Genomic DNA, 72,089 nt, shown 5'->3' on the forward strand with positions numbered 1-72,089 from the left:
ATATCGTAACATCGTATTTTTCAGTGTTGTGAAATATTCGATTTGACCTTGAGACAGGAACATAATTTGAAAAGCTGGTCTTGTCACCGAAATTGTTTGGAAGACTCATTGTAAAAAACATTTATCTATCCTAGTATATAGTGTCTTTATCCAGAACGTTTACCGCAAGATGTTTTGGCTATTTTTTTTTTTTTTTTTTTTTTTTTAAAGACCGAAGAGATTGCTGCTCATAAATTACAATGAAAATATAATGAACGTTATATACACAAAGTGAATAAATAACTAAAGGCAAAAATAAAATTTATTCATCTATATGATATTTGTGTGAATTTTCTGAGAAATTAGTGCATATATAAATACGATTGGTAAAATAACATCAAAGACATTCGAAATAATGTTCTATTTTTATTCACATAATGTTCGATTTCTTGATACTTAAAATTATATTTATCAAATATACAATCAAATATATGATCAAATTTAACGCCCATTGACTATAATGATGCCATTAACAGGATATTTAATGTGCATAATTATGCCGTTGGATCGGTATTAGACGACAAGAGCATGCGCAAGCTATAACGCTGTTTACACAAAGTTATAGGCAATGCATTCGCCAAGTGAGCCGTATGCTTGTAGACAAACATTTATGCATATATCCGCTTACATTTAAGATATCGTTAACCCAACGTACATGATAAAAAGCGCATAACATTGGCGCACAGCGTATAATACTTGCGCGGCATACATGTATTACAATGTTCGTAGGCAATTTCGTATGTTTGAAATAGATATTGAATGAGTCAGAGTAATGGGGCCAACTGGCCATTGCGTTTAAATAAATTCCAAACCCACCGAAATTCCCATAACTCCACAGATAATTGACAAACTGTTGAAAAACAAGCACTTGGTAACGCCGCGGATATCGATTAAGAACATTTTCTCTTCAATCCTCGTCACCTCGATGAAATGCAACATTAAACCTCGTTTAAGTGATATCAGCTTCTCCTCCTCAACGCTTTATAATCCAGTAGTTGTAACTTTTCAAAGTCGTGCCAAGCTCTTACGAAACGCTGAGTATTATTGATCTTGAACGTGGTGCACTCGAAAGCACACTTTCCACGTTCATTGATTCGTCTTCGTAAGTGATCGAATGCAGTGAGTGGCAAGGCGTGAGCGTCGCCTCGTCCAAATTGTCTTTAACGACATGTGAGTGCGTGAGCGCCGCTGCAGTTTCAACACTGACTAATCGCGCGTGAAAATGTCCTATGAATCAATCGCGCGAGCACTCGTAATTTCTATCTTGAATGGTGCGTAAATCAAACGAGCTCGACTACTATTTTGAACATTATTCGCAAATTGTTATAATAGCTATTGGACACTAATTTCACGATAAAGCAATGAGAGGAAACGAGAACATAATTTTTTATCAAGTCATTGATATTGATGATTTTCTAATTGTTAGCTTCGAATGATAATAAGGCTTATTTTGATGAATAATTTTTTAGCATTTTTATCGGAAAGATTGTAGATATTCCAATTTGCTAGCTTCCAATAAGAACATAAATAAAACAAAACAAAAAAAAAAAACAAAAAAAAAAAAACAAACAAAAACATTGAATAATTACTTGTACTTATTGAATTGTTTAATCGGATTTGCCTAAACTTTAAGAACATAAAGATCGTATCGAATGTAATTGAGCGCTAATTAATCAATGTTTCTAACTGCAGGACAGTGAGAAACAGGATAACTAATACGGATGCAGTATCGATGATCTATATAATTTTGTGCTCGGGGCATTTGTTTACAATGTCGTGGCGGTAGCTTATACAACATTCTCGCTGCTATTCTTAGCGCTCAGTGCAGTAAGCGCAACATACACGCGTGCATAACGCGACTCTCTTTACATCTTTGAATATTTACATGGAGACGCTCCGACAGATTATCTCTATTACGTATGTGTGCACTTGTTTTTTCAAGGACACGTAGAGGCTACGGCTCTATTGAATAACAGTTCATTATATTGATTACTACTCATCATATTTGCAATTTATCATCATATTTGCAGTCTCTCTTTATTATTCCCACATTCGCTAATTGTCCCACGTGTTTTATCAGTCGTATTTGCATATTTGAGGTATGGATGGAATGGGGTAAGCGATTATCTTTGAAAACGTAATATTATCGATCTTGGCTTGGAAAATCCTGTGTCATTTATGAAAATCAATCATCCGCAATCGATTGGTCGGAAAATGGATAAATTGCCGAGGTAGAGACGAATAAGTAGCATTTATGTGATTTTTCATAACGAGCGCATTTACGGCACAACTGTAGTAGCGTAATGTTTTTTCACGATTGGCTACGCCTGTGAAAAAACAGTACTCCGCTTCTGACGTAACACCTTGCCCCGCCTTCGCCAGTATTAGTGGGGGATAACAGCGGAAGAATAAAATCAATAATAGTATTGGTTATTTAACTATATAAACATATTTATCAATGAAGCAATATTAAATAATCTGCTTGTAATGATATAACGGAAATGATGTATACTGCTATTTTATTAATATGTTTTATTACTAATCATAATACTACTAATAAGGCTAACGCATATGAATTGTAGAGAGACGATCGTTAAAGCTTTTTATAATTTCATACAAATTTTTACGTGGATTAAATGAAATAAGATTGTATAAATAAATAAAATAAGATAAATGAAAAAAGAAAAAAAAAATAAGATTCGAACGAAAGTCTATATAAATATAGCGCGTTTTACCTATTTCTGTATACTTCGTAGATTGCGTATTTAATGATCTATGTTGCTTTATTGTATTGTATTGATTTTATATACATTGACAATATTTGAAACATAGACCAAATGTATGTAACGAGTCCCCGATGCTCTATCGTGTCTCTATAGTAACTGCAATGCTTCTATTTTTCTTTTCTTCTTTTTTCTTTCTTTTGTCTTTTTCTCTCCCCCCCCCCCTTTAAGAGGATAACTTTATTGATGTATCGAACTAGATCCGTTGATGCTTCACTACGGCATTCTATTTATTCGTTGCATGTAATATAAATCGAGAAAATGGCATGTTGGTTTCCCGTGCGCATTAATTGATTTATACAATTAAGCGAAGAAGTAAGTGTCGTGCAAGGACAAAAACAAGCATCCGAACGTCCGAATACTGTGACATTCAGTCGGTATATTTGTGCGATCAGCGTGGAGGCAACCTTATGACCTTTGTTATCACGTTTGAATAAAACATCGTGTTAATACGGTAATCGGGAGAATATTAAACTTTTATTTTTCACATTCGTTCTTTCAATGTTCTGGCAATACAATGTAATAATGTAGAATATTTCTTAAAATACAAGTTAAGTAAGATAAGCTTTAATTTAAGCTTTGAATTTAGAATTCATTTCAATTGCGATACTCATTCTTCATGAACATGCATTATTCTTTATATGTAAATAATATTGATACTTATATGTACAATAAACGAGAATTAATATTACAATTATTTTCAGTGACAAACATTTGTTTTTCAAACAAGTGGGAAAAAAATTTAATCGCTTATTTTCACCAAGTGTGAATACTTCCTATATTTTGTTAAACATTTTTCTCGATAATACAAGATTTGTATACGAAAATAGGGATATCAAGACAATTATATTAAAATAGCTTATTTTTCACTTCAATTGTATTTGATTTATTGGAATAGGGGTAATATGCACATGTTCTGAATCGACGTTTTTAATGACTCTTGTAATTAAAATATAAGCGACTGAGTTGGGATATTCTAATAATTCTTAATCGATAAATGGCATTAAACTGGATCTTTAATTTATACGAATATAAAGGGTACTGCGATGTTGTATCAATAGTTATTGGATGTACGCTCAATTATTTTATGAAGGCAATAATAAATAATTGTGTATGAAATGTAAAAAATATAACGATTTTATGCTAGGCTCGTTTCAAGGAAACATGTCTGTCACGTATTTGCAACATTTGACTAATTACACACACCCATAATACATACACATGCATAATAGTAGGGATAAAAATATTTCAAAAATAAATGTGAAAATTTTACGTTTACGTAAATTCTATGAAAATTTTGGAGTAGTAATGATATTTTTACAAATATTTTTAAAAAAACGTAAAAAAGACATGTTATATTCGCCATTGGCATTGGAGCGTAAGACGTCCAACAATCATTTACATTTATTTTATTTTTTTTTTTTTTTCGTATCTCCTTCCCTCGAAATAGAATGTATTATAAATTAGTTGTATATGCTCTATTATTATTCGTCTCATTTTATTATTTCATTTTGTTATTCGTCAATACAATAAGCATCTTAGAAGAATTAAAGTTATTTGCGAAACTACTGACATAATAACTTAGAATTCATCTTCATTAAAAATAATGGCAAATGATATCGTATAAATTTTAACGTCACTATTATTATTTATGAATAGTGAATATTCATCTTCAATTGAAATATTAATTTGGTCGTTGGCACAATTTCAATTCAAATATAAACTTAAATTTTAATATTAAAATTCAGTTAAATTTAATAATCACACTTTGTACTAATACTATTTTGATAAAAAAATTTAATATACTTATGCGTAAATTAAAAACAAAAAAAAAAAAAAACAAAAAAGAAAAAAGAAAAAAGAAAAAAAGAAACAATAATTAAATATAAAATATTAAATATAATAATATTAATTTTTTATTTCTGAATATTAATGATTTTTAAATGAAAAAAGCTCGACTGCATTCATGATTTCAATTACAAAAATACGATTGAATTATCTTTACGTCATTAATGTTTACTTAGGCTTATGTACACACTTCATGTGATATCAGTAAATACTAAAAAGAAATTAACGTTAGTTGATAAATGCATTATTAATATATCTAATTAAAAATACGTAATTTCGTTACTAACGTTAAATAAATTGATCGAATCTATTCGAATCTCCATTTCATAAACTCAATTTGATATATGCATACGTTAAATAATAAATTAACTTTATTTCACAATAATAGTTGCAAATGAAATATTTATTTACTATTATCATTAGCGTTTAAAAGTATCTTTATAATTTATTCTTATTATTCATACTACATATTAAAATTAAAAAGCATAATTGGTTAATAGACGAATTAACAACTTTCCAATTTATATCTTTTTATAGTATAATATATTTGCGATTTTTATGAAAATTCGTCCATTTATAAACACAATATTGATTGTCCTACAAATTGTAAACTTTCTTAAGTTTCATACACTTGTTTAAACACATTCTATAGATTTACAGATAATACAAAACATATTTTTAATTGATACAATTGATATAATTTGAATTGTCACTTTTAGATTAAATTACTATGTAATTGCGTATTATCTAACCACTGAAAATTATTTTTTTGACGATTTCATATTTGCGAGAAAATAAGATACAATCAAATTGTACATTGTTTTTAAAAATTATAATAATTTTACGCATGGCAATTTTTCAAATTTATTCACAATTAATAAAGATATAAATATTGAAATATTAACAATATTAATTCAACGTGATATTAATTTTTCTTTGCATCAACTGTAACTACAGGTAAGTCCATTTTTCATGAGATATTTCAAGAAATTTTCAATATTGTGCTAAAAATGTATTATATGAAATGACAATAATAAATATTATAAGTAAGTATATCGATATTTTTAATTATATTATAGATAGATTAAAATTCATAGTAAATATTATTGATTTTTATTTCTATGACCAATGATGAAAGTTAATGCGTACAAGATAAACAAAAATATTTTTAATGAAATAATCTAAGATTTTGATAAACAATGTACAAGAATGCTATACAAGAAGTACCAATAAAATTTTCGAGCTCGAATAAAAACATTAATGTGAAAATATTTGAATTCGACAAAATAATTATTGATTATCATTTGGAATTAATTGTTTTCTAAAATCATTCCAATGGTAATTATTTTAAATTGCCGATGCGGTGTACGGGGGAGCAAAATTAAAAATAAAAATTTCTCACTTTAAAATGATTTAAAAATTTACCTATATTATTGCTTAGTAAATTTATTTTATAGTAAAATTATCATTAGCATCTTGTTATTGCACATGCTTTTTTAAAAAAGAGATATTTATAAATAGCATTCCTACATTGTATAAACGTCGTGAAATAGAATTAAAAATTGTAGCATTTATAAATTATATATTATTTTTACCTTTGGAAAGAAAAATGAGCTTTACAAACTGAATGCCATCTATTGTGCAATCATGTTAAAACTTGGTTATTGCAGTGTGTCAATTGTTCACCACTTCTAGAAATATCATATAAACAAATCGATCGGACTTAAATTGTGCAGATAGACTTCAAACGATCGGAAAAAGCATTGTTACAAATTCAAATGCAATGCGTCGTTTTGTCGGACAGCAGAGTTTCATTATAAGCTCTAACGAGATTACACGGAACCTTGAGATCTAACGCGCACCATCAGCCAGTGCGAAAAACTTTAATATTCCTGGTTGAAAGGTTTTTCTCCTTTTCCCCGTTAATAACAACTAGCGAACGATGCCCTACTCACACGAGCGCATTTTAATAATAGCGTAATGGCTCGCAAGGCAACACTCGAAGCCGAAACTCGAGCTCATTTTGCGTCGGACGTAGCGCGCTGCTACGTCACGAATATGTCACGTGCGCCATTTCTCTTTCCTTTCCACGGGGCCTTCGTAACACGCTTACGTCTTTGTTTTTTTGTTTCTTTCTTTCTTTCTTTCTTTCTTTCTTTCTTTTTTTTTGTTTCGCATATGCCGACGAATGCCGACTCACGGGTCCTGCTCTTGCCTGTGAAGCCAATAGACGTATGTGTGTATACCTATACCTCGTCACGCTCTACGCAACTTAACTCACACTTAGGTAAACGACCTCTGACATTGTACCTTATTGGTTCAGGTCCGCGGTCGCGTTGTATTCTGTCTTTATCAAATTTCAAATTGATGAAGCTTGACGACGGAAGTTATACCTTCTAACGAACATACGCTAGATTAATTGTTCTCGAGATTTAAATACTTGATGACAAGTTGTAGGTGTTGTTGAAAATGCCTCTTAAGCAATTCGTACATAAGGCGTGAGCGATGGTGACAAAAATTTGTGCAGGTTTCATTAATTTTTATTGAATTCTGGCTGAGCTCAATTCTTCGTGATAAGCATAAATTATTTGGCTTTTAATGTGCTGTTGACGAAAAATTGCCTTCATCTTTACATTAATGAGGATAAAAGAGAGGAGGCACGCGAGGAAAGACGAGTAAAGTATTTGAGACCGTGTCATTTCTTAAAAATTGAACGCAATTTCATTATCTTTGGTATTTAAAACAACATATTTTTAAAAATCATGCTGAAATTATGTAACGTAATATAGTACATAAAAGTATAATATACCGACGCCATATGAGGCAATTATAAATAATAATCTTTCTTCTTCTTCTTCTTCTTCTTCTTCTTCTTCTTCTTCTTCTTCTTCTTCTTCTTCTTCTTCTTCTTCTTCTTCTTCTTCTTCTTCTTCTTCTTCTTCTTCTTCTTCTTCTTCTTCTTCTTCTTCTTCTTCTTCTTCTTCTTCTTCTTCTTCTTCTTCTTCTTCTTCTTCTTCTTCTTCTTCTTCTTCTTCTTCTTCTTCTTCTTCTTCTTCTTCTTCTTCTTCTTCTTCTTATTTTTTCCGTTGTTATTGTTTTTGTTTTTTGTTATTGTTTTTGTTTTGTTTTAATAATTAACAAATGGCTATTATAGTTATATAAAGCTAATATTAATTCACTAGCTAATTCGGATATTAAGCAAAATATTTGTATGTCACTGGATTGGCAAGTCATTGGAAAACATTTAAAGTAGAGCATCATCAAGCTGATATGAAAATCAAAAACCATTTAACAAAATAAGTTCGGACTTTGCCCAATGTCGATTCAAGTGCAACGCGCGAGAACGCTTAATTTCCAATACAACTTGATTTTTCGTTGACCTATCTTGTGTTTACTGCTGTTAACAAATACTCGTGACATTTTAGGCGGATAAAAGGCTCTCGTCTCTCCAATATCCTGGGTAATATCTCAATTTTATTGGCTCTACTTACGCTCGCGTGCACTGTAAAATGTCCCAGCGATGAATTTCAATCGCACTGACTCTCATGTGACGCGCGACGAGTAAACAACTCACTCGTATGCGTCGGATATTCTAGAATTGTGGGACTAAGGGTTTTTCCGCCGTCTGGGAGCAGGTGCTTTAAAGTGCAGCTGTAAACAAAGAACGAGAAGGAGGGAGGAAGAAGAAGAGGCGAGAGAACGAGGAGGAGGAATTTAATGTTTCGGTTGGTGCTTGCTACAGGAATAGTTTGAAATGCCCGCATTAAATGTATCTACAATACGGATTCTGGGTAATCTTCATTCATTTGCGGGCAATCTTGAATCTCTAATTATAGAGACGTAGACGTTGTGCTCTTGGACTATCTAACTATAGACATTCTTATAATAGAGTGGAATGAAAACCGTACATCGTCTCGGAACGACCGAGAGATGAGAAGGTAAACACTTTTTATTTTCACGTGTGTTTTCAGACTGAGAGGTTTGTGATTAATAATTTTGTGCAATTTATCTCTAGTTTTTCATAAATAACACGTTTTTCTGTCTTTTTTTTTTTTTTTTTTTTTGTGAAATTTAATACGCGCGCGCGCGCTAAAAAAGAAAAAAATTTAGCTCCAGTTTTTTCTATTCTTCTATAGCACGCTTAAGGCGCGTCATTAATTTAAATTCCAATGTTACAAAAATTAATAATCCAATAGGTTGTTTGATAAATATTTTATTTACTAATAAAGCTAACAACGTACATGCCAAATATTAAATTACATTTCACTTAAATATTGTATACAATGCTTGATGTTCGATGATAATGACGCCTTCGAGCATCTTCGTTTACTCTAAAAAGAAAAATCTAGTCCGTATCTAAGAAAGTAAAGTCCCGAATTACTAAGAACAACTTTCTTATGAACCTAGAAGCAAGTATTAATAATGCGCCTTATTAACACGCTAAGTAAATTAGCTCATAATTTTACTCGATACCTAATTACAAGTGTAACGTACTTTCACATAATAAGATGATCACAGCAACAATACAAAGTTGTTATAAATATGCAGTTGGAGTTAAGAGATTTGTGTTTGTGTCTATGGCTGAGGAGTGTTGGACATATCGCAAGCACGTGAATTACTCCGGACAACTGCACAGAAAGTTAAAAAAAAAAGAATAAAAAAAGGAAGAAAAGAAAAGGAAATAAAAAAAAAAGGACAAGTGAAAGACAGGAAAAAAATAAAAATAATTAAGTAATATAAAAGCAAACAAACATACGCCCTATTTAACCTTATCGGCGACTCTGGCTGTATTAAGACAAGTACTACTCATAAATTAGCAGGAGTTCCTCGGTTCTTTCCACTCCCCATCTCGCGAGATGATTATCAGGAAGGCAGGCAAGCGCGCGAGCAAAAGACCCGGCGCAGTTCCTCGCCAACGCCGTCTCCCTGTCCCCGGCCCAAGCCTGTCAGATTGGACGGTGCGCAGGTGCGTGGGCGGTGGGAGCGGGTCGTCGTGGGTGCGCGAGTTCTCTGGGCTCGTCGACTCGGGTAAGCTTGTTTCGCGCGCCCCGACCGACTTACCTCCAATAGCGAGGTCTTTTATCGCGCCCGAGAGTAGCGTCGGGTTGGCGTCGGGTTGGCGTCGGCATCGGCGTCGGCGGTAGCGGCGGTGGCGGTGGCAGCGTCGGCAGCGTCGGCAGCGACGATCACTCTGTGCCCAAGAGTAGGCCGCCACTCCGCGCGAATAATCGGCCATCGATCGACGCTACTAATTCAATCGAGCGCACAATCGCCTACGTATTACTTTCTACCGCTATATCCTAAGAGGTGAAAATGCTTTATTACGGCTTGAAAGACGCCCGTCAGTTTCCAGCTTCATTTTAGAACTTATCTATTCCTGTTGAGTTTGATGATTTGGATTGTATTGTGATCGAAGGTGGTGGTGGGCCTTGAATGCAAGAAGCTTAACGTCCTCGATTGTTCCAATTTTTACGATGGATGATGAGACGCTTTATCCGAATCTGTTTGTAAACGCCTGAAGGCCACTACTGTACGCGAGTTTTACACACATTAAATTAAGTATTTGGAAAGGATATATAATTTTGAATAAACGTATTTAATATATATATATATATTTATATATATATATATATATATATATACGTATAATATTTTAAAGTAGATTTAGATTTCCTTTAGATATAAAATGGGAATATATAAGTTGTCAATGTTTTGTATTTTCATTGCACATTTACAATTTGTCTCTATCGATTTTGTCATTATTTCGTTAAATTACACTGATACTTGAAATATTTAGTTTTATTGGTATATAGAATATCGAGAAATTATTTCTTCACAAATAATGCAGATATCCTGCAAAAAAATTTACAATCGTAAACTACTACGTGGTATTATTACATATTACTACATATTATTATTATTATTATTATTATTATTATTATTATTATTATTATCATACACAGTAAATTTAGTAGAAAATTAATTTTGATAAAAATTATTCAATCCAATATTGAAAATAAAATGTAAGAAAGATACAATTTTTTTTTCTCTAGGTTAACATTCTTGTAAAATTTATTTGAAGATAAAGATAACAAATAATTGTTACGTAATTCCTGCGCATGTTAATTGTATGGCAATTAACCTTTCTCAAATATAATGAGGCAATTTGTAATTAATATAAATAATTTATGAACATGCAATCGTATTGAACCATGAACTTTAGATAAGTTGTTACAACTCTATCTATTGAATATAAAATGTTTGTTATGTCAAATAATACTTTCAAATCCTACAATAATTTTCAAACTAAATATTTTTAATTTTAAAAGAAGTTGTTTCTCTCATTATACTTGAATATTGGCTTTTTGATTAGACGTGACCCCTAAATTAGGTAAGCGACAGCTGACAGTTGTTAGATTGAAATTTCGTAAGTAAAAATTTATAAACACGCGGTATTTCGTATTCATTTTTCTACATTTATTAATAAATTAATTAATATTAATCGATATGTCAATAATTCGAAGTCTGTTAAAGACTCGAAGAATGTAAACATGAAAAAAGAAAAATTACGAGCACCTGCCATTGAGGTGAATAACAATAGCAGATATATCTTAATTCATAATTTAATATTACGAGCAAATAACTTTAACCAAACTTATTGCACATGAAAAAGTACGTGAGTATTTATTTATTATTTAAAAAATCATTACCTATTAGAGCATTCGTTGCAATTACAGTGCTCGTAATTTTTAGCATTTTTGCTCTAAATGATATTTATGAGAAAGACCAGCAGACCTTTATTACCCTAAAAACATTGATACAGACATTACCTTTATCTTAATATTAATTGTATGTATACGAGGTGAAAACTGTTTTCAAAGTCAAAGCGTTAAAACTTGCTGACAAAATGCTTACTGACTGTGTTCAACAGTGACCCAATTCGTAGCACTTCATCTTAATACAAGCAATCGAGTTCCAAAGAATTTTCCGACTTACATAGTACATTTACTTCAGATATTACTAGAGGATTTGTAATTCTAACATAAAATCAGTGAAGAGAGACGTAAAATCTCTTAGCGTGTCGAGATATGAATGTGTGGACTCTTAGAGTTACAAAACTTCCTTACTTCTCCGTCTACTTTCTCGATGCAAATGCAGCGGATACGTAGGAGGAAGGCTGACCGATAGGAAGCACGTAATTACCATGAAACACTAGCAATATTAATGTAGAGCTTGGTTTAAGGTTTACAAACATAAAAATGCGAAGAAAAAAGAAATGAGACAGAAATTAAAAATAATTGATAGTGCATAACGTTGGGAAGATTAAATTTCAAGAGATTAGTATAGGGAGTTGTTGATCGTCATGAGAAAATAAACGAATTAGCGTAAGAAGTGATTTGTTGTTGGCTTGGCAATAAGTTTCATAAAATACACGCGCGATAATTCAATTTGCTTAGTGAAAATTTTGACAAAATTTACCTTATCGAATTGAAAACAGTCTTATAATTGTACGCTTTCCATTTTCTGTAATTTATTTCACGACTGACTTAACAATATTAAATGACTTTATACTGCCGATAACTACACACGCACGCACGCACGCACGCACGCACGCACGCACGCACGCACGCACGCACGCACGCACGCACGCACACACATTCAGTATTAGAAATTAAAATAAACTCAAATAAGATATTCGATATTTAAATCTCATGATTAATTATTCGAATATTGGTGCTGAAGTGAAAATAAAATAAATAACAAAAACGATACTTTAATTGTAATGTGGCAATTTCGTTAATTAAGTTAGTGCTTTATGTCATTTAATATCGTGTCATTTCATAGCGCTAGTAGTTATCGAATAGCTAGAAACTAGTTTTTGAAGAATGCGAAGAGCATCGACAATCTAAATAAAAGCTTATTACGTGAAATTCACGAAATTTATTGACAAATATAAGCACCGATAAAATAACCAGCCCAAATTTTACATAATTTGGCGCAATAACGGCACTATAATTAAAATGGCCCATAAAATGCAACACAATCTATTATAACTACGTAATAATTTTCGTCACGCTATCATAACATATACCATACGCTTACTTATTTATATGGTTGATATATCCCACGCTCTCCAACAATAAAACTTATAAAATTGTCCGGAAACCACTGTTCGTGCAGACGTAATGAATCAATGAAAAGCGACTGGGTTATAATGTCACTACGACACTTGCCATCAACTAGCATCCAATATTAATATTTCCAAAATTATAGGAGTAGTGGATCCTTTCCCATTCCCGTAGTAGTAGTAACAGCCGTGCTTTTTGCAGAAAGAGAGAACCCACTGAAACCTGCTCATCCTTCGCCATCTTCGTGCATCTTTTACGCCAAAATAAATGCAGTCGCCGGTTTACCTCGATGTTCCAGCGATATTCCTTCCGCGTAATAATCCGCATCTAGTACTCGACTCTCCTCGCACACGCTCGCTTCGGCAACGAGGGGCCCTGACCGCCCACGCGTCGCAAACAAATGGAAAAGCCGCTCTTAATTTATCGGTCGCGACCAAATGCGACGAGCCGTGGAGCAACGCAGTTTCCGTGGTATTTTCGAGTTGAGAGCTCATGGGAATTTTCGACCGATTATTTCTTGCCGATAATATGCTCGATGTACATTGCTTTAATGGTACAAACGCGATGTTCTAGGGTATTCTGTCGAGTAATAGCCGAAAATGAGGATCGAAAAAAATGTTGTGTCATTTGTTTTGACACTACCATTAATCAGAGAACGGGATTTAATCGTTTCCGTGCGTCAAAGGTAGATAAAATTAATCTTCGAGTGATATGTAGTTGAGTTGGTATGCAATAACACATGTACTGTTATTTACGGTAAGTATTAAAGATCATTGTTTAAAAGTTATCTCGAATATTTACATTGTTTTATTAAAGCAGTGCATCGTAATTGTGTAAATATGAATAGCGTTTATAGTAAGTTTATTGCTTGGTACTTCTGCCTTTTATCATATGTAATGTAACGAAAAGTTATTAAGTTCGTTAAGATATTAATATTCCTGGCATAATTATACGTAGTAAATAGCATTGTCATTTGCAAATGACGTAACAATCGTAGTGTAATTTACGTATCGTAGTGTAGTTTATTTACGACAGCCGAACGAGACCCATTGAAAATGACGAGGGAAATAATTTTCGTTTTTTTTTAAGATAGCGAGGCAATCGACCGATATTTTGACCAGTTTTCTCAATCAAAACCAAGTAATTTGTTGCCGTTTTATTATCGGGCGTGAAATTACGGCAATCGTTAAACTTAATACCGTCTTACTATAACTTACCTTTTCGCGACTATTCCCTTGGTGCACTAAAACAACTAAAGTCGAAAGCGTTGCGGCGCAACTCGGGACCATTGCGAAACGATCTCAGCGCGTGCAAACAAATTTTCCAGCAACACCCGCATGTCTACATGAAAGGCGAATATTCAACGAACTCAAGCCAGTGTAAGAAACATGTATATATATATATATATATATATATATATATATATAAGTCATATTTCGTGCACTAATGGAGCGTAGCTCAGATTATGGAAAGCGAATCGCTTGCGGATTGCGGAGGTTACGCTTGTCACGACGGAGCAAGATAGCTAGCTATTAATTTCCTTTAATCCGACGGTAAATCTCAGCTGGCCACTACCGATATAAATCTCACGCGGATCTATGAGTTTTTCCTGCGTATCTATGAATGATACTCGCTCTCGCTTCACCTTCCATCGCCGTTACTATTTACTTTTGCTTACAAACCTGCCAAGGCTTAAAAATGCATATACGATGAATTTCACCCATATATAGTGAGAAAAGAAGGAGAAGAAAGTATGAATCTCACCGTTTAACGCTGTGAAATCTTATAAGCGATATTTGCATAAAAATTTCTTATGATTTTTTCTACGATTAATAAAGATAATTTTTGTATTACAATTGCCTTGGCAGTTTTTAAATTCATCAAATTTATGTATATATGTATATATATATTGAAATGTGTTATTCTTGGAATTATGTAGAATTTAATAACAATAAGTTTCTACTCAGTTTCAAATCTCTCTTCCCTCCTCTCTCTCTCTCTCTCTCTCTCTCTCTCTCTCTCTCTCACTTTCTTCAATTTAAAATGTAAAACAATAAGTCAGTATGATAAACTTTAATGTGTAACAAACTTTAATATTTTTGTTATTGCTTTGGTTTTTATATACTACTTGAATGGTAGAGTTTTTAAATATTTTGATATATTACATTTCATGCTAAACGCATTAAAGATAAATGGCGAATAAACTTTTTCCTTAAATACAATAAATACGAGTGTACGATTCTTTTCGATGATCGATAACTTATAGAAAAAGTTATTTAAATTTAAAGATTTACTCTAACACAATCAACACCAATTTCACAGTAGTTAAATGTTGAAATTTCTTCGATATCTCTGCTCTCCGAGTGATTTGAAAAGTATAAAAGAAAAGAAAATACGGGACGATATTACATTACTAAACGAAATAAATATAAACCTACCTATTTTTTATGCCCACCAACCATTCATCAAAGAAAATCTGAACATTAAAATTTGTACTTAAAATAAATGTCAAACAAACTAACTAATATCTGAAAACTGTACATTCTGTGATAATTAATGATTATCAAAATAATTTGTAAAATGATGAGCTTTCCTTGCGAATGAAAACGATAACAATGAATACAAATTGTGGTAATGAATAACATGTGCAATATTTTTCCAGTTTAAAGGAGGAGAGGAGAAAAAAAATACCAATGAAAGACCACAAAGATAAACATGTTTTTGACTTTGAGGGCAAAGACTCTTATCAGCGATCTATGTTTTCTCCTTCCCTCTTTCTCAATTCGAAGTGAGATAGAGAGCCATGCTCATCTTTCTTCCTTTCTCCCAGGCTTACCCCCACTCTTATTCGAATAACTACGTAACTTACCTTTTGCATTACTCGCTTGCGCTATTATTACATGGCATTCCTTCCGCTTCCTTCCACTTTTCTCACACAAACAAAGCTGCACTGCGGCTTCAGGAATTCGATGCATGCGTCTCTGCGAAGTACCTTTTAGAGTCAGAGTCATGCATGTAATATTCATGCCTTGATTACAATGATGTCCTCTTGCGTTAAAAAGGATATCAATTTTTAATATCTGCCTTACGTCCTCCACATTCCATCGAGCAAAAGTCAGTTCATTCCCAAGCGCACCTAGAAGCTCCCAGTACACGTTTATCGGCCATGGTCTTCGGGATCGAACGCATGTTTGCGATTCCAGTTTTGATAAAATATCTATTTTTATATTGCTCGAGTTTCTGGGCCTCTTGACCTGGCCGATACTCCTCGCTGTGTATCGTACGGCTTGCAGAGAAACATGAAAAGAGGAAGCGAATATAATGACGGATCGGTAAAGAGAGAGAGAGAGAGAGAGAGAGAGAGAGAGAGAGAGTGAGAGAGGGAGAGAGCAAGCAAGAGCGAAGGGTAGAAGAGAGGAAGAATGAGAGAATGTAGGAGGGAGGGATGACTGCGCGACAGGTGGCGCGTACCGGAATATGAGGTTCTTCGTGACGTGTACGATACAGCTATTAGAGTATATTTCCTCCCAACAGAGCGAATCTTTTGTGAATTTAGCTCATGCACGAGAGACGAGAAACCAGCAGCTGGAAGAAAATAAGAATGGGATGGAGGAAGGGAGAGACAAGCTGCATTTTCGGCACGCGAAGACCTAGATGGGGCCGACTTACGAGCCGCCGTTGATTGCACCTTTCCTCCTCTATGCTTCGTAATACTTCTATATCTTCGACAAAAACTCATTTAAAGTTTGCCGGACTTTCGGCTTCACTCGAATAACAAGTGCAACTTTTTCCTTTCCTTTTACCTTTCTTATAATTGCCAAGGACAAATTGAACATCGTGCAATTTCACTTGGAACCGTTAGATAGACAAAATTTCTAACGGTGCAAGATAAACATTTTCCACATTTTATTCCTTAAAAATTATACACATTTATATACAATTTTTATTAGAAACTTTATAAAGCTCTTCGTTCCCTTTTTCATTGAGTATTATTGGAGTAAAAGTATTGCCTCGCATTTGAAAAAAAAAAGTACCGCCGTATTAGCTTTGGGAAATTCTTCATTGGTAAATCATTACAGTTTCACCTGCATAGCTAGACTCACCCAAGAATGTTAATTCGAATGAAAAAGAATTATGCTGACTCAGTATGATTTAAAGCCTCTGGAATATTTTGAAGGAAAAAAAAAACAATCATACCCCACATTGTGAAACCACTGCTGAATGAAATTATCGATGGAAAAATATGAAAAAAGCGATATATACATCCAAAAATACACAAATTTTATATTCAGACGTAGATAAAAGAATAAATCTTCAATTGTACGATTAAACTAAGCAATTTATAAACTGTATCGACCAAAATATTAAATTAATGACAATATCGGTGAAACGTCAATAATTGTATTTGTTATTTGACGTACATATGAGAATCTATTCAAAATTGCTAATAATTTGTAAATTTAAATTCCGTTTGACGTACCTACTTTTCGTAGGTAATTTTCCAAGGTAAGGTTTCGTCTTGTAATTAATTTTGTAATTTTATCTACCGAATGATCAATTTATATGTTGAATTGAAAAAAGAAAAAGTTATTATTAATTAATTTACTTTGATAATAATAATTAGCACATAGTATCCACAAAGTAAGCAAATAATTAATTTTATTCTGCTTCTGAGACGTTATCAAACCGAAGATATAACACGTATCAGCTATATACTATATAATGTCTTTTATACCATTTCATCTATATTTTTTATTTAAAATTATTTTACATCTTCACATTTTAGTAAAGTATTTATAATGAAAAATAGGCAAAGTTGTAATATTTTACTTAATTTTCATTATTTTTTCAAGACTTAATTGAATAGAATTTACTTCAGTATGTCGCATGCAATGCTATATTTATTTAGGTAAGAAATTTTTTTAATTTTTTAAGAGAATAGTTTTTTTATATTTAAACATACATGGAAACATTCTTCTCTAACAAGTTTTAATTAATTGAAACTGCTGTGGATAAAAATAGTATGATAAATGATAAAATTTAGCTTGCTTATTATAAAATAGTATTCGAGATAATATTAAGGATAGTTCAACTCAACATCGTAAGTCAATCGATATTTTCGGTAAAACATATTATTAATTATATTATTTATATTTATTAATTATACATTTTATTTATTTTGAATTGAACTATATGCAGCCATCGAAATCTGATAAATCGTGATCATCACGGGGAATTATACGAAAGAAAGATTTTATAATAGAAAACAATAGAAAATGGAGCTCCTAGTATAAGAAGGCTGTATGTTTTTCAATATAATTTACGTATTCTTCAATTACGTATGCTTCAATTAAGAAATTTACGTATAAAAAGTTATCAACAAATTATATACCCATTTATTAAAAACATAAGACTAAATAATAAAATATTCCCGGTAGTATCAAAAGTTTTTCATTGCGTTAGAGAGAAGAGAGACTGAATGAGCCGAGTGCCTTTTTTCAAGGCAAGTAAGTTCGAGAGAGAGAGAGTGAGAGGGAGGGAGGGGGAGGGAGGGGGAGGAGTGAGAGAGAATGAGAGAGAGGGAGAGAGGGTGTGTGTGTGTGTGTGTGAGAGAGAGAGAGAGAGAGAGAGAGAGAGGGAGCGAGGGGGGGGGGGGGGGGACGAGACAAGTCAAGATGAGAGAGACGAGAGAGTCGATGGCAATGACCTCGATACTGCACTTTACCGCCCAGTTATTCGTCTGCCGAACAAGTAATTGTATAGGCAAGTACATTTTAATAATACTTTTGGACTTTTTCATTTAAATCACTTTGTAGTGTTAGTTTAGAATGAATATAAAAATGAATGATGTTCGATAAAAATGAGTATAATTATCATCTTTTTATAATATTTTTGCACATATTTGAGTATTTTTAATAATATCGTAGAATAATCTAAATGTTTGCATTATAATATTAAAGGCGCATTTTTTTTTTTTTTTTTTTTTTTAACAGAAATAACAAACAGCTGAGCAAAATATTCGAGTATTTCAACATATTATTGGCGTTTCAGGTTTCAAACTGAAAATATTATCATTAATAAAATATACGTATTAAACTACTTTGTTTATGTTGAGGATAATAAAAATGTCAAGAGATAATTTTTAACTTAATTAAAAGTTTATTTAATTTGAGAATAGATTATATGAAATCTTACATTCATGATTTATTATTATTTATTTATATATTCACATAAAATCATAATAATTACTTTGCAACCATTTGGTAAATATTTTAATCAAAATTTTGAATACTACTAATGATCTTTTCAAAAAAGTTCAAAAGTAGTTCAAACAATTGTATCGATATATTTTAATAAACGCGTATTATGAAAAAATAATATGAATAATTCGCTTTGTTTTAAATTACAATTTCCTGGCAACATATCCATCTGTGGCAAAGTTATTTTTGATATTATATTTTATTGGCTTCGCTAAAGGAACTCAAATTTTTCAACTACAAATGTAATCCCAACCGTATGCGTATGGCGCATCGCCATGACTAAAAAAGGAGCCTGAAAGGTTTTTTTCAGTATTTTAAGTCACTCTATTAATATAGTATGGGCAAATTATATGCATTCCGACCGTTTATATAATTTCTGAAGATAAGAAATAAACGGTTTATTTAATATAAAAACTTCTAATATATTAATAGGCAGTCAAAAAAAAAAAAAATAAAATCATTAATATTTAAAATTCATTCATATAGGCGAAATGTTATAATAGAATGAGAAAAAAAAAAGAATAGAAATTTTTAACAAATGCAAGGAACAACGATATATCTAAACGACTTGTAACCGTATTAATATAAATGTAGGCATTTCTATCTGAATATTCGGCGTTAACAATATTAAGAATATTAATAGACTATTGTGAGAATAAAGATGGTAATAAAATATCTCTATATACATGCATGAATGATTAATTGTGAATGTGCATAATTATACTGTGACGTGTAAATGTTGCAAATAATGTAGGAAGAGAAAGTTCGACTTTATTATTCAAAAGTAAGAATATTAACAATAATAATAGTAATAATAATAATAGTAATAATAATAATAATAATAATAATAATAATAATAATAATAATAATAATAATAATAACAACAACAACAATAATAATAATAATAATAATAACAATAATAGTAATAATAATAGTAATAATAATAGTAATAATAATGAAATATTTATAAATGGCGGCTTTGTATTGAAAGATTTTTCTTAAATACAGAATTAATATTGTTTGAAAAAGTCAAGCGATTGTATATTATTTTTGATATGCTTCTTTTACATGTGTTACGTATAATAATAAAAAATTGTAAATTGAAACTTATATTCTATACTGACAAGAAATAGTGGTCTTTTTTATGGAATAATAATAAATTAATTGAATAATATGATTTTATATGTTGAAGCATCAAAGATCGTAAATGTTTTGAAATATCTCCAATTCAGGCATTTAAAAGATAAATTTAACTAATTTTATGAGCTAAGATTAGAAACGAGTAGTAAGTCGAATATTATCTTAATATTGTATATAAATAAATAAATAAATAAATAAATAAATATATATATATATATATATATATATATATATATATATATTTATATATATGTATAAGCATAAATCCGTATGTTCTCGTGCGCGCGCGTGTGTGCATTGTACATTTTTATAAGCCTAGTAATTCAATAGATTAATGAAATATGGAAATATTTTATTCGGTATTTACATTAAACGTATTATTCATATACTTTATGGAATTTTCCAATTAATAAATTTAAAATAAAATAGAAATAATAAAGTGTAAATCTCGTTTTAATGAATTATAATAATGTGTTTACTACTTAAAATTAAGTCTTTTCAATATGATATCCAGAATTTCAAAATAATGTAATCGTAATTAAATACTTGCAATTTAATAACAAGTAAATATTTTCGATTATTTATAACATAAAAATTGCCGTCATATTAATACGAGTATTGTAAATATGATATGGATAAAAATATCTAATTGTTTCTCAACTAAATAGAATTAACTAACAAAATAAGAATAATGAAATGTGAGTCGTTTTAGGTGATAATTTACTGTGGCGCCAACCTACTATTTACATTTTCTCTCTCACTTTATTCCTATCTCTTGCTTTTGTTGATTGAGTGACACTTCTTGACAATTCTACTTTTACCTTTCTTAATGAAATGAAAACTACCTCCTGTAAGCAATAGTCTTATAATGCAAAAAATGCTTTTGCTCGAAAATATAATCACGTGACGCGTATTTTAATTAGCACTAAATACAGTCGATGACAAAAACAAATAACGAGAATTTGCTGTTTTCGTGTATTATCGAGCACCCAACAAGAATAAAGAGGCATTGTGTCGTGTATTTAGAGAGCGTATTATTAAGGATAATACAATTGCATGGGCATTCATCGAACTTATGTAAATTATCCTGCGGGCGACCGGTTGGACCGGTAGCCAATCAATTTGCATTGCTGGGACAGTTTGATGCCAACTTGTGTATATTCAACTCCTCTCCCGTCTACCCTCGTCCCAACTACCATCGTCCTCTTAGTCACATGCAATCGATCGCTTTGTTATTATTACTATTTTGCTAATGTTGAAGAATACTGTCACGATCGATGTACTATAAGTATGAAAACTCGCGTCTGAGTTCCGATATCGTAAATATCGAATAAATATTTTCTTGATTACTTGAAAAAACTCTCATTTCCATATGTGCCGTCTATTGATATTTATAAACGACTGGATAAAGATGGGGAGGAAGAAGAGTTAAGTTAGGAAGTTAAGAAAAGTTAAAAAAAATAAAAAATAATAAATAAAAAAAAAATAAGCAAGTTAAGAAAAATTACTTCTCAATCATTTTAATCATTATCGACTGAAGTTGTTGCTATTTTCATATTATCTAATTGATGCAAAAATCTTACCATTTGCTCCATATATCATAAGCTCTATGGTCTGATTAAATATTGCAAATTAATGTTGAATGCCGATGAATGACTTAATGATTATGCTATTTGTAGTTCAAATTTTGGAATCGATACATTTGCGTCACCTCGCCATTTAAACTTATTTCTCTTATTTTTCATTAATCGTTTGAATTACAACTAAGATTACGAAAGCCCAAAACGATAAAATTTGATATATATTCTGAGCAATATGTTTGTCATTGATAGAAAAAAGTCATATGTTGTAAGAAGAAGCTGTCGAACAATGAGTAATCGATGAGAAACGATGAGACTAATTGAAGTATCAAGTTAAAATTAGTATTGGTTGATTAGAAAAAAATATACATGAATGCACGCGATTATTATTATAAAAAAATTTTTTTTTGGTTTTATTTTGTTTTGTTTTGTTTTTTTGATGGAATTCAATTGAGCAAGCATACATGCTTGTGGAAAACAGCCTTGCTGAATACATTTTAAAGGTACTCATAAAAATAAATAAATTGTTATTTTGTGTGCGCTATGCATAATTTAATGTGATATAAATGAAGAGAGGGATTGAGAATAAAATATTATCATTTATAAAGAGGCTGTGCAAAGGCGAGTGTTGAAAATCCTTATAAGGATGCCTAATGTCATGTACAATATTACTACTTATAAATAGATCTTAATAATGCGTTTGAGCTTTAAATTACGGGCCTCGGGCCGCCCATCTTATTTGCGTGGGCGCCAACGCAAAAGGTACGCCTATATGTGACCTAACTGCGATGTATTTAATGCTGCCCACAGAGAGATATGTTAATGTAATTTACATCGCACACAGCTGAGGCGAAATGAAAGCGTTGGACGCTCGTGTACTATGACTGTCTGGGCACTCATTTCCGGTCTCCGGGAAGAGGAGATATTTAGCGTCTTTTTTCATCATTTTGCGTAGCGCTATGTGATCTTATCGAGTGTCTCAGCAGCTTATGTCTGAAGTCGCTTGGAAACTTACTGTGATTATTGTATTTGATTAATAACAGATATTTTTTATTTGCTCGGTTTTTATTTACTCCGGTTTCAAAACAAGACGTGACTCATGTAATGTTCGTATATACAATTTTATCGACTTAATAATCTGCGAAAACAGGCATCGTTTCGTAAGACGGACAGGAGAATTGTAAATATCACAACGGACTTCTATTTGGGATTTACTTTTTTCATCGAAATTTTAATCGAACACAAAATTCTATTAACGCTAACCGAGTAACGGCAATAATCTTTTTGTAAAGCTATTTTTAATGGCCTGAAAGAATTCGTCAGGCGTCATCCGCAAATTTTGCGATCGTCTCTTTGTAAACAGCAGATAGTTGCTTGAAATGGCGAGCTCGTAAAAAGAAAAAAGAACGCCGACATAAAAAGTTAAATAATTACCAGGTGCGCTAAATTAAACAGACTCACCTGCGGTCGCAACTTGGTCTGAAAATATTTTCACTCCGTAAGCTGTAAGTAGTTCAACGGAAAAGAAAGAAGCGTAACTTCCACTTCCCGTTGCAGCTCTTCTCTCTTTCTCAATCTGTCGCTCTCCCTATTATTATCCTGGCAACTGAACCTGTTGTACAAGATACGTGCACAAAGATACGAGAATCGGGCTCATCGACATTAGCGACAAATTTCCGGCGTCTCGTCGACTCGCCGTCTCACACCGACAAAAATCCATAGAGATTACGCATGCTTTGGTATCTCTATCCGAGTCACTCATCCTTACTTCGTTCTATCAAGTAAAATCCAGTTAATCAACAAGTCGACACTTCCGATTATAACAGCGGTATCAGTAGCAAAAACAACGATAATAGCAACAGCAGCAACAGCAGCAGCAACAGCAGCAGCAGCAGCAGCAGCAGCAGCAGCAGCAGCAGCAGCAGCAGCAGCAGCAACAGCAGCAACAGCAGCAACAGCAATAACTACAGACAATCGATTCCCAGGGATAATTTCACTTCACTGCTCTCTTGCCATCATCACCTCGTGAGAAAGTTGTCGCTCGTCCTTGCCCGCATTGTCTTTAACGCTGACACGTAGTCGCCGGATGCTGTATTCACAGCTGTTGCGCGTCTTTTCGACGATGACGGCGGGGATGAGTTGTTATACGGATACCGATAAATGCTGATGGTGGTGGTGGTGGTGGTGGCGGTGGCGGTGGCGGTGGCGGTGGCGGTGGCGATGGTCGTGGCGGTGGCGGTAGCGGCGTCGCCGTTGAGGCGCACGTGCGCCGTCCTTACGAATAACGTGGGAGAAGAGACGGCGAACAATACTTTGCGCACGTTCGCACCGCGCAAAGGTTGGCGCCCAACTGAAGGCAGAGGCGCCGCGCGACTCCGCGGAACATCGACTCGCGCCACCGGGAGGAGATATAGTACGTAGGTAGCGGCACGGCGTTTGGATCGCGGCTCTTAGTCCGAGCGATCGTGACTAATTGTGCACGGCATCGATCTAACCAAGCCTCCTTTTGCATATGTTTGTTTATTTGTCGTAATAGCTGTCGTTTCGTCGTTGCCCAGTCGCTCGCTTCAACTATTATGCTCGCTCGAAGCTCGCAAGCAACTTTTTAGAATTCGTAGTGTTAGTATGGAGAAGGTTAAGTCGATGCGTCATCGGTTATTCCATGAATGAAGTTCACTGACTCCATGAATCAAGTGTTTCTCGCCCGACTTAACTATACATATTTTACACTTGCAGAGGCTCGAATTCATTTTGAAATATTAAATCTCGCTGTAACATTTTTTTTTTCTTTAACAGAATTGACAATTACATTTTACCTTCTTTAATTCAATTACATTTTCGAGCGATGAAAAATTTATTATTTGCTATTTGTTACAAGCCCTTACTTTATCTTAAGTTCGCACATTTGCATTAATACTAATTATAAGATATACAACTATTTTACGAAATAATGAAATTAGAAATCATTGTAATATTGTCAGCCATTTTTAATAGTAACAAATGATCTATCTAGCGATTATCAATTAATGGACATAAATATTAAAGCGTTTGTTTTCCATTATCCTTGAGGAGATACGGTACTCCTGATGTATGAGCAACCGTTTATACAAAGTAATACGACTAGTAACAATTATTCAGGATTTACACTACAATTATACAAAACTACAATTCCCTTCAGAATTGACATAAAATTTTATTAATAATTAATTTATTATTAATAATTTTTTATTAAAAATAATTTTTATTGTTTGTTATTACTATATTAGAATACTACTAATATTTCATATACTATGTGCGTCCGTAATGATCTGACCTCTTTTATGTTCAAATAAATGCGTAGTTTATTCAAATATTGACAAATCTCGCCAAGGGCTCGTATTCAAAATTGATAAAAATAACACAATATTAACGTACGCTGCTGAAAATTGTATAGTTACTCACACAATAAGCAATGATCATAAATAAATATTATTGTCTATGCGTATCGATCGTAAAATTTGAAGGAACCTTGTCCAACTTCCATTTGAATTATTTATACTGGAGCAGCAGCACACACTGATTATTTTTTGTTACTCCTTTTATTTGTAAACATTACTGCTAGTAAGAGAGATTTTGAAGGTCCTTAAAGATAATCACCATTATGTCATTCAAATTCATAGCATTTGTAAGTATCGGCTCGCTCGCATTATGTCAATCGCGCTTGAACTTATGTAATTCCAGCTTCAAAAATATTAAATAAGAAAACATTGATAATCAGTGTTAGAGCATTCTTCGGGAGCAAAATTCGTGTGATTTAAATTAAAAAATTCATAGCTCAATTACGAGTGTGTATAAACGGATTTTGAAGTGCATCTTTAAAAATCAAATTGAGATAACAGTGAAATCGACATTGTTTAATTAAACTTTATTTATACGTGTGAATATTGTAAATAATTTATAATCGACGTTGCGATTGAGGGTTACAAAATTCATTGGGCCGAATTTGGACGATTGGAGGAAAGTTGAAGAGTCGTAGTTAGACAGCCAAGGTTGCAAGGTCGTTAAAATATCTGTATGACCATTGAATAGCGACACGTCAAAATATTTAATGTAAACCGTTAACTTTTAATATTTAGTCAAAATGGCTGCAGTTTTAATGTTAATAGTATCATAGCATGTGATAATATATTATTTAAACTTTTAAAAGTTTTCTACATTGTTTATAGTAGAAAGTATTGGAGAAAAATATAGGGAAAATCTAGACAAGTTAGATAAAAAAATTTCCATTCTTTATAATTGCTTTAAAAATAAAGATCATCTTTTATAATAAACATTATAATTTATATGTATAAATTATATATATGTATATATATGTATTATTGCAATTACAAGAAAATTTATGTTTCGTTCGAATATTAAATTTACGCTGCTTTAAAGCATTATTACAGTTATTAAAAAGGTAGAGAAGATTTTCATTAAACTTTACAATATTTCGGTACAAAGAGGCAATTTTAGAATAATTATGATAATTATAATAGTTGGCTACTATATACCTGATTATATGTATAATTTAATGATTTCACGTTTACCAAAATACTGTTTATTGAATCATATAATTATTTTATTTATAATAATTTTACGGATAAAAAATTAAATTTTTGTGCAAATTTATCTTGCATCACAGTAAATATCTTTCCAAATAAAATTTCAAATGCATACAATAATATAGAAGTATTTATGTAACAGTAATGTGTCGATGTTTCCTTCATAAGATGAGAAAAAGCTATTGGATCTAAGTTGTCTCAAAATTATTCACGATTAGAGTGAATAAAATTAATTTCCTTAGTTGCTATCAATTTATTAGTTATACTGTATACCAATAGATTTATAAAATATAAATTTCAATTCAAATTTAAAATAAAAGCAACTGGGTTTTAATTAAAGAATTTAATAAAGTCTGTTTTTTTTTCTTTGAAAAATGCTATTTTGAAGAAATTACATTTAAAATTTTTTAAATTAATTATATCGAAAGAAAATGATTATTCTAGTGTATTGAAATATCAAGCTGAAAGTAATAAAGACTATTAATCATAAAGAAACTTTTTTATTTTTCTAATTTCCTAGAGACTGTTAGTAATTATAAAAATAATCTATATCCTTTAATTATTTATATTTATTAATGCTCAGCAATTAACATAAGAGTTATATTATTGATTTTTAATTAACAAATGTTTATTTATTTTCACGAATAAATATTTAATCATTCTCGATCAATTTGAGGAAATTAATGCGAAGAAAGGAACCGAATGGGATCGATGAAAAACTGCGATTCATCGAATTGTAAATAATTTAGTTTGTGTAGGATCTTAATATAAAACCGATCGTCTTCCAAAATTATTAATCCTTACAATCGAAATAATTGCACCTGGATTATTGATTATCTTGATTCTAATGAGGCCCACGTATATCAGCAATGTAAGGCCGTAATCCTAGCGAAGTCCACTTCATTCGTTGAGTAATCAGTCTGGCTAATTACAAGTTCTTCCTCTAATTATTCGGTATAAATGAAGCAAAACTATCCGAGACCATAGGAGGCAACGGAAAACTACGAGAGAAATGTTGTACGATGGACTCTAATTGTATGCCCAATTTGGTTAAATATGCGTTCCAACGTCTCTTTATTCTTCTAACACAATGACGCTATCAAAGCATTATGTGGCTGAATGCAATTCGTCGTTCTCACATCATTCATTCATCAGTCACGAGTCACGCAATTAACTTCACTTTCTCCTACCTTTTATTGGCTTTCCAGGAAAGGTTGTTTTGATATTTTGTACCGAACGGTTTGGATGCGTTACTTGGTAACTTCACGTACGTCATTCACAGACTTTTCGTATTTCATTTGAAACTAACGATCCACGTCGCTCAGTAGGACGATAGGTAAAAGTATTTGTTTTCACTGGGCTTTGAAAATGGAGTTTAAGCTTATTTTAAGCATCAATTTATGAGCATAATCGAATGTTTGATTCGAGGACGTAAAATATTTTTTTTTTTTTACATTCGATAATGCTCATATTTTATTGGCTTTTGAGAAAACGTCAACCGACTTTTATTATTGATTTTATTTTTAATTTTTAGTAATAGTTTTAAGATTTTGGTTTAGCTGCATGGAATTATCATTGCTGATTTCGATGTAGAAAACAATTACGCACCTTTATGCTCAGCTATCTACTACAGAAGAAATAAAAAGCCCAATGAGATGTTTATTACCGCATATTTAGACTTTGCAATGAAACGCGATTATATTAATAAATCAATGCATATAATTCATTATTTACATAAGTATATATATATATATATATATATATATATTAATTAGATTAAAACCCATTATTGACACAGAAATATTTAATTCGAGAAATTAAGAAAAAACAACGCGTACACACATTTCCGTATTCTAATAAATTTCTTTCCATTAAATTTTTTAAAGTATTATCATTTCTGCATTACTTGATAAGAAGATTTTGATTTAATATTAGAAAGCAAGTACCAGTATAGATAGAAACAGATTTAGTAGAAAGAATTAAATTAATACTACAAAGGACAACGTAAAAACTTAGTATTTAAAAAGCAATTGAAAATACGAAAATGTATCTAATTACTCGTATTTTAATTGCTTTACAAAGAAGTCGAGAAAAAGATTTATAATAACTTACTATTAATAGATTTTAATTCGTAGATTATTAAATGATAATTGTTGGTGCGTAATTTGTATCTTAACCTTTATAAAAAAAAATTCAATCATTTATATTTACCAAAAAAAAAAGGAAAACAAATATATAAAAGTACAAGACGAAATTTTTTACCCAAATATTTGGGGTAAATGAGATAAAAAAGAGGTACATACAATAAGTACATACAACAAGTACATACATGAGAAATTATATTTTCTATTATAATGTAAAATTAATGTAGATGAGTTGAAAATGTTGTGGAAATATTTAAAAAATACAAGGCTTATAAATAAATAAATTGTTAATAAAATTAAATAAAAGCCAAAGCTATTTAGTAAATCATATAATTAATTCAGATATTATGTCAATGCATGTATTATAAAAATATTTCCAAGTACTTGTAAAGAAAATATATTTATTTTTAATTCTAAATTTAATATATTTAACATCATAAATTATGTATCATATTCGCATTAAAGGTACCTTCGTTCATTAATAACTAAACAACTCACACATAAAACTAAATATGCCTATTTAAGCAATAATTTTGAATACTATTTTTATGAGTAATTACGTTGTTATAATAAGATATGTAGGAAGAATATATATGAAATATAATTTAGCTTATTCTTTAATTCAAATTATTAAAAAATATTTCAATTCTAAATTTATGCTCGATTATGAATTTTTGTGCTAAATATTACTATATCTTATTGTTATATTACTTACATTTTTCTTACAGTCTTACATAAATATTTAATAATTAATATTATTTTCTTGGCGTAGCAAATTAATGGTAGTCGTTTATATGTGATATTTTATAATACAAATTTTAAGCTGCTTAGAGAAACGAACAAAACCTTAAAGAAAATTTAAAAATGATACTTAACAATATATTTTATATGTACATTTTATATGAACTATTGCTTATAACAATTGATTTAAATTTGTTAAGCTTTAAATAGTTTTATTTTTCTAAAGGTTATAAATTTATTTTACACATAAAATGTTAATATCTTATACACACATTAATAGTAATATAAATAATTATGCTGATAAAATAAATAATTTATCAAATAACGAAATGAGTAAATATATTATAATAATTTTTAATTAAATTATTTTAAGTATTCAAACAATATGAATATAAAATTAAATGACGGCCCCTGATTACTGACAACCAGCACAGCTTTTGAGCATAACACGTAATGATGGTTTAGGATGTAAATTGCATATGATTGTTTTTAGGAATTAATATAATTTGATAAGATCAAATAAATTTTTGTAAATTTTTGTAAATTTTTATATTGCATTACTTTTTTATGCTTAAAAACTAATTTTTTTTTTATTGAAAATGATGTTCTTTATCACTTGTATATTCATGGTGTGATACGATTTTCCACTTTTTTCTTATTTCCTATATATGTATTATTTGCTGGTCTAAACATTTTTATTACATATAACATTCATTAAATTTTTATAACTTACATTTCTTGTATTTTTTTATCAAAAAACTTTTACATATTAAAACTATTACATATTAAATTTTTATAACTTACATTTCTTGTATTTTTTTATCAAAATTATAAAATAAAATTTCTTGTAATTCAGTATTTTCGATTAATCAATTCAATGTATTTTATGATGATAAGTATAAGCATATCTATAAAAATATTCTATTGTTAAATCTACTAATTTATAATAGATAATTTGCCATGAAATCAATATTTGAATTATAGAGAGATAGGCACAATAAATGAAACTTATAATAAAATATATGACAAAATGTGTATTTACAGTACAAACATTATTTATTTCATTTCTTCAGCAAAATATTTAAAAATTAAAATATTAAAAAAATTAACATAGAAGTATTTTTTTTTTTAGATCTACTGAACTATGCTTTTCATGCTTTTTATATATCATCATATACTGACGTTGTCTTTATACATTAGTTTATTTAATTATTATTCACTTATTATACATTAATTTACTATTCATCCGCAGTTTCATTTATTTGGTAGTTATCATATAGAAATAATAGTAATTAGTAATAGTTTAAAATATTACAATGATGTATAATATTAACGTTTAATGAAGGTATTAATAAAGTATATAAATTCAATAAATTTAACAAAAGATAATGTAAAAAGGGTAATATTTTTCCTTTTATACGAACTATAACGTTGTTTGATTATATTTGTAACTGGATATTCGATTCTCTCAAACACCTATAATGTTCTTACGTAGATAATGTTGATTTAAAATTATGTTAGAAATTTCTTAATATATATAATTTTGTAATTTATTCAATCAATTTTAATCTATATCAAATTTTATATGTATATACACATACGTTAATATCTAGATACTTATATACAAACGTTATATATATATATATATATATACTTGATTTTATATGTACTTGTATAATTGCCTGTTAATTGATATTATTTTACGAATTTATATAATTTTGTATACATTGTCTGGTGTGCAAGGTCGTTCATAACGATGTTTATCTGGTATATTGCAGAAATTAATACAACCCACTTATAAATGCTTTATATACATATATGAAATACCTCATATCATTAATAACAATATTATACTTAGTTTATTATTGAATAATTTCATCAATTCGTGCAAATAATGAATATTGAACGCAGCAACCAAATGACGCGGACTACTTATTTTATAAGTTGATTCGTATTGATATGTAACAATGTTATAAATATTAATGTTAGTTTTATATCGATATTATAATAAAATTTATATTATAATCATTAATATAAGGTCAATAATATCATGTTTACAATTTAGATAAGAAATATAGAGACATTATATTGTGAAAAAAGCCAAGTAAACAGCATATATCATAAAATTTTAGCTCAAGATAGTTCCTAATATATAAAGCAGCTCATCGGGTATACATAATCATGTGCAGTTTAATACATAAACCTGAATCTGTATATACATTTATGTCTATTTCAAGATCTCATACATGTCATAACATACTAAGTAAACATCATTATCGGTAATTATTTTTACGTAAGTAAAATTTATGAAGTAAGTACACATCATTTGCAAGAGTTAAATTTCATAGGATTTATACGAAAGTAGTATTTGAATAATTAAATGTGTTAATATTATAAATTTTCAATATAGAGAAAACTTTAAATTAGTATGTAAAATCTGAGAAGTTGAACTCTGATAAATTATTTACTTTCAAGAAATATTGTCATTTCATTTTTAATCTTGAAGAAATTCTTATGATCTTGATAATACAATAGATTTTCTAGTTTTATTATTATTACATTTAAAAAATTTTAATCTGCAATGTATGGATGAGTATTTTATACTACGGCTTAATATTAAGTTTTTTATTATTATTATTTTACTATTTTAATAAAACATTAGATTGAAATATATTATTTACGAATATTTTTATATATTTATGTCGAGATGGTAATATCAGATTGTTAAGTTTATAATTTAATAGGAAATTGGTGAGAAATTTATCTTGTTTAATTATGAATTATACTTATAGTAATACTCATGTAAGCAGCAATAATGTTATTGAAACATTATTTATTACATTTTTATTGCATTATTATGCTGATTAACAATAATATATGAATATGAAAATTTGGTGTGTTGATCTTTCTTAAATAAAGTACATTCGATCTTGAATAATATAATATAAGAGTAATACTTATAATTTTTACTAATATCATTTTCGTGATATTAGCTATATAGATATTAGGAGAATGTTGATTGCACGTTTATAAGCGTGTTTGTACTACTTCGCATGTTTGTTGATTAATGAATAATATTTTTTTAAAAGAAATATATAGTTTTAAAAAATAAATCCGTGTATATGGAAATTTTTCAATTTCATGCATTAATAAAATGAAATTTCATTGAAAAATTTTTAATAATGAAAATACAGTTTAATCAGTGTAATAATATTCGTCAATATTAAATGTGTTCGACTTTTGAATATGTTTTTTTTTTCTTTTTTTCATGAAGTTTATTAACATAATTTTATTTTGTCACAGTGTTACCTATTATTGTATGTATATAAAATTTCATACATAAATACTTATATATTTATCGTGAATTAACAGCTTTGATTTTAACATATATTTTACTCAATTTTACCCTCGTTCATTGTTCACTTAATAATGTTATGAATTATATTGTTTTTTAATAAGGCTGTTAATCATATCATTTTTTATCATATAGATATGATATGCTTGGTTTTTTTTCTTCTCATATTAGTATGGATATTTATGTATAATAATTAATAATCAGCGTTAAATAAATTTTTCAATCAATAAGTTGATTGAATACATATATATTGTATTTATCATATAATATAAGATAATGTTAAAACTTTAAATGAATGAAATAATAACCATTTTTGGATTATAAGAAAATAGTAATTATAATTCATAGATGCAATGCAAGTAAATAAAAATCACGAAATATCAATAAAATTTTAATCTTCAACTTTTCAAAATCCATTGATATGTTAATGAAATATAATTTTTAAATTATTTGACATTTTGATGCTTTAAATTTTTATTTTATGATTTCATTAATGTAAATTTATATTTAAAACAATTTTCATTTTAAATATATTATAACAATGTTCATGCATAAAATAAATCTGAATAATATATTTAATGCTAATCGAAGTAATATATACAAATTTTAATCATTTGTTGATTTATTTGAATACGCAGCTGATAATTCATATTATTACAACGACTTTACGTCCTATTAGAATATTATATTTTGAGAACAAACGACAAAAAAGAACTCGTAACACGTATATTAGATTAAGATAATTTATTATCGAATTTTTCTTGCTTAACTGAAGAGAAACAATTACGATATACCTCACAATAATCGTATAATTTCATGGGAAAGAGATTAATTTATTACAAGTGTTTATAATATATAAATAGCAATTAATAATATATTTTTTATAAATGAGATAAAAAGATAAAAAGTGTATTTGAATAATAATTATAAAGTTAATTCTTGAAAGAAGAAAAAGAACTAATCGTGTATGAATGATATTTTATTACACTAATTATATTTGTTCTAATCTATACACGCATTTTATATTTACATGGATACAAGATGACGACAAAAATGCCAAACTTATATCATTTTTCACTACATAAAATACAGGAAAGATTATATAATTCAACTGCGACGCTTCTTAAAATATTGACAATACTTAATACTTCGTAATTAGTAAATCGATAAAATATAGTTAACACTTAAAGAAAAATTATAAGTAATATAATCATTTCTTTTATACGTACATTATTATGAATAAAAATTTCTAAAATAATAATAAAAGAAATAATTTATTTTATTGGTAATACTGTAATTCTTGATTAATTACATTTACAAAATTACTTCTATAAAATCTATGTTCTTCATGTTTTAATTATTTGTTGAAATATTATCACAACCGAATAATACTAATAATTTCATCATCTTCTAAATTGATCATGTTTTAATATCGAACAGGGCCTTGGTTTTATATAGAAAGTTCCAATCGATTTAATAAAATCGTATACTCGTTTTAATCTCGTGCGAACTAATGACATTTTATCTTACATGAAACTTGGTTTTATATTGGCTCAAACGGTGATTTAAAAAACCTTTTTCTTTTTCTTTTTTATTCATAATCAATTAGTAATTTAACAATAATAAACATTATACAGTGGAGATCGTAATTTAACAATGTTTAAATATTGTTTGCACAATAATAATTTAATGATTTACATATAATCTATACGATACCTGAAACTCTCAATAAGATTAATTTATAGTTAGATTAACGATCATTAGAATAAAAATCAATCTAATATAATAATCATAATAATTAAATCAATATAATCATAAATATGTTTATTATTACATGAAGCTTATGACTTTATGATATAATTATAAAGAAGATAAACTTAGAATGTAAGGTATCTTAAAACAATTTAATTTTCAAGCATCATTTGAAAAGTCACAACCTTCGATATTTGTAAATATAATGACAATATCATTTGTATTGAAGAGTACCTTCTTATATATTTGAAAAAATCTCAAGAATTATCATTGCAGCATAAAGTTTTTTGAGTGAATTTCACCACTGATAATATTTATTTCGATAAAAATCAATTTATTTTTAAACCTTAGTCCATGATAAGTCTTAAGGAAGCACTCATTTGAATTTTTGGCATTATACTTCATAAATTAAATGGTATTTTGATCACTTACAGCACTTCGAAAATCTTTAATCTTTTACGTGTTCTCATTTTAATTAAATTTTTTTTTTAATTTTTCTATTTATTTAATTTTTTTTTTTTTTTTTTTTTTTTTTTTTCAATTTTTTTTCAATTTTTTTTCAATTTTTTTTTTTGTAATAATAACTCTGGTAAGCACTTACTTTAAATATATTACTATACTTTAATTTCTTGGTACGTAATTAATAAACTTGGAATATTCTCCTTATAATAAATTAAATAATTTTTTATAGATATTTGCAGAAATATATTGTATTTTTAATGATAATTTTTTTTTTTTTTTAATGTCGCAAGTTTTTTTTTAGCCATTTTACGTACATAATTTATAATTAACTTATTTATGAACTCATATTAATATCTTTTAAAATGTGCGTCTCGGTGTAAAATTTGATGAATATTTTCTTTAATTATCACTGATCTGTATTAAAATTTGTTAATATATTAACGATTTAACTTTATCAAATATTTTCATATAATACGTACGATCATATGAATAACACGTGAATTCAATCAATACAACGACGTCGTCTATTATGTGACATTAGGCAAGTTAAAAACAATGTCTTTATTACTAGAATTTCTTTACTATAAAACTTTCTCCGAAGACGCATCTCGCGGACATACTTTCATTTTACACGCAATTAATATTTACGCACAATTAATGTTGTACAAATGTACTTTAAAGTCCTTTTCAAGCGCCTTAAAATGTATTGAATTCGTAATTCTTCTTATAAGCAAAAAATATTTTGTCAAAATACATTTATGCAATACTCTATTTTATTGAAAATAATATGAAATGTTTCCTTTTTTCTTTTTTTTTTTTTTTTTTTTTATAAATATCTGATTTGTATTTTAAGTTATGTCGAGTATTTAAGTTAAACAATTATATCAGACTTTCAGTGTTGAAGTTTAATCATCTGATTTACGTTTGAACTTTTTGTTTTTATCAATTTCATGCTAAACACTTCTCTAAAATAGATACTATCTTGTTTTGCATACGAAATCTCGAATGTCTTTGGAGATTATTTCGTCGAATACGTAACTGTTAATGTATTTTTTATTTTATTCGTGGATATGGTTTTATTGAAAATTTGAATGGAGGCAATATGTACGTGATGCTATAAATTAAACGGAAGTCTCAGCCGAAGTAGTACCATTTGCCTTGAAAGGACTAGTATCTTTCGATCGTATCAAGTCAACCTGGAATAAAAAGAGCGGATACCCATATACCGATGATCTTTTATGTTGATGATGCAGGAGTTTAAATGTACGTAAAACCAAGCGAAAAATATAATATCGATGACTAATGAAGTATCAATTGAATTTTGTCCTTTCTATAAAGCATTTGGCGGGATTTCTTAGTAAATGTAACCAATGTATTGATAATATGCTTTCTATAAAAATAAAACTAATATTACTAATAATATTTTTAAATACTGTTAATGAAATAAATTTATGATAGTATAATACAAAATGCTTATTGTTGCTGTATTTGTTGTTTTGCACAACTATTCAGTGCAGTGTATATGCACACTTACTTATAGGAGTTACATACAAAAGCGAAGCAACATTATTCTAGTGAATAAACAAATAGCTGTGTTATAAGATTAATAACTTACATTTGGTTCATCTGGTGATACTTTAAAACAAACAAACGTATATCATACTTGTCATATGTATCTGTAAAAATTGTTCAATAATGACATGTAATACATCATATGCTTTTATTGTACCTGTCATTGAATGATTGAATTTGAAAATTTCAAATGAATTTTTATTGGAAGACGCAAATAGCTCAAAATCTCGAATAAGGTAACAATAATCGATTTGATGTCAACATATTGTCCATAAGATTGAGCGAGCTTACGAATAATACTAAAATCATGAAATTTATTGATGAAGATTGGACGTGATTATAATAAATTTTGATGCTTAAAGATTTTAAGCTGCTAAATAAGCTACATTTATCTAAGACGAATGATTCGTGGCAACTTCAGCGCTAATTCGCGTGTTGTTACTTCATCTCATGCCGGTGTATCGTGCTCTTGCCGTGTATTATAATTTAATCTTGATAGTAGTAGTAGTAGTAGTAGTAGTAGTAGTAGTAGTAGTAGTACTAGTAGTAGTAGTGGGTAGCAGTAGTAGTAGTAGTAGTAGTAGTAGTAGTAGTAGTAGTGGTAGTGGGTAGTAGTAGTGGGTAGTAGTAGTTGTTGTTGTAGTTTTTGTAGTTGTTGTAGTTGTTGTAGTAGGTGTTGTTGTAGTTTTTATAGTTGCTGTAGTTGTTGTAGTAGTTGTAGTTGTTGTTAGTTGTTGTATTAGTAGTGGTAGTAGTGATGGTGGTAGTAGTAGTACCAGTACCAGTACCAGTAGTAGTAGTAGTAGTAGTAGTAGTTAGTTGTTAGTAGTAGTGATGCTTAAAATTTAGAGTTGATTACGTTTTTCACCTTGATTGATATTCCACCGTCATCCTCTTCTTCTTCCGTCATGGTGGTTAGCCTTGTCGTTTCATCCGTGGAAAGGACAACATCTTTCTTCGAATGCTTCTTTTGCTTACCTATACTATAATTTGCAATATTAGCCAAATCATTTGAGCCTCGTTTCAATAATCGTTGCATATCACTTACTTGATAAGCTTTGACTGCTTAGACTTATCGTTTCCTTCGTTCACCTGTTGCCAAATCCCCGTTTTATTGACCTCCTCGCTGATATTTATACTCGTAAGAGGTATTTTCATGATATTTCCGTTAGCCAAGGGAATCTGCAGGTTCCCAGAAGAAGCAAAGCCAATCGATTCGTTGTGTTCCTAACAAATTAGTTGAGAAAGCAATGCAAGTTTAATCGGTTGATTTGACAATGAAAAGCAAAAAAGTAAAAGCTATGCATCGTGCTTAGAGTTAGGATGAATTGCGAAATTCGATGCCAGTACAGATGTACTACAGGTTGATAGGTGCTTTCTGATATAACGTACCGATGGAGGCAGTAGGAGGATTGGTTGACTATCGCATTGCATTTCATCTCGTCGTGTTCAAGGCTTTACTTCTCACGCTTTTAATTATCAGCGGCAGCAGTGCTCGTATTGCTTGCACGCACGTGCCGTAGGAAATTCATGAATTCGTTGCGGACTATGAACTATCATTTACTATTTTTATGGTTAAATATAATAGAAGCAGTATCGAAGCAATATCGCTAGACTATTCATAAGTTTCTTAGGCTTTAAAATTTTGATAAACCAATGTTTCATACCTCGAAAAGAGATCCAACAACAGAAGGTCGAATTGGTAGAAGCGAGTGTTGTTCAAAACTTGAAAAGCTTATATAAAAACGCAATGCCCCAATGGAATAATTAAGCATTTTAATTTAAGGTATTTTCATTGTTACTTTATTATATATATATATATATAATTTATACACGATGTTACAGTTCATTATTGGTAATGCATATGTATATGTACATAAACTTAATTACTTCCATTAGACAAAACGTAAGGAAAAATGGTGCCACAAAATTGAAAGGAACTGACATCGAAAATTTTGGGTGATTAATTTCACAGTGTATTTACATGAAAAGAGAACACGAGCATGTAAAATTACTTGTGTATTAGTGAATATAATCTTGGCGAATGACACATCGATATGCAATTAGTTGGTTCACTTACATACCATAAAACATTTGTTCTTCAACCAACCGATCGCAAATGCATTAAATATATATATATATATATATATATATATTCATATATATATATATATATGAATTATTACATTGCATGTTTAACGTTCATTCTCCATGAAAGTCTCGCGTTTAAGATGGAATATATACTATACTTTATTCAACAGCAACACGTATTATTATTTATTTTATACAATTATTTCGATTTTATTGTAAATTTTTATAATTTGAAGTACAAAAGGCGAAAGATGCATCAAAATCTGAATCGCAAAATCTCTTTTTAAAAAACCTTCGAAAAATGTCATTGAAACTTGTTTCGACCAAACGCGAAACTGCCGAGTCTCGTTTCCCTAAAAAATTATCTTCGATCGTACTTAGTCGTAAAATTCGTTCATCTGTAATATTTTAAGTATACAAAGAGCGTATTGTCCATTGCTCTTAATATTTGTACGATGAAAATATCTGTGAGGCATTATAAAAGTAATAAACGCGTGTTCATTTCCTCAACAATATTCGTCACTAGTACAATACAAAGATAAAAATCTACGTGAGCCATTGCTATTATCAATTCATTCACGATCATAATTCATAACAATCCTCTTAATACTGATTAGTGCTACTTTAACGCTCTCTGTACTGAACAGTATGTTTTCATTATCTTTTTCTTCTCTTTTCTTATCTTTATTATTTTTCTTTCTTTTTGCCAATCACAGTGTATATGATTTACCGCTTCCTCATTACAATTACATTAACAAATCCACCGCAATAATCGTCTGATCGTTATTCACTATCTAATGTAACTGGGAAATAATTAGCCTTCCATCCGCTCAACTGCTTTGGCATTACCTTTCTGAGTAAAGAACGCGCTTATGAAATTGCTCGCCGGATTTGAGTGTGACATATTAGTCGTAAAATTACACGGAAATACATATTATAATTTAAGTGTTCCCATCATAAAGCGTAGCTTTTTCGTAATCGCAAAGAGCTACAGTGACCACAGGACAGGGAGGCCCGGGGTCACTGCTCATATGCTATTTACAAGAGATGGCTCTTAATATTCTGGTCGCGGTGCTAACCTCGCCATTCTCCAATTGGCGAAGGTCTTCGGCGTGTTTTTTATGTGGTTCGGGCATAACGTCATCGAGTATTTTCAATTCTCGTTGGGTAAATAATAAATCCAGACTTTTTCTAATGCCGATCATAACCACTAGCTGCGAAAATTGTTGCATTAATTTTGGAAAATACTTTCAGACGAGAGAGATTGTCTTATTTGGCATATTTACCATAAGTGGGAAAAGAATAGATGTTGAGCTAAATGATTTGATGATCCATAGGCAGGTAAGACAGGTGAGTTGTATCAATGTAAACATATGAACTCGTTTTAATGGTACCTGAAATCATTTCCAACATTTTAATCTCGAATTACTGATATAATGGCTGTAACAATTATTGCGACTCGTAGGTGCTATTAATAAATGTAATTATAATCGAATGATATTTTTATTTACTTGTCGGAGAAACATGTAATCCGGTTGATACTTGACGGGCATAAACATAATGAGTATTCTGTCGAAAAATTGCAAGCCTTTTAATGATGCCACGCCCATGTAAAGAAAAACACCGAAAAGCACTGGCATTGGGATGTGCTTTAGCATTGGAGTTAATAAAACTGAGCAGCCGATCATCAAAAATATCAATATGTGAGTGATCCTCTGCTCGCGAACCCCTAGGAACTGTGGCTTTTCACCGGGTGCAGCGCATTCCGATTCCAATTTCAAAGAATTCACATGATTGATGGAAAGCACGGTCGCAGCGACAAACCAAGGAAGCCCCATTACCGAGCAAATTTCTATAAGAATGGCCAAAACAAATAGATCCAAGTGATAACCGCACCCTTTCTAAAAAAAAATTGAAAAAACGATATAAATAACAATTTCAAGAACGTAAAGCTAACGAATTTTGCCAAATTAATATTATGCACTTACTTTTAATTTATTCTCTTTTCTATTGACTATTACCGCAGTAATTTGTTGATCCATGAAAATTAAAATTGTACCTAGCAATGCCGGTGCCATAGCAACTAGTGCGCTCCACCATGGATTTTCATTGAATGGCCAAATCATCCAACCACGACCTTCCAAGGTCGGTTTAAATTCAACCGGTACTTCTAACTTCGGAGTATTGATGCCGACGAAGAAATCAAGAGCGGACATTGAAAAAATGGCTATTATCACTGCAAAGTCACTTACAACTTGTCTAATCTGTAAAATCAATATTCTTTAAATAAATTGTCATTCAATGGATGTCACGAACATTTATGACTTTTAGAATATATCGAAATGAGTTTTATACCTTTGAAGGGAAGAAAAGGGCATTTTTGAAATCCTTTAATTCAACCGAAAGCAAGAAAGTACCCATAAAAAGAATAATTGACATAAGGAACACATCGGGTACGTAATGAGGTGTGTTACATCCATCTCCAACCAGCGTGCCATTGTAACCCTTAAAAAATCACAGAAATATATATATATATACGTGTGCGTGCGTGCATTTGTGCGCATTTGTATATACGTGGGTGTATGTATATATGTACGTATGTATATATTGAATAGAGTGTTTATTTAAAATATTATATATTGACGAATTAAATTTAAATTAGAGATAATGAAATAGAAAGTAAATGTACTTGACACGCTATCTTATCCAATGTTGCCCAATTGACGTTTTCGTGACTCGTTGAAAATGAGTTTAACGCATTGTAGGTAATATTTGGAGGTTTGCACCAACAATCGATATTTAAGGGATCACTGCCATGAGTATTAATTGGGAATTTCTTCCCAATAGACAAGACATTTTCAACGGCCTGCAAATTAAATTAAAAATAAATTATAAATTTGTATTTGAGTTAAATTTATAGTTATAACGATACTCACTTTATAAATAAAAATGAAAGCTATTAATGTAGCGAAATTTTCTTCTGTAAATCTTGTAATATAACAAACTAATGCACTTGCATCGATTGCCACAAGAATAATTAAAATAATCGTGATCCATGTGCCAATCCAAAAACGAAATGACATATAATTCCAAGCTGATTTTCTACAAATTATAATAGCAGCAGGCGGTTTAATGGCATAATATCACGTGTAAATTGTAATGGATTGTGTAAATGATAATGTCAATAATATTTACTTGCAAAATTCGAAAACGATTGTCTCGAATACCAATACAGGCCCCGTAGAGCCTAATATGGTAAGCGGTTGGCCGGAAAAGAAACCATATCCAATGCCACATACAAATCCAGAAACAAGAGATTCCATTGCAGCCATGTTTTTGCCCGTAGCTTCACTGAGAAGCCCACCGAAGGTTATAATGGGCGAAAGGCAAGCAAAGTACAGGAAGATAAACGAGGCCACGCACTGAAGAGCTAAGGCATCCTTAAAATCGGAGATGTAAACAGGTACTTTACGTTTCACATCGTTTATTAATCCTCCGAAGAGCCTTCCCGACCGCGAAAGCCCGGATTCTTCTCGCAATTTTTGCTCATCCGCTTCTTCGTCCATATCTTCTTTTAATTTTTCCTCCTTCGGTCTCTTCCTTACATCCTAAATATTTATGTCACAAATATTATGAACATAGGGCGTGATTTTTTTTTCTTTTTTTTTTTTTCTTTTTTTTTCTTTTTTTTTCTTTTTTTTTCTTTTTTTTTATTTTTTTTCACCACTCTTATTAAGTTTGCACGACAAGCTGCCACGCACAGGAAAGCGTTAAAAAACATTGCGTTAACTCACTTGCGAAGGTATCGCGGCTGGTGGTTCTATTCTTATAGTCGGATCCCATTCACCAGGTGGTAAGACTGTAACGGCATCAAGAAATTCATCGATTCCAGCCAGTAAGTGATTTCGATTTTTTGCTTTATAAGCTACGTCATGGAAGACCTCGTCGGACATTAGCGTTGCCATTGCTCGACCAATTTCATGAAAATTTGAAATTCCGCCCTGAAAATTCAAATACCATTTTAACTACTAAATCTCCTCGCCATTCATTATGCACTTTGTATACAAATAAATACTAGAAAAAATTCTTCCAGTAAATACAGCTAAAGGATAATAAGAAATTATTGCGCAATCTTACCGCAGGTCCAAGAAGTATGAAAATAAATCTTGTTGGTACGGGTACTTCGGTCAAATCACCCATTATACTTGCTTGACTAAGACGGATGAAAGCAGATAGGGTTTTATCAAGAAAGTCGACCTCTCCGACCAATATATTACTTGCTTCAGCTCCGGCTGGTATTTTACGCATAAAATGCGTATTGCCCTAGAAGAGTTGCTTATGAAAAACTTAAACGATGACAAAATTATCGTACAAATTCATCAACGAACGTTTGTCCATAACTTTATACTAACCCTGTGATTTGCATCTCCGTTTTCTAAAGCACTTGCACTATGATTTCTGGTAATAGATACGGTACTGGGACTTCGATCGATGCCTAATGGCCCGGGCTCTTGACCTGAAATATACCTAGCTTACTGCCTACTGCTTCGTGAAAATAATTGGCGCTTGGCGGGGGTTGGCAATTACGAAGTTCACTTTTTTTTTTTTTTCTTTTTTTTCTTTTTACTTTTTTTACTCGTATTTAGAAATGTATAAATGACAAAAAATTTTACGATTCAGCAAGACCATCGTTTCATTTTAATGTGCAATTTTTAATAATAAGTTTTAAAAATAGTTTAAGCTAAGCTTGAGCATGCTAAATTTGGATGGGTTCTTTTTTTCTTAGAATGTATGAAGTTTATGGAAACATGGTAAAAGAATAATTTTTTACAACCATATATATATATATATATATATATATATATATATATATAATGTAAGAAAAAGTAGTAAAGATATGTAAAGTGAAATTGTGATTATGAATAGAAGTTTGAAATTTATTTTAAAAAGGCCTTGAATATTAATAAAGATGAGACGCTGATTTATCTATTACATATACATCATACTAATGATGTAACGTAACATATGTTTTTGCTTGATTCAAGAGCGTGCGAAGTTTTTTCAGAAGAAAATTTCTTTTCTCATGCTTCAAACCTTCAAAGTTTTATTTGTCGATCTCATGATATTGAGAAATACAATTAATAGTCCATTAATTATTTAATAGAATGTATAGACACTTAATATGGCAACGATAATATAATGACTTTTTTTTTATTAAGTACTAATTTATAAGGATTACCAGGTATAGCTAGAAAGCGACCACTTGGATTTAGTCCTGCACCACCAACCTGACCTACCCCAGCGGCGATAACCGGTGCCGAATTCGATTCTTCCACTGTAAAGTACCAAACATAACATACAACGACCAATAGCGTTTATTAAACAAGAATGAATTGTTATCACGAGTGATGATAGAAAATCAACACAGTACATTCCATATTTATTATTATTAGTAATGTAGATTATTTTTATTTTATTTATCTGAAATGATAATATGATGACCGTCCATACGTTGCGGATCAAATGACGAATTATTTTATGAATATATTTGAAATAATACTTTGTTCAATGTAATATTTGATATCAATATACTAATATTCGATATTCGAAATTAATTCATAATACAATAACGTAAAAAAAAAAAAAAAAAAAAAAAAAAAAAAAATTTTTTTGAAAAATTTATATTGAAAAGCTCACCACAACATAACTCACGTATCGAGGCAGCATATGTATGAATATGTATGTATATACGCATACGCGCGCGCATGCTTGTGCGTCTTGTGTCTGCCTGTCTGTCTCTTTCTCTCTCTCTCTCTCTCTCTCTCTCTCTCTCTCTCTCTCTCTCTCTCTCTGTCTGTCTCTCTGTGTGTGTGCGTGTGTGTGTGTGTGTGTGTGTGTGTGTTTATACGTGTATAGGATAGGCGTGTTGGAAAAAATATCATGCTTGATGACGACGGTAAAAAGGTTATCACTCGATGTGCAAATGTATGTTTTTAATCTTCAAACAAGAGTGGAAAAGATTGATTTAAGATTCTTACTGGAAGTTTTAACATTATACGTGAAGTATTATTTTTAATGAGGAAATTATTTTGAAAATTAGAAGGGTGAAAATAAATGGCATTACTTCTTGAAGAAAAACAAAATTACTTTTTTGATACATTATTCAATTTAAATACATTAATCTACTTTATGTTATAGCAGTACTATTATATTAATATAATTGAAACTAGTTCATATTTATATTAGTATATTCATACGTATACCAGAATGAAATGGAAGATAATAATCATTTGTCAACTGTGAATTAGAATTGAATAAAGAAGGTAAAGATATAATAACGTAGTTATTATGTTCATGGTAGTATCTAAACTCAACATAAAAGTTATTGAAAAATTATTGGAAAAAAATGTAAAAACATTTCAAATTTAAAAGATTATAGGTAGCTAAACATCCATGTAGATATAAATAAAGGGAATAGTATACAATTAGTTAAAAAATATTCATTTTTTCAAGAATCTGTAGTCCTAACCTTTTAACGGACACATCGCGAACCAGGTCGTAAAACCCACCACGTATTGAATTCCATAATAATCATCTAACAAAATAAATTATTTATCATTTCAATATAACAATATCTGCCTGCAATATGGTAAATCTAATGTTGTTATTAGTTTTTAAATTATGTTGGTTTTATTTATAAGTATATTCGTACGCCAATATTTCTAATCTATATTACTAAACGTCCATCGAACCTTAACTCCGAACTTCGTTGCTAATTATTATAATAACGCATATTTTTATGATAAACAATGTATCCATTGGCCTGGATTCAGTCTAGTGATGTAGGTGTCGTTTCGATGATGCTTGTTCAAGTTAGCTTTTAGTCATTGAGGTATAAAGAATTCGATTAAATTAAGCACAAGTTAACTACGATTAAAGCTTAATATTGTTACAGCTTATGATGCTAATCGTTCATTCATATCGGGAGTTCGGCAAAATGCATTATTATCTATAAGTTAAGCAAATGTTGATGTAGCTTGATAATGATTGTCATAAGAATTGAATTGACTCTCGCGATATGAATGTTACAGTAAGATGTTCCAGTGAGTGGTGAAAATAGGACTCGTGAAGCGTAGAAAAGCAGCCGGAGAATCGATGAACAGCTTTTCATTAGCAACTGGCCTAAACAATACCTGGAATCAATAGGTAAGGGCCTTTAAGGTCTTTCGCCTCCTTGGAGATCGAGGCTGTGTTAGAATTTGGAGAGCTCGTACTCCGAGCAACAGCTGGCACGTAAGTCTCCCGATTATTGCGATGTTCCTGGAAATCTGATGCCAACAAGGTATGCATACCACATGAACAGTCACAATCTGAAAAGGTTTGGGAATGCGCATGTGTTTAGGAGTAGTGCCAAGTACTGCTTGTGGCTTTCGTTAAATGAAAGAAAGAAAGAAAGAAAGAAAGAAAGAAAGAAAGAAAGAAAGAAAGAAAGAAAGAAAGAAAGAAAAATTAATAGTACTCGCGACGTGCGAATGACTAAAAAATAAAATATAACAAAACAAAAATGTAAATTAAAATAAATCAAGGGAAAAATTAATGAAAAACAAACGGCTTATCAAAATAATTGGATAAATTAAGTTCAATTTAAAAATAAAAATAAAATATATATAAAAGAAATGAAATAAATAAAAGAACGTTAAAGTTTAACGATGCCTTGAAGCGTTTCTTGAGTTGCGCATCTTGCTCTTCGTGTTGGTAAAGTTCATCCAGACTTGTGTATCGATTGGTTCAGTTGTGAGACATAATTTGTTTTGTTATAGTATTTATAAGTCGTGATTACGTAGTACTTTCAGATAAACTTACTCTTCGATGACGAATGATTTCGCCCAATTTCAGCAAGTGATCTTATAATTGGTAACCTTGACATATTATTATCCTTGCGTCTTTCGAATTGATGTCGATGTCTGACCAAAAGTGCTTCGCGTACCTATTTGGAAAAAGTATGGAAAATTATTATATTTGAATGGAGATAGCTAATAATAGTAATAAAATCATGTTTTTATGATTTTCATTATGATTTGGAATTGATAAATGCTTTCATTAATTTTCTTACAAGTTTATTATCTAGCATTCATTGATTGAAAAATATTTAATTCTTAAAGTATAAAACATAAAATAAAAGTAATAATGTGATAAGGTAATGTAATGAGATAACAGACACAATGTTAGTACATTGAACTATTGTAATAATATGCGAGACAAAAAGTGTGAAAAAGAAATTAAAATTTTGGTAAGAAAAAGTATGCTCGCAAATATTATTCTTATATTATAACTTGATATTTCGAAATGGAACATTATTTCAAATTTACTTTTTTTTTTTTTTTTTTGTTTTTTTTTCTTTTTGACTATTCAATTTCATTCGTATGAGAAATTCCTGTGATATATCCTGATATACATATTACCTGAATTCGTAATAGTACAACTTAAATATGTATTTAAGCAGTGCATCATTTAAGAGGTTTTATCGAAAAGTCAAAAATGAAGAAAAAAAATGTAAAATCGTAATTACTATCAATTATGAAATTTTATTTTATTTTTTATGTTTTTCATAAATTTTTATGACAAAAATGTTTATAAAATTTGAGTAAATATGTCGAGTGTAAATTTAAGTATTTACGATTTATAAAATTATTACTATGTGTATTATTGTAAAGGCACTGTTTGATTTAGTTTTGTTCCTTTTATGTCAAATTCTAAAGAGATTTGACACATTATGATTAATACGATGTAAGTGGGTGTAATAAAAGAAGTTCCTAATACTTCTTGAAAAAGCATTTAATGTAACTTTTGTCAAAATGGACAATGATTATCAATTATCATAAGAAATGAGAGCAGCACACCTTATCTTTTACATCGATTGATAACATGTTTTTGTTGATCATGTTGTCAAGAACGAGATCGGTAATTTGCTCTAAACCGCTAGCCTCCATGTCAAGCATAACAGTTCCATTAAGAAGTAAACTTCTTAATTCGAAAAGCGAGTGTAGAGACAAGGTTGCTACATGAGGTTTGCTCCATCGGTTTCCGCCCTCCTCCACATCCTCCTCGAATTTAATCCATCTGCAACGAATAAAATCGACGGCTCGATCTACATTGTCCGTTAATTATAATAGCGCGGCGTATTCGTTGCGAGAATATAAGAAAATTATTGCCTAGCAGTTTCTTTCCACTCCATCTCATCGCCATCTTTCACCAACTCTTCCATTTCGGAGAAAAGTGGATGGGATTCGTGGGCATCATCACCAACATCTTCCCCCAAAATAAATTGAACTCTCTGAGCGGGTGGTGTAACTAGAAGAAAAAATTCTGTACCCACAATCTTTTTCAACTAAAAAGCTTGACATAAATTACAATAAGTATAGAAACTTTATTCTCGTGTGCGTTTATTCGCGCGCGCGTGTATGTGTGTGTAGACCATGTGCGTATAAAGTATCGGTGATAAGTTTACTTTTTTTTTAAAGTATGTGCTGTATGTATATATATATATATATATATAAACAATTTTCAATTCAAACTTTATGTAATGAGCTCTCTATAAGTGCCATTCACTGAATTAAAAATTTAAAATCATAATATTTGTCATGTCTATAAATATTCTCAACTGGAAAGCTAAAATGAAAAAGAAAAATATTGACATCGCACAATTTAATATCTCATTATATCAGTGTTTTTGTAAATAATAATAAATATAATGCGCGATCAAATATTTTGCAATAAATCAACATAATTATGTGCTTGGTAATGCTGTTTTCTATGTGTAATAAAGTTAGAAATAAATAATGTAATAATAGTAGCAAATTTAACATGCAAAGAATTATTATATGTGAAAATACATTTTAATCGTAATATAATTATGTTGCGTAACCATTGAAATAGAAGCATCTTTTTATTGTGTAACGCTCACATATGTACATATATAAAGTGATTATGATTTTCGATTGATGAATTAAGTTCAGAGTGTGAGAAATGTTTGTTTTTTAAAAATATATTTCATAATTAATGTTACATAAATTTCATGTTTCCGTTGTCTAAATAAGGCATATATAATTTTCTGAATAATATATACACTCTTAGAAATTTTGTTGACAATTTTGATTTAAATAAAAAAAAAATATATATATATATATATATATATATAATTGAAAATTCTTAGATTATTCAAAGTCTGAAATGTATCGAAAACGAGTACATTTAAAATATTTAATAAAAAATTCATGCATTAAAAATTTATTAATGAGTTTTCTAAAACATTCCGTCAGAGATAATGTATGATACATTCGTTTTTTCTTCAAGGACGATTGTTTATGTTTATGTAAATGAAAATTCTAAAATTCTGAAATAATTCTAAAACTTATTGAAATTGAGATTAAATATTATCCGATTCACAATAACATATAATTACTTGGAAAAAAAAAGTAACGAATGCATAAAATACTATAATAATTAATATATTTAATTGATTTTTGTCAAATCTTAATAGGCTTTGTGCGACATCAATATCGGAGCGCGGTTGGCTCAAACTTAAATATTATATTTAAATTTGGATTATATGCCACATATCAAAATATAATTAATTTTATATTTTTTTCATTTTTTTTTTCTTTTTCTTTTTTTTTTTTATTAAATCGAAGCTTATAAATCAATTTACAATATACTAATTATATGTATCAATTTAATAGGATAATAATATTTATGTATTTTAACGCTATGGATTCTGTAGAGAATAACATTGAAATATGAGACATGAATATTTAAAATTTCAACTTTGCACAAAATTTCACAATAGAAACGTGCTTTAAAATATAGCGTGCTGCGTAATGTAAAATTATAATAAATGAGGTAATGAAGTATATGTGTATTAGTAGTCGTACGTTTAGATAATGTTTTGACAATTTAATCCCATTAAATTTTGGATTTATAAGAACAGTTGGACATGAATGTATGGATCAATCTAGTCTTAGATAAATGATTCTTTTCTTGTTTTTTTTTTTTTTTTTGTTCTTTTCTTTCAATCGTCAATCTCTTAGAATAACATATAATCAAATGCAGTGAAAAAGAAATGATTACGTTGTAATGTTGTTGAATGTTGATTTAATTTGAACAGCATAGATATAAAATTCTTAATAATATAATATGATGATAAGCGGGAAAACATATTGATGCTATAATATGGCCGTGTATTGTTAGAATACACACACACGCACACACACACACATACACACACACACATACACACACACACACACAAATAATATAGACGCAAGATAAATGATGAAAAGATGACTCATAGTTTGCAATGCTTATTCTTTCTATATGCAAATAATAAGGTGCCTTAGACGAGACGTATGGAAAATACAATAAAACTCGCTAAATTTCTATTTATATTTAAGATACGTTTTAATAAAATAGTCATACGTAGTATTTAAGCGCAAAATATGCTTTACACATATAATAGCATAATACAATATATGCCATAGTTTTTTAAATTTTGACATTTTCGAATGTATAACCAGCGATATTTATGATACGTCTGGCAACCGGAAAGAAGTCATTTGCTTAATTAGCTAAATGTATCCAATAATTTTTTGCTATGAAAACAATAAAAGAGGTGGCCAACGGCATAAAAATTCAGTGCTCATGAATATTCAAGCTTATCCATGCAACGTTGCTACTAAATGCATGTAGAGTGTAATATCTAATAAAGAAAAACTGTATCCCACGGAACAACGAGTGCACAATAATAATAATTTGTGCATTCATTATTGGATCTATAGCTTACATATTAACTCGCCGTCGGGGTCGCAGATACTCGCGAGTCGACCCCTGCGTGCCATCAGCAATTGCCCTGCAATACGAACGAGAACAAATCTACCAAATTACTGTTCTGCGAGTGTGGCACGAGGACAACAGGTGCCACGTAACTCGTAGCTGAGCCACGACGTCTTTCGCTCCCACAATTCAACGTTAACGCGTTGTTGCTTGATAGAAGAAGGCTGAGCTGCGAGAGGCTGAGCTTTACTTGGCCAGTGGATGTGGGAATATTTTTATTATTAGGTACTTGGGCTTCGATGCTGCGCAACCGTCGAGTCCTTAATGTCCTAGTCGTTTTATGCGCGTCATATCGTCATATTGGTTGACGTCGAACGAACGTCCAGCTCTTTGGCAACCCTCATAATCGCGTTGCTAAAAGTTGTGCGTGGCCGTTACAACGGGTCGCGGTGATAATTTTTCGATTCCGACTATTGCCGATTTAATTAAGCGAATAGGTTGCTATTTTACAGCAACTGGCAGCACTTTGCAAGTTCAAAAGGATCTTTGAGCTTTGATGAGAATTTATCGGTGAAAAGGATGCTTGCTTGATGAATGTCATAGGGAGCGAGAATGAGCCGTAAGAATAAACTGTAAGAAAATTGACGATTTACTTTTCAGACAGTGTATAATGTGCCTGCCTACATCCTCAATTACAAAATTACCGGATTTTCTCGCGAGCGGCACTATGTTGTCCAATGACAGACCAAGACTATTATTATATGTATCTAGTATAATTAATCTTGGGTTTTCTTTAAACATTCCGCTACGTGAGGTCATCAGCTGAAACGCTTCTTCCGCACACTTAATTATTAAACGAGTATTATTTGAATTGTTTAAATGTGTGTAATTTCATCATTTATTGTGCGTATGACTGCGGGAACCGAATAATCGTATTTTATATTAATATGTAATCGGGGAAAGCTATATTTGACGAAGAAAACGTTTGAGCATGAATTTACGCGTTGCCTTGTTATTTTAACGTTCGTTTAAAAATTACAGATGCCGCTTAAGCAAATAGATAAATAAATAAATACATAAATAAATAAAGAATGAAAGAAAGAGAGAAAAATGGGGAACATGAAGAAGAAGAGCAAACGCGTGAAGATATTTGTAAAATTTTATTGAAAATATAGCGAATTAAAGTAGCTTCATTATTTTTAACATATTATTGCGAGGCTCGTTATACCAACTGTAAAGAATGATCGAACCATTTATTCTTCCTTTGTTTCTTCGAAAATAATTAAAACAACAGATATTGATATCACAGTCTAGCGAGCCACGTGTATCGAGTCTTCAAAGTAATCTCATTGCCTATATTGGATTTTTCAATTAGTTGAATAGCAAAAAGTTAATTGCTTTTGCGAGGCAACCCTTGACCCGTTTGAATCTCAACGATTTTATCCACATTACATATATTCAAGATCATAGCTGACATTACGACATTCGTTATATTTCCATCGTTTTTCTATTTATTCACGTGCAACTGACCACCGACTTCGTAAACATGCATACATACATCCATCAGCGAATAAAGTTTTCTAGCACGTCATTCGCGCAATTTAGGTGCAATGGCCTTTCTCCTTTCATAATCTAGCGAGTGATTGGCTCGGCGCCATATTTTCTCACGTGTAAGCGATCGAATGTAGATTAAAAGAGAGATGAGAACTATTATTAATATTAGTCATGGAATATTTAATAATCGCTGTTTCTCATCAGCATATTTTTTCATATCTTTTCTTTTCTTTTTTTTAATATTTTAATATTTTTGAAAAAGACGGAACAACTATTCGAGACTGGAGATAAAGACGCCGGTAAGAATGTAAAGACTCTTATCGCCTAATTCTTTCTGCAATTCAACTACGAAATTCCCCCGTAAGCCGCGCATTCTACATTATGAGATAAGACTCGGTGCGATTGTTTTTTTTTTTTTTTTTTTTTTTTTTTTTTTTTTTTCGATCGAATTAACGATTGAATCAATGACTATCGCTGAAATAACTACAGCTGTGTCCATCTACAATAAGCTATACGCCCGTTAAAGTCAGATTATTAGACGATTATTATATTATCCTCTATCGGCCAAATTCCTCGACGGATTCCTCGAGCCTCCAACTGCGGAGTATGAAAAATTCTATCCTCTCCTCTCTCCTCTAGCACCTTATCGACCAGTTACCCTATCCCCCTCTCCCGTTACCTCACCCTACCATCCATCCAACGAAACCCCCTTTCGGTGTTCCAAACAATAACGACGCATTGCGTGGCTGTTCAGCTAAACCTCCATTCCCGATCACGAATTTGAAAACGTGAACGAGTGCCTCTGATACTCACTAGGTCTGTTGCTCTCGGAATCCTCTTTGCCGGAGCCGTTGCCGCCGCGCGAGTGATGATGCTTATGGTGACGCCTGTGCCTCCGCTCGCCCGGCAGATGCACACCCACGTAGACGGTGTGCGCTCGATGACCTAAAAAGAGTAAATAAAGGAATATCCCCTTTAAGCCAATGTAGGGGAGCACGTGGAGCGCGTGATTATTCGGCTTTTCGATGCCTAATTGCTTGCCCTTCTCTTCCCGTCCCCGTGTGCCCATGCTCCCTATCTCCATGCTCTTCTACGGGATATTACGATACATTCTTTAAGGACTCTGGATTATTAATGGTCCGATTCATGGGCGCGCAGCATGCCTTGAGTTTCAGGTGATGAATGTTCATGGGACTTGGTTAAAATGTTGCGGCTTATCTTAGACCGGAAGAAATCACTTTAATTGCACAATAATGACAATGCAAGCTAGCCGTTACTCTTCGTCGATACTTCGATACCGTTGATTATTATAATAGCCTAGCCGCAGAAGGTATTGTTGGCGACTGCTCGCAGAAGAAGGCCACTCGTTACGATGTTATCTTATGTGGACAAGATATTAAACGAGCCTAAATGGAATTGGTTTTGTTTAGGAAAGCAGCGAAGTTTACAATGGGAGCCTCGGTTAGCACTTTGTCACGATTAAGTTAAGCCTGAAGTTTTTTTCTTCTTCATTTTTTTTTTTTTTTTTTATCTAGTCTGCACTATTATCAATGATTGTAAGAAGTATATTTGTAATCATTAAAATTAAGTCGATCCATGTATGGATATAATGACATAGATTTAACATAATTTTACGCAGTAATCAAATGTATGACAGCTTACGGCGTTCATAAAAATTTGTATCGTAAACCGTACTGTGACCGAGACAAGAAAACATAATTTCCCCTTAATAATCCTGACATTTCGTCGAATATTTATTTCATGAATTGAACTATAAGTGACAGCATTTTTGTATCCGCAGCACGACGTGTAAATATTAAAAATTGAAAAGTTATTACCGTAAGCTCGATTTATTAATTGTTATCTATTATTGTTACCGATAAGCTTGGTGGCTGTTTTCGAAATACTAACTTTATGTCAGAGTCAAAATAGTTAATGGTGAGACCCATTGATAAAATGCCTGTAATAATGTAAAAATAAAGTTTGGATTATTGGTCATTAAAATCGACGGAACGGTGATGAAATTTTAAATCGCGAAATTTCGTTTTAATTCGTGACACGGCGATTCGACGAGAATATAATAAATATTTAATGAGCACATGACCTGCGATACCTCGACCATTACGAGAGAACGGGAAAGAGGCGAGGAAAGGCATCAGAGCGAAATAGCGCGTGCACATTCATCTTCCGTTAATGATTCGAGCTTCGGTGCTTCTTTCCCTCCCTCAACTCTTTTCGATGTGCGGCATTCAGCGATGACGTTCAAGGGCTCGCCCGTGTCATGGCATATTTACTTAGAATTTAAAAAAAAAACGCGATAGCATCGATTTCTAGACATTATAACACCAATCGTCTAACACTTTCATACGAAATCTTAACGATTTTTGAAGCACTTTACCTATACCCTCCTCCCTCACCATCACCCCGCCACCTGTCGTCGCCACGATTTATTTATCGACGCGAAATACTGAAACACGTGAAAGACAGATCCACCGCTGACCTATAAAGGTAATCGTCCTCTCTAGTATCAGCTCATCGCATACTTGTATAACGTAATTTTTTGACGAGTCAACAAATCAGAATCCCATCAAAAGCGTATGCAAATAAGAGTTTAGACTCATTTATTCACTCCAAAGTTATAAATTGACTTGCATTTTCATAAGCCTTTGATCTTTAATGCGAATAGATTTTCTTTGCAATCATTTTTCCCGCATTTGTCAATAGGAACATTCAACACCTTTAATACAAATAATAATAATAATAATAATAATGATGATGATGATGATGATGATGATGATGATGATGATGATGATGATGATGATGATGATGATGATGATGATGATGATGATGATGATGATGATGATGATGATGATGATGATGATGATGATGATGATAATAACAAGGAACAGCATTTTATAAGCTATTAGTTTATCAAACAAATTTTGAAATATTTGTACTTGATATTGTCGAATGAAGCTTAATTCGAAATATTTAATAAGGGAAAAATAGCGATCGATGATATTGAGGAGCATGCGGGAGATAAAGTTTGGTCAATTCGAAATATATGCCATATCATAATAAAACTTGTCTTATAAGAAATTTTCCGAGACTTGGAAAACATAGAGAATTACCCGTTAGGCCAGCTTTTCTCAGAATAGATATAATTATTTTTTAAAGCATTAGCGATTAATACATCGTTATAGTTAATATAACATGTAATATTATTATTAACCATGAGAATTTTAATCTAATTTCACATTAAATTTAAATAATAAGAATACAAACGTATAAATATGTATAAAGACAATTTGAACAATAAGAAAAATCGTCAAAGAACATAAATTAACTAATTTTTACGGTTAGAACAGCGATAAATCGTATAATCTAATTTTTATTCTAATTAAATAAAGAGACAAATTCATTTATAGCATTTTAACGACATTTTCTAATTTATTACAATTCAATCCCTTTTGAAGCTACAAAGTATGTCGAACATTTATTTTAAAACGCAATTATAGTTGTAAAAAAAAATTATAATCGATGATGATATAATTATTTACATTGATACAACAGATACACGAGCAGAACAATATGTTGTTAGAAAGCAAAAAACTAATAATTATTGGGTTAAATAAAAGTTATTATAACAAAATGTATAAAATTACCTTCATAGTCTTTCTCGGTGTACTGATGTGATTGATGAGTGATGCGAGCTCCAGGGTCTTTGGGAGCTTCGTCGTCGCCTGTACCACCACCGCTTCCTTGACCACCCGATGCTTGGTGGTGGCCCCCGCCACCCCCGGTTCCGCTTCCCTGATGCATCCACGGTCTGTGCATATATAAAGAATCGTGTATATGGATTTCACTCATCATTGGGGGATTGAAATTAAAATTAAAACGGCTTAGATAGTAATTTGACAAATTCATAACTTTATCGTTCATTCGTATTATCGATGTCATTGAATTATTTATTTATTTATTTTTTTTTTTTTATTGAATTATATGTGATAATAATTATTATTATTGATTACATTACCTATTTATTCATTATAGTATTTATTCCCAAACGTATTTAAGTGATACAATTTTTTAAAATAAATATAAAATTGCATTAACGTAGAAGACTTGTAATTATTAATTTTTTTGTGCCTAACCTATGCTACAAAATACTATTATTTAAAATTAAAAAATACTTAAAAAACTATTAAAGACTTTTTTTATTACTGGTCGACAATAATTTTTTTTTTCTTTCAATTTTGTTTAGGATATTGTATATATTATATACCAATTTATAAACAATAACATATAATAATATTTATAATATATTAATTTATACATCAATGTGTTTACTAAATAATGGACTTACTAATATATTGTATATAAGACATGCTTGAACAAAATTAATTTCATTGGGTTATCTCATTCTATGTTTTTCATCACCTTTCGTGTTCACTTCCTCTTGAAATCGAACGAGGATCGACTTTAAGAATTTATATGTACAACAGGAAAGGTTTGCATTTGAATACAATAGTCAGCCGAGTGTTTATAAATGCTAATGTCAAAACTCCTTGTAAGATGAAACAATTACATTTTATACCGATCCATCGATTATGTACGATAATTCCGCGCAAACGCTTTTCCCCATGGATAGGCATTCTTGCCAAAACTCAATACGTTAATAAGCTCTCATGATGTTTTCTATGTTTTATTATAATTTTAAAGAATGCATTATCATTCAAATATTTAAACATTTCGTTTTTATGCATTGTCAACAATTCATAAGTAATAGCTAATTTTAATGCTTTATATATTACAATTGAAATTTGTACAAAAAATATTTTTCACGTTACTTTAACATTACAAACATCATAGAGTGGTCAGAGAAGCAATTATTCTTAAATTTAATATTAGTGATCGAGCTGTAGGACAATCTGTCAAACGTATTGACATTTCCTCAAAGTACACCGTGGTTCTTCAAATTCAAGCCTTTTTACGAATTCCTTTTTCATTGAGCTAACTTTGAAACAGCTAATAATTTCAAAAATTCAATAAAACTAGATAATTAGAATTATCTTATCTGCGTAACGTGCGTTCCCATAACGTTATTAGATGTTTCCCGCCAATAATTGGCCGCTAATGTTTCACTTATAAATTTCGGCACCTTAATGCAGCTTCGCTCCTCTTACGGAAGCATTTAATAACCAGTGTGTGGAGTGGTTATGTGCAATTTTGTATGTGGCTTTAAGCTCAGCACGGTTATTCGATCGTGGCCTCGTTAATAATAACTGATGCCAAGCCAACAGTTGTTTAGAAGCTTATTGGTATTGGTGCATCATAGACGAGTGCAAGCTTTATATTATAAGATACTACTACCCCATAATATGAATTAACACGTGTGCGTAGTTAGAGTGATACCATATCCTTCAAGATTTTATGGATTAAATTCTTTTTATGTGCACATCACTCCATTTGTATGCTAAGTAGTGAATAGTAATTAATATGTATGAGTAGTAGAGTTTTCAGCTTATACAATAGAGTTTAGATGATGAGTGAAAGAGGAAAATATCAGTTTGGATCGATGTGGATGATTCGATCGAGTATGGACGGTCTATTTATGAATTATGCTAATGTTTTAAATAATTTATACAAAATCGGTGAACTGATAGATTCACAACACCGTTAATTTTATAATAAATTTCATCCTTTTTACATATAAAAATTTATATAAAAATTTGTTTCAATTTACATGACAATTATTAAAAGTAGTTCTTAACTTTGCTTCCTCTCAAGTTCTCGAATTATAGATTTAATTCGTTTTACAGTTACGGTATATTATAATTTTAGCAACATCGTTACAATGTAATTAATGTTAGTTAAATTTGTCTGTTATTAATTTCGTTATTTATTTTCTACTTGAAATATAACACCATAATATTATTTGCATATTAAATAAATTATTAAAGAAAAAAAATTGAGCTGACCTGTATTTACTGTATTGTAATGAGTGCGTATAAGGCAATTTAAATAAGACTCATTAAATAAGATAATTTTAAGGAATACAATATTGATTATTATATGAATAATTTATAAATGTGTATGATTTATCATTTATCAGTAAAAAATAAAATTTTGAAATAAATGTAAGCACGTTTATATTGAAAATTTAAAAAGCATTATATAAATTATTTTCTGGTCTTTAAACAATTTATTTATTTGCAAATTATAAATATAAATAGCGATGTCATAAATTTACACTATATATGTGACAATATAAATTAGAAAAATAAACACATTATAAACGTTTAAAATATTTAGAATTTTTTAATTATTACGTAAACGCATCAAGAGTTTAATATTATGTAATTTTAGTAAAGTCATATTGAAGTTTTTATTAAATTTATGTGTGCTTAAAAAGTTCCCTTATATTCACTTCAATAATATAGAATTAGCCAAATGGAACACATTTAATTGCTTTTAATTCAATATTTTGGCCTTTTTCACATACTGTACATAAACTGTAAAATAAAAAAAAAAATTTTTTTCTTTCTTTTTTTCGTAAAAATTATAATAAACTTATGTAAATTACAAAATTATGATGCATATTTTGGATAATTGGTTTGCAAAAGATAGCCAGCAGAAGATAATAATAAATAAACGTAATTCTGTAAACGAATATATTTAATTATTTTGGTATTTATGAGTAAGTAATTGCATGAATTGCGAGTACTTTACGAAGTTAAAGAAATGTCAGTTGATTTTTTTAAACTCGGAATTTTTAATCTTAAAGATATTTATGCTCTTATGGAACAGTATTCTGAATTCTTTCCTACCGTAAATAAGTTGAGCTCTTAAGTATTCGAAGGTTTTTTCGACGTACTTAGCTCTTCGTCAAGGCTATTTACTAATTAGATATGCTAAATCGACATATTAACATTAAATATTACCAAATATAAAGAAAAGGCAATACTATTCATTGGATGGTTAAAACATAAGGCTGAAAAAAAGGTGCGCGCGCGTGTGCGCGCTTGTGTGTTTTAATGTTATAATTATTTATAAGTCAATCTAGGTCAAGAATTGAAGTACGCATGTGATTCATAGAGAAAAAAGAATAGGAATCACTATTTTTCCAACGTATCTTCCTTATCTATCTAACGAAGACTTGGCAACAACCTGAGGTTTTTCTTTTCATTGCTATAAAAGATCAAAAGAATGTGTCGAGCCAATCATACAAATGTACACAAAACAAAATATTACAACATCTGTTCGACACCAACGAGATTAAATATACACCTACCGTACTTTTAAGCGCCTAATCATTAACGATGATTGCGTTCTTTTATATGGGAATAGCATTAAAATGCCATGCCAAAACCACGTGTATTTTTACAATATTCACGTGTATAAAATATTAATCTAGCGTGTTTAGCGCATATTAACAAGGCCAACTAGTTTAATCAAATTTTAACTTATATTGCCGAATCCATGAATTCATAACAATGTTTGCTTAAATCGTAATAATGGCAAATAAAGTTTCTATTATAACAAATAATTTTCCAATCATGAAAAACATCCTTTAATGAATGACTTCCGTTTTATCATCGATCTACATTATATAATGTTAGCAAACCCCTTATTAGTTGATAATTTTCTATAAATCGGATAGAAATGATTTGTTAATACACGACTTGTACAATGCAATATGTAATATCATAATATTTTGAATTCCTCTGATTAATGGTTTTTTTTTTTTTTTTTTTTTTTTTTTTTTTTTTTTTTTATAAAGGCTTATTTATCCACAGCTTATACTACATTTATTTTTCGTTTCCATCCACCACGGTGAAGCGGGTATTAAATAGTGCGACGTTATAAGGATAATATGCTATTTGTACATTAGAAATGAGTACAATGAAAAAAACAGGAATAATAATATTGTTCGTTTAAATTTAATTATACATATTTACTGATCGTAGTCATATGATAAATTAAATTATAAATCCGATCGTGCAGTTGTATTAAACTTGCTACTTAAAAGTATAGATTTTTAATAAATATGTATTATAGATAGTTACGATAATTACAACTTATTATCCTTTTGACTGTTAAGCTTGAGTTGTTTTTCTGCCTTTCCGAAGACTTATAAAGAAAACATCGTTATTGAAGAGGTTGAATGATGAGACTTAAGATACATTGAATAGTGGAACAGCTTTATTAAGAAAATATGACATCTGATTAACCACGAGATGGAAAATATCTGTGTCCAGCCAATTACTTCTTCGAATCCTGTTCGATTACGAAAATTAAAATGTTAAGGCATGTCAGTATGCTTATAACGCCCCATACGTTTCGTCATGATACACCATTGCGTTGTTGCGCGCGGCAGGCAATTATGAAATTGCGTGCCATCGTTACTCAAAAAAGAGATATATACGTGCGGCGCATAGGACACGTATGTCTGCGTATGAAAAGCCGACGCTTTCGATAGCGCCAAGCGTGTACGAAGTAAATTCACCGAATGTCAAGATCGCGTCACGTTATGTCGACTGCTCGGGCGATTATATGCCGTCAAGTGGATAATTACCTTGCAACGATTATCTACGTACCCACTACGGCTTTTCATACTGAACGAGTCGTTGTCTGTCTAATGAAACATACGGCAGGGCAAATATAGAAGTGTAGGGTAGTAGGTGAGTGTGTAGGTTCCATAGGCTCGAGGATAGGGAGATTAGCGTTGCGAGTAACGTTACGCGCGCTTATTTATACGTGTAGATTCGACGTTCGTTTGTGTACACTTTCGAACCATTACTAGGGCGCTGGTATGTCATTAGGCCACGTGCACTTAAACAGTCGCTCGCTATGCCCAAGTTTCAAACCGTAATCAAATATATATGTGGCGGTGAATTTTTTATTGCTTTTATCAAGCATTGCGCCCGAGAGGCTTGATATTTTAAAAGCTTTTGTAGTAGTGTCAGTATTCAGTAGTGTTGTATTCTATTATTCAATAGAAAGATTTGGACTTTGCCAGCTCCATTTTACTTCGTAAATGACCAATATTGATTGGTAAGAAGCAATATCGAGCCAATATATTGGAAACAATGCCAAAATATCTTATGCCCTTGTGATATCTAATTAATATTGGCTGTAAAACCTCGTTCATATTGATAAGGTAGAAGTTTTGTAACTTTATAAGAATTGAAAAAAAAAAATATATATATATATATATAAATAAATAAATAAATAATTATTATATACATAGAGAATTAATGAAATGTTAATAATATTATTAAATAAGTAGCTGAAACGATTGAGAGAGAGAGAGAGAGAGAGAGAGAGAGAGAGAGAGAGAGAGAGAAGAAGAAGAAGAAGAAGAGTTTTAATAAAATCAATTAGTAAATATTAATATTTTCAATAATATATTCAACTATAATTTTATTATCAAGAAAAAAGTCGATCCCTTTAGCGTTAATTTAAAGCCAACAAAGTCTACGACCTTAAATACTTTCATCTAAAATTGCTTGCCTTTGCCACAACGACATTAGTAACAATTATCACCAAGTCAAAATCAATTTGAAATTGACTGGTGAACATAAACTGTCAGATAATTTTCAGAATAACCTCTTAAACCGCTAATTATAATCGCTCTCTATGTTGACTAATAGTTCATTTGATGTTTGAATAAATGCATTATTAGTTAACGTTTAGCGAGACACGTATTAAGGGTCAATAGAAAAGACCTTGTAAGGAAACGTTTATTTATGCATTTGTTTTTTCGTAATCGTCATCATCAAGAGCGATAGTGGCGTGCAATCGTGTAATTGAAACGTAAAAGCCGAAGATGAAAATTACTGGTGGTTATTTTGAACGGCAACTTACAGCACGACGATTTGGTCGCAACACCGTGAACATGATTAACCGCACGATAAACTTTCGCTTCTTTTCAGCCCACATTGATTATCTTGAAAATCGTAAACTTTATAAACTGTATTTATTATAATATAATAGTTAATTTAAATATTTAGCCTGGTTTCGAGCGCTTAATTTAAAAAGCAGCGTTTCGCATCATCGCTACGAATGTAATTTATGCTTATTGCATTATACAAATTCATATCTCATAATTTCATTAGCATATTATTTTCCTTATCAACCTATTTAACTTCGTAAAGCTAATGATATGATAGAGCAATTAATCAGCAATACAGAGGGTAGGAATAAGACAATTTAAGTGCATTTGTTTAAACTTAGATATGTAGGCGATATCTATGGACAATTTGTAATAATTTCTTCAATATGCATAATAAAAATTTTATTTTGGGCCCAATCGGCCGAACGGTTAAACCGGTGGTCATAACGCATGGGCGTAGTCACTGATTCTGGGAGACATTTTTTTTTTTTTTTTTTTTTTTTTTTTTTTTTTATTTATTTTTTTTACGCTTTTTATCGCAGCCTTAGGTATATGGATATTAGAAGAATTTTTGCATATTATACACAAATGTTTATTAAATGTACTAATAACTGTAATCGATACTTGTAAATATTTTCTAGGGCGAAAACATTACCGTTATGGCAATTGGCAACCATACGATGTTTTAAAAGATTCCTCACTTCCAAGAAATATTTCCCGCGGTCGAAACCATATCGGGACACATAGATACTGGAAAATAATGCAACATTATGAAATGTAAGATATTTAAGGAAAACTACATTGGAAAAAGTTCTCAATTGGACGCCCACATTGATAGTTAAACGAATGTAAGCTAGTAATACGCGACAATAATATGTTTGTGCGTGTGTACGTGTGTGCGTGCGTGCGTGCGTGCGTGCTTGCGTGTCGGACACATAGAGAACGAAAAATCGCTTGGCGTCTTATAGTTTGAATATACAACTTATTATTTAATATCAATTTCTATGGCTGCTTTCACGATTATTTACATATTTTATTATTTGGCCAATATTATGGCTACTGTAATCTGTAATTCAATAATATATAATCTCTAATGAAAAATTTACGAGTCTCAATTTAATAATACATACATCATACGTTGATCACTAATAAGAGTAATTCGAGATTTTCAAAAGTAATCAACATATATTATATATATTTTTCTCCAAGGGCGTTTTACTCATTGAATACAAAATTTACAGTGGATTGTATTAATCGCGCGGTTATCTTACATTTTTTGTAGCATCCGATAATATAAATCATATATTTTTATCAATAGTTTTAGAGCACAAAATATTATTCTGATTTTCTCATATTGTTACATTTTCGCTATTTAATTTAAACTTTTCATACCATTAAATAAGATTATTTAATCAATGATCTAAATCTACTCCACTAAATTTGTATCTTATAAAGTAATAATGAAGAGATTTGATGCGTCAATGCGTCAAAAAATGCCACTTTTCTTATCATACAAAACACTCATAAGGAAATGTCCTTCGAACATCCCATGACGACAATTTTTTTTTTTTTTTAACTATCAATTTATCGATTCATTCAAAAGAAATTATACAATATAAAACCCTCGTTAAATGGTGTTAAAAATAAATGAAAATAATTTTAACTAAATGCATTGTCATAATGAATAGTTACATGACTTCATTTTACAGGTCGGTGGCCGTGACGCTCGTGCGCCGACTATTACTATAGACGTTGTCTGTCAAGTAGCGCTACACTTATAATATCGTGAATCGTAAAGAAAAAACTTCCAAATGCTGCTGTAGATATTTAAAAATTATTTGACAATTCAATGGGACCGGTGGAAGCAATAATTTTCATGTATAGCCGATTTTACGTCGATTTTATAGGCAATTTACCGTGACTTATTAGGCTTAATAATGAATTCTCATTATTATAATTGTATAAAATAATATTATTTTTTTTTTTTTTTATGGAAAATATGACTTAGTGTTTTGGAAATAAAACTTGTCGATATTAATATACATATTAAATATAATCATAATATGTTTTTTATATTTAATTTTCCAACGATTATTTCATCAAATCGCCTTCTACCACAAGTTTTACACAATTAATATTATCAACGTAAATTAGATATAAAAGAATTATTATCTCCATCTCATACGAATTCACAATATTAATTATTACTTACGAAGGCGCTAATTTAAATTTTCAAATGAAAAGTTTTAATGCAGAGGGAAATGCGTAGTCGGATATAAGCATTCGATCGATTAAATATGATAAATATAATTTTATTGTTTTTGATTGGGACATAAAAATAAGTCGACAACTAATTTGCTATTGACATTAAGGAATATTAGGACATAGAGGAAACATAATACAGTGCTGAGAAACTAATTATCGTCTTTCAAAACGAAACCTTCAATTTTCCATTAAAGCAATACTCGCCAAATTAATTTGCAAGATCATTAAAAAAAAAAAAAACAAAAAAAATTGTACATAGATAATTAAGATCCCGAAAAGTCGAAACACAATTGTATTCGATTCCAATTGTACAATATAAATATGAGCTATCGTCAGCTCAATACAATTATTTCCAAATCCAACGAGAACAAGATTTTTCTCCACTAAAATAGACAGAAATCTATTTATACTTCAGCGACTCTAACTCTGAATGGGCTCTTTGTAAGCAAATGACAAAACAATAATTTACATCAATATAGTCGACAGCAATGCATTATCGAATAAACCTTAGTTTAGTTATAATTGAAAATAATTGGCCGATTTTTCGACTGAATAAAATTTTTATTCAACAAAGTGTGAATGCCTCGATTTTTCCATTTTCCCCAGTTACTTACCGTCATTTCACGATTCAGGCCCGTTCTAGTCACAGGCCTTTATCTATTATGAAATCGAGACTTTATTATCTCTGCCATAAGAGCGTGCACGGTCACTATCGGCCTTTAATCGAGCGCTCGAAAGTCACGGAGAAGGATAAGTGAAAAGAACATAAAAATGCCGATGACGGATAAAAAATAAATGTCCTACTTGGGCACACGGTCGCTCATGTTTGCCTCCAAGTACACTCCTCAGTAAGGTCGGCTGCGCTCTCGGCAAAAGTCCCCCAAACGTTCCTTAATCGAACCCAGGGAAGAATATGGTTCGCCAGCAGACTTGCGCCTCTCAATGTCGCCGCACTACTTGTTACTTGAGGGCGAAATCGGGAATACGCCTCGTGAATTGGCTCGCGTGGCCGTCGTCACAGACGAACGGCGTGATGCACATTTTCTAAAAAGCTAGGTAACGACCGAGTCCGTCAAGTGGTCGGGGACGCGAAAGTAGCGACGAACGACGTCGATAACATTGGGCACGAGGCTCGATTTCGAAAAGTACAACGACGTCACGTGCGCCCGCGGTTCACGAGACCGAAAAGAAATCGCTCTCGTAGCCGATGTGCGTCCACGCACTGACGTGAGCGCCAACTGACTTGACGTGTTTACTTTGCTGCTGGGGCTCTCGGCGCTAGTGTACGAAATGTATGGAGAGCGAGAGAAGGAAGGCAGAGAGAAACTCGAATGTGCGAGCTCAAGCGTCGTCCGGCCGGTTTGATAAAGAAACTCCTCCCCGGGAATAATTAGAGAGAGTAAGAGAGAGAGAGAGAGAGAGATAGAGAGAGAGAGAGATAGAGAGATAGAGAGAGAGAGAGAGATAGAGAGAGAGAGAGGGGGGGGGAAGTAAGAGAGAGTAATAGAGAGAGAGAGAGAGAGTAAGAGAGCGATGGCGAGAGGGGGAGGTGCAGGAGGGGGGGGGTGAGAGAATGACAGAGTTAGAGAGTGAGAGAGAACGTTACGAGTAATCGTGTATGCGCTCGGGCTCTCTTATCAATGGAATCCGATTAAATGGAAAATGGATAGGAGCGCCGCTTCAACATTGTGTACGATTCTCGCGCGGCAAGGGGGGCGGGGCGGGGCGGGGAGGACACTGCTCGTTATTTTCTATGTGACGCGCGCGATACGTCAAGCGGTGCCAACAAATATATTATTAGAATCAGAGCGCTGGTCTTTTACATAATTTCCTCGTCTCTTGTTCTTACCGAACATTTCAGGTGTACTCGTCCAAGGTGCTCGCGATACTTTACCTCCGACGGCGTTTATTGGCTTTCTTATGGCTGGACGAGTGTTTTGTTTGCGATGAGAATCGAGTGTAAAATCGAATGAAGCCGAGTGATATTGCGACGGATGCGCTGCGCTCGCGCTAACAGTTCGTGGGACTTCCGACGTATCACGAGAGAGAAGGGAACGGCCGCTTCTGACTTTTGTACAAAACTGAAATTTGTCGTAAATTATCTTTTCGTCGCTCGTTCATACACTGGTCGGGCGCCCTATTGGCCAAAATATTTCGCATTGTTTTACCTTTACAGAGATAGCACGATCATTTTTATTCCCATTGCAGAGACAAGTCCTTCGGCACCTCTAACAAATTACAAGGATATTTTCTTCGACATATCAATAATTATTGGTGGGCAAAAAGTGTAAATATTATAAGAAGTCATTGTGAGTCTATAATCCTTCAACCGTGAATTTAATTATAAATTTTTATTTTTATCATTGGCTGTACATCATCAGTTATTATAATAAAATATTTGAAAAGATTAATCAAATTGTTTATTCATTCTTATTCTTAACACAAGTCGTATTTATACTTATACTATTCGTAATTTAATTTGAAATCTTAAAGTAAGAATTAAGAAAATTATATACAATTCAGTTTTACGTTCTATTGATTATTTGTTTTGAAATTAATAACATTATAATTCTCAACATTAACGTCGAATCATTAATAGTGATATTAGTATTATTTTTAATATCATCATCATCATCATCATCATCATCATCATCATCATCATCATCATCATCATCATCATCATCATCATCATCATCATCATCATCATCATCATCATCATCATCATCATCATCATCATCATCATCATCATTATTATTATTATTATTATTATTATTATTATTATATTATTTCAAATTAGACATTTAAAGAAAGTACTTTTTTTATTTCATAAGTTTTCGATAAGTTTAGTTTGAAAATTTTTATATTTACGGTTCATCAACTCGTAACCTTCATTCAATATTATATTATTAAATAATTATTTTATTTCTATGATAGTATATTATTATAGATATTAATGATTATATGCAATAATTATTAATATTATTTAATACAAATTTCTTTTACAATTATTCAAATAGTAATAAATTATTTATAAATATTAGATTAGTTAACGCGCCTTATATTTAAAACTAAAGTGGAAATGTACTGATCTCATTCGATAACAAATATAAAATTAAACAACAAATTATATTACAGTTTGCAAAGTAATGTAATAAAGAACTTTACATTTTAGTAATAAAATAACATTATTAAAAAATTTAGAAACAATAATAATTATTATGCTATATATTGTAAATAAGATGACTAATATCTACTGTAAAACGTGTGACCTTATTATTCATAAATTGAAATTTTTATTATTTATAACGAATGACTATTATACTATAGCGAAGAAAAGAAGATAATATAAGAAGATAAGTTAAGATAATTTAAAATATTTAATAATATAATGGAGTACGAAAAAATATTTATGAATTTTATAATCAAATAAGCGTAGCCAGATACTCATAGCATTTTAATTACATTCAACGAAGTTAATTCCGTGACTTTTAAAATTAAAGCTTTAACCTCGCAATGCTGAAAACCTAATAATATTTGTAGGTATGTACTACGTAATTCATAATTAACGTTCATTTACGTGAAATGCGTTATTGTTGAGATCATTATTTGTTAGAGTTTAGATGCAATATAATAATGATAACGCACATCGCTCAAATATAGAATTCTGTTTTTAAAAATCGCGTTGTGGTTAAGTATATTTAAAAATCTTTTAATCCATTTTTAACGAGATAACGAGAAACGAAATTTCCCGTTAGCTTTTATAATCGAATTTTATTATTTATAAATAATATAGCAAATTTATATAAAATATGGAATTATAAATAATATTAAATATAGGAACAAATTTTTGCTATACGATAAATTTATTTTTAAAACGAGTGCCTTTCATTGCCACAAAATTTAACATATGTATTTTCGTTTAATAATAATACATTCCTTTTCGTCATTTCAAATGGAAAAGTTAAATCATTATTCTTACTTTATCTCAATACTGATAATGTGTTGTGTTTTGGTTTCAGTTAACACAATAAATTACTTTTTCAAATTTTGTAAATTCACTTAAAGCTGATCTATAACTATTATTACTTTGTTGTCGGCTTTGTTATTGTCCGTTGGTGAATAGAATTTCATAAATGGTTTATTCGACTTTTAAAACATATTTTTTTAAACGGTTCGTTGAAAAATAATATTTACTTAAGGTACATACTTTTATAAAATTGTCATTTTACAAAAAAAATTTTATTTATCGTAAAAATTTATGATTTTCGATTTTTCTTGGGTCAATTAATGTCTCATAACAGTTTAACTTGGAACCTTCATAAAGATTAAATACAATCGCATTATAATTTCCATACTGTATACATTACAAGCTAATATAAATCGATTCAATTGAATGAGTGTATTATATAAAACTTTGCGAGTTAATGTTAAAAAAAAAGAAGAGAGAAAAAAAAAGGCAGCGGTTATATTATTAAAAGCTGCTAAGTAATTGTAAATTTAATAATAAAAGTGTCTACTTTTGAGAAAAAAGTCAATCAGACGTTCTCGATGAGAAATATAATATTAAAGGACTTTCATTATTATATTGAGTATCCAAGTGCCTCTCACTTGTTGTACAGAATATAAATTGTCCATTAATTAAAGCAACGAAGACAAGGACAATCGTACTCATAAATGTGAGCATTCGATAATACGTTTATACCTCGGCAAAAGTGGATGCCGCGCCAAATTTTCTCTTTTCATTCTTCTTTCTTTCTCTCCTTTCTGCTCACAATCTCACTCTTAATGTTTTGCTTATTAAGAAAATATTATTAAGAGCAGCTAAAGTCGCGGGGGGGGGGGGGGGGGGGGGGGAGATGTGGGAAAACGTATGTAGAATGTAAGACGGTACAAACTACCTGAAACCAGAGATATCTGGTTGACTCTTACTTGGACTCGCGTTCTTTTTGTTCCTGATATACCGGATTTTCTACATCGTATAAGAATGTAAAAGAATCAATAAGCGAAGGTACCGCGAAGCTTCTTGCGAGTCACATCGAAATGCACGAAATGACTCTAAAATAATGGGGTAAGAATAAGTTGCCAGCGAGAAAAAAATCCGACAATTGTAAATGAGCGTAGTCATGACTACATTTTCCGATAAAAAAATTAATGGATGTGCTCTCTGCTGCTCTATCCGATGCTTTATGACGGACTAATGTTGTTCAAGAGTCGATAAAATTCTTCTTAACTCACCAAATAAAGAGACAATAATTATCTATTTATCGCCATGTTATGTTTTCCTATATGTTTCTGTGAATTAGTTGGATTTATCCGTTTATTCCTGGAATAAGTTTTATGAAAATTGTGAATCATATATTTTTGATGTATTTTACATTTCAATTTAGTTCAAAGAAAAAAAAAAAAAAAAAAAAAAAAAAAAAAATTTTTTAAAAAAAAAAAAAAAAAGATTTGTCATCAAACAGTAAAAATTCATTGTCTTCAAGACTTATATTAGTATTTAAAATATGACTATAAAAAATTTTGTCTGTGAAATATTTGGTTTTTTCCATTATTTGCCAAATTAATTTGTGTAAAATAGTGGCATGATGTCATTGAGCAAAACATTAAAATTGCTTGAAATTTCACAAGCGAGAACATCTTTTAGTTAATTTAATTATTATTTCGTTTCACAAGATTAGGAATTCATTTGCTACCGACATGTTACTTTTTTTCATAATAAGTATTGACTGGAAATATCTATTGAGTAAAGAAATTAACACCTAGTAGATAGTGGCGTTTTACAAAATCTGTTGAAAAATACTATTAATAGAGAAATAGGTCAGGTAAGGTAATTCAATTTCAACTATACGTGTAATCGGAAATTAATATATAAAATTTTATTATTTATCCCTGAATTTAATATTTGAATAAGTTAAGAGTTAATAATGCTACCTTAAGCTCCTATATTATTGTCATTTTATAATGTATAAAATGTATAAATTATAGAAAAATGTTGATTCTGTAGTAATTAATTATATTAAGATTTAGGTTTCAAATTTATATTTTATTATACATTTGTTTTTATTTGATATATAAACCTTTAGGTGAAAATACCTTATTAGATCATAAACTAAAGAACATGAACGAGCAATACATATAACATGTAAAATAATAATTCATTTATAATATTTATAATGATATTTATATGAAATATATATGATATATTTTTAATACAAGTTAAAAACATCTTCTAACTTATAAGTCTTAGATTTTTATGAATAATGTCTCATGAAGTTTATTTTTAACAAAAATATTAATTTCGAATCTTCACAATTTAATGTTGAAATAAATATATTATTAAAAAAACATAAAACATCAATATTCAATAAACAATATTGAATGAAAATATTAATCATTATTATTATTTTAAAAAATAACAATAATAGTACTAATAATATAAATAATCCAGTCGTTGGAGGTATGATTGGAGGTATGATTAACGTGCATATAGAAAAGATAAGCAACGTAGAATTTATTTATTGTTTTAAATTTAACTTGCTTTAAAGAAAAAATCCTACTTGTCATATTTTGAATTTTTTTTTAGTTTTTATTGTTATTGAATATGATCGTAGCATTTTTATTTTTTTTTTATATTTATAATTCAATTATAGGTTTTGAATGTTTTTTAATTTTAGTCATTCGAAATTAAAAAATTATCTTATAAAAAATATATGAAGTAAGTTTACATTAAATGTTATATTTATTCTACACGATGAATTTAAATGGATTAGTTTATATTTCGAATACATATTTTGAAATATTTATATTAACTTCGCTATATATATTGTAAAAATATTGTTATTAAAAACAAGAACTTATTCTATCGATTAAATCGTACATTGAAAAATGAAAAGTAGAAGAAAAGTATTGCATATTTTAACTCATTTTATGTACAAAAAAAAAACATATACCTGCATACATACACTTAACAAATAATTTTACATTATATGATTAGCAAATCAAAAATTTACATAAAAATATTGCATATATTAAAAGGAAGTGTCATTTGTTTACAAGAATTTAAATTATTTCGTTATTTGAAATAATAATTACTTAAACAATTAATATAAATAATAATTAAAAAAAATAATTACACAGAGCCTTTCTAATTTGTCATAAATATCTAAGCAATTACTTCAATAAAAACTTCTGTTATCATTAAAATATTTTCAATTAATTTTACAACGATGTGCATAAGATTTTTTAAACCGTAGTTATTTAGTATTAATATTTCTGAGTCTACTTTTCAAGTTTTACATGATGTCTTACTTACTGAATTCCATCATATTAGTCAGTGAATTCTTACGTTTTCATGATATTATTGACTTTGAATTTTTTTACGACTCATAGTCTTAAATAAATTTGATGTAGAGTAAGAAAAATATTCATCAAACAAACAGATTTTTAGAAATATTTATATTATTTTAAAAACTTTTACAATTTTACATATTTAGAATTACAATATTTAAGCTAAATTTTTAAGAATTTAAGGAATTTATAATCTATCATTACGTACTTTCATATGAATAGTGAAATATTATTTATGTAATTTGAAACGTAATGGTTAGAAAATATATTTTCTTCTTGATTTCTTTATCAGTGTATACTATTCAGCTGTTTTTGAATTACCTATATTAATTAATATGCAAATCTTTATTAAGATTTCATCAATTAATAAATAAATTAATAATTCATTCGATACTGACTATTCACACTGACACTATTTTTGTACTAATTTATTATTTATTGTTCATTTAATTAAAATATTTATTTATAAAATTGAAAATTAACAAAAAATTTAATTAAATTTATCGTTTATTTAATTAAATTTTAATTTATTTAATTGTGTATTACTATGGCAAACTTATTATGGCAAATATGAGGATGTAATATAATTTCATTGCCAATCCAAAATTTACGAGTTAGATAAATTATTTAATTATGAGAGAGGGTAAAGGGAATAAAATATTTTAATGCAGCATGTAATATACATGTAATTTATACCTAATAAATAAAAAATTC

The 72,089-nt window shown here is 30.4% G+C and overlaps 1 protein-coding gene across 1 annotated transcript; it reads right to left on the reverse strand.

Moving 5' to 3' along the window:
- Positions 1-35,674: 35,674 nt before the first annotated feature.
- Positions 35,675-55,810, reverse strand: Ndae1 (Na[+]-driven anion exchanger 1). The gene is made up of 21 exons (XM_011502253.1): positions 55,528-55,810; positions 47,692-47,830; positions 47,380-47,599; positions 46,343-46,466; positions 45,668-45,849; positions 44,743-44,776; positions 43,719-43,814; positions 42,892-42,995; positions 42,617-42,802; positions 42,274-42,480; positions 41,675-42,087; positions 41,416-41,581; positions 41,169-41,345; positions 40,835-40,984; positions 40,468-40,743; positions 39,991-40,380; positions 39,766-39,873; positions 39,559-39,693; positions 37,437-37,615; positions 37,248-37,371; positions 35,675-36,012 (listed from the first exon to the last, which is right to left on the reverse strand). Exons 1-21 carry the CDS (start codon positions 55,802-55,804, stop codon positions 35,938-35,940), a joined length of 3,762 nt encoding a protein of 1,253 aa, XP_011500555.1. The 5' UTR covers positions 55,805-55,810; the 3' UTR covers positions 35,675-35,937.
- Positions 55,811-72,089: the final 16,279 nt, after the last annotated feature.

This window comes from Ceratosolen solmsi, unplaced genomic scaffold, assembly GCF_000503995.2.
Source record: "Ceratosolen solmsi marchali unplaced genomic scaffold, CerSol_1.0 scaffold10, whole genome shotgun sequence".
NCBI lineage: Eukaryota > Metazoa > Arthropoda > Insecta > Hymenoptera > Agaonidae > Ceratosolen > Ceratosolen solmsi.

Coding starts and splice junctions, on each gene's coding strand:
- Ndae1 (XM_011502253.1), bottom strand. CDS start 55,804: ATGAACGATAAAGTTATGAATTTGTCAAATTACTATCTAAGCCGTTTT. Junction 46,467..47,379: donor CAATCGATGTAAAAGATAAG/GTGTGCTGCTCT, acceptor TTTTCCAAATAG/GTACGCGAAGCACTTTTGGT. Junction 41,582..41,674: donor ATCGTTTTCGAATTTTGCAA/GTAAATATTATT, acceptor TATAATTTGTAG/AAAATCAGCTTGGAATTATA.